This window comes from Triticum urartu, chromosome 4A, assembly GCF_056163025.1.
Source record: "Triticum urartu cultivar PI428250 chromosome 4A, HENAU_Tu73, whole genome shotgun sequence".
Classification (NCBI taxonomy): Eukaryota; Viridiplantae; Streptophyta; class Magnoliopsida; order Poales; family Poaceae; genus Triticum; species Triticum urartu.
This window is the reverse complement of record NC_141876.1, coordinates 54,752,251-54,824,339: the sequence shown is the minus strand read 5'-3', so window position 1 is coordinate 54,824,339 and position 72,089 is coordinate 54,752,251. Positions and strand designations below refer to the sequence as shown.

Genomic DNA, 72,089 nt, shown 5'->3' with positions numbered 1-72,089 from the left:
TAGGTGTCACAGGAACCGGTTTCTGTGATGAACTACTTTCCAATAAGGGAGCAGGTACAGTTACCTCACCAAGTTCTACTTTCCTCCCACTCACTTCTTTCGAGAGAAACTCCTTCTCTAGAAAGGATCCATTCTTAGCAACGAATGTCTTGCCTTCGGATCTATGATAGAAGGTGTACCCAACCACTACTAGGGAAAACCCTAGCAGCAGCGCTGGTTTTGTGCTCACTGGTAGCGCGGGTAGGCGCGCTACTAATAAGGCACTACAGCTATTGCTTAGCAGTAACGCGTGCCCGCACGCGCTGCTGCTAGGACAAATAGCTGCAATGTTTGTTCACTCCCATGCCACTGCTAATGTAACTACTGGCAGCGTGTTTTCTCTCCATCGCTACTAGTATTCTTTTTAATTTTTTTAATTTTTAGTGTATTTATGCACCATCATACAAATATTGGTACAATACCAGGTATGAGGTTTACATCATTATGTCCATAACAGTGTGTCAAATGAAGGTGGGTTAGGTTCAAGTGGAGGCAATATGTGGTGCATGTCAAAAGTATACTACTAATCCAAACTTGATCTAGTTTGGACTAGTAGTACTTTCGATGTGCACCACATGGTGCCTCCACTTGAATCTAATCCACCGGTACAAGCTATTTAATCATCATCATAGTCATTACCACCAACAGTATTTATTTAATCACCACTAACACTAGCTAATAATAATCATCATAGTCATTACCACCAACACTAGCTATTTTATCATCATAGTAATAGTGTAGCACATCATCATCATCAAACTCATTTCTAGCTAGCTAATCACTCATGCTGCTCTCTCTTAGGTAAAATAACATAAAACATGTGTAGCTCTCCTCCTTGATCAAGTTGGAGCATGCAGATGAACCTATCTCCTAATCGTGGGTAGCGCATCTGTTTGCTGCCCCCTAGTACTTCTCTGCGCTCCCCCATCACATATTTGGTCCAGTCTTGCACTATTAAGCATCCGTCGCTAATCTTGAATGCACTAAAGTAATCCGTAGGATATCTTGGCCGTAAGCTAATAATACTCATGGTACCTTTAGTCTCGATCCCATAAGGCACAACATTCATCGGGAGTCCCTATTGAAGAACATCATATGCTAACATACTTAGCAATGAAGTTTAGCTTCAAAAATAATGTATGGAAAAGATGCACTGAGGACAAATAGTAAAAATCTTACCATCCTTCCTAAATAGATGTGACCGTAGTTCATTACGAACACTATTGGTCGCACGTTTTCAGTACTAACATTTCTAAGTGCAGGAAGAAAATTTGTCTTGACAGTATCAAGATCCTCAAGCCATGAAACATAATGACTTAGCTCCTCGCAGTTTAGTCCCCGGGACAGTAGTAGGTCCTGTCTACCAAGCGCTGGACATGTTTGCTTGCACCGAAATAAGCTGACAATACAAATTAGTTGTCAACTATTTTTGAATAAACAATATCAAAGACATAAATATGGTTGAGAAACTTACATAATGGTATAACTGGAGGCGTCTGCACATCGACCCAGATGTCGGTATTACCTTCAATATCATCTTTCGGACGAATATCAAAGGTGATAACCATATCAGGCTCAAATGCATAAGTCTTGCATAGTGATCGCCATGTTTTGCATCCAAAATAGGTGTAGTCGTCTGAATTGTATAATTTTACGTTGAAAATATAACCATGCTCGGTCTTCAAGTAAAATTTCTTTTCCTCCATAGTACGACTGAAACCTATCTTATCCAATACAAAAAAACTCTTGCATGGCAGGGGATACGCTAGTAGAATAGTAAAAAAAGACTTGTCATGCTTAATGTCATGCTTAAATTATAAGTTGAAGCAAATGTCATGCTTAATTACGAAAAAATACTTGTCGTTGTGACTTACTGTATCCACTTCGAAGTTCTTGTCCATCTTGATACTCAACACACAAATCCGAGGCACTCGATATTTCCTACATATTCTAGCACAAGTCATGCCAAAATTCACGGAAAAATCCGGCATGACCTTTTGCTAAAATAGGACATATCGAGCGCCTGAAATTTGCCGGAACGGAAATGAGTCAACACTCCGGCAAAACATAGGCCACTCGGAGGTGTAACCTGCAAACATGACCGGCCACTTGGGCAAGCACATATCCTATTTGAGCAACACAAGATATACATTTCAAAATATCTTATAGGACTCAAATTAGCATGCATTCAATAAGCAAAAGTAAATCATCTCATGCGTCTGTACATCATCGAATATTATCACTAATACATCCCGAATAGTGTCATACATATAACATCACTAATACAACTAAAACCCTAGCACACGACGGGTATCGGCGTGGGCGGTGGACACCCACAAAGAAGGAACCATCACGGGATCATAGCTCCAGTGAGATCCCTGGAGAACCTGCCAGGTATTGGAGAACCTGTGCTCCAACGCAAACAAGTAGAGACAGACGTGTGCGTCCTCCTCACTGACACGGTGACACACCACCTCCACGGGGTCCTCGAGCCTCTGGACCGTCACTGGCCCACGCGACCGCCACCAAAGAAGGTTCGGGTCAACGACAGGCTGGCTCCTCACCAACCTGCGCCTCCCAATACCACCCCGGCGGAGCCCAGTCCCGGACATGGCCCGTCTGGTCAAGCAGGTGTCATCCTCCGCCGACTCAACGACGAGGATGTGGGATAGGCATCGTCGACGTCGATGCGGGAAAATTGCTTTAACTAAAAAAATAGCAACAAGTTCTTACTAACGAGTTCTATTAATTCAATTAGTTCTTACTAGAAATAAACTTACTATAAATAAAAATAAACTAATACCTAATTAGTACCTAGTTCTTACTAACTAATTAGTACCTAGGAACTACTACCCTAATTACCATATAAGCAATTAACTAACTAGCACTAAAAATAGCCTAGGGTTCATACTAACTAGCACTAAATAGCTAGGGTTCATACTAAGCAGAGAAGAGGGATCGGAAGGGGAGAGTGCTTACAGAGGGCGGGGAGAGAGATGGGGTCGGGGGAGACGGCGGCACCGAGGCGCGGTGAGGCGGGGTCGGGGGAGACGGCGGCGAGGTGGGGTCGGGGGAGACGGCGGCGAGGCGGGTCGAAGGAGACGGCGCCGAGGCGGGGTCTGGGGAGACAGCGGCGAGGCGGGGTCGGGGGAGACGGCGGCGAGGCGGGGTCAGGGGAGACGGCGACGAGGCGGAGGCGACGAGGAATAGTAGAGCAGAATTGGGGGAGGAAGCAGAGGAGAGGGAATCAGGCCGCGTGGGGGGTTAGGTGAAAATAGCTTTAACAGTAGCATGGGGAGGCAAAACGCGTTGCTGCTAAAATCCGTAGTAGTAGCGCTGTTCGTAGAAGGGCGCTACTACTATACCTAGCACGTCGGGAATGGTGTGGAAATTATAGTAGTAGCGCGTTCTGTTCCTGTCGCGCTATTGCTAAGCGGGTAATAGTAGCGCCGTTCTAGCAGACGCGCTACTACTAAGTAGCAGTAGCGCCTCATTTTAACAAGCGCTACTGGTAACATTCTGTGTATAAGGTTTTCCCTAGTAGTGAAAAGTTTCCTTTGGGTATCCTATGAAGACACATTTCTCCGATTTAGGTTCGAGCTTATCAGGTTGAAGCTTTTTCACATAAGCATCGCAGACCCAAACTTTAAGAAACGACAACTTTGGTTTCTTACCAAACCATAGTTCATAAGGTGTCGTCTCAACGGATTTTGATGGTGCCCTATTTAACGTGAATGCAGCCGTCTCTAAAGCATAACCCCAAAATGATAGTTGTAAATCAGTAAGAGACATCATAGATTGCACCATATCTAGTAAAGTACGATTACGACGTTCGGACACACCATTACGATGTGGTGTTCCGGGTGGCGTGAGTTGCGAAACTATTCCGCATTGTTTTAAATGTAGACCAAACTCATAAATCAAATATTCTCCTCCACGATCAGATCGTAGAAACTTTATTTTCTTGTTACGATGATTTTCCACTTCACTCTGAAATTCTTTGAACTTTTCAAATGTTTCAGACTTATGTTTCATTAAGTAGATATACCCATATCTGCTCAAATCATCTGTGAAGGTGAGAAAATAACGATACCCGCCACGAGCCTCAATATTCATCGGACCACATACATCAGTATGTATGATTTCCAACAAATCTGTTGCTTGCTCCATAGTTTCGGAGAACGGCGTTTTAGTCATCTTGCCCATAAGGCATGGTTCGCAAGTACCAAGTGATTCATAATCAAGTGATTCCAAAAGTCCATCAGTATGGAGTTTCTTCATGCGCTTTATACCAATATGACCCAAACGGCAGTGCCACAAATAAGTTGCACTATCATTATCAACTCTGCATCTTTTGGCTTCAACATTATGAATATGTGTATCACTACTATCGAGATTCAACAAAAATAGACCACTCTTCAAGGGTGCATGACCATAAAAGATATTACTCATATAAATAGAACAACCATTATTCTCATATTTAAATGAATAACCGTATCGCATCAAACAAGATCCAGATATAATGTTCATGCTTAACACTGACACCAAATAACAATTATTTAGGTCTAAAACTAATCCCGAAGGTAGATGTAGAGGTAGCGTGCCGACGGAGATCACATCGACTTTGGAACCATTTCCCACATGCATCGTCACCTCGTCCTTAGCCAGTCTTCGCTTAATCCATAGTCCCTGTTTCGAGTTGCAAATATTAGCAACAGAACCAGTATCAAATACCAGGTGCTACTGCGAGCTCTGGTAAGGTACACATCAATAACATGTATATCACATATACCTTTGTTCACCTTGCCATCCTTCTTATCCGCCAAATACTTGGGGCAGTTCCGCTTCAAGTGACCAGTCTGTTTGCAGTAGAAGCACTCAGTCTCAGGCTTAGGTCCAGACTTGGGTTTCTTCTCCTGAGAAGCAACTTGTTTGCTATTCTTCTTGAAGTTCCCCTTCTTCTTCCCTTTGCCCTTTTTCTTGAAACTGGTGCTCTTGTTGACCATCAACACTTGATGCTCCTTCTTGATTTCTACCTCCGCTGCCTTTAGCATTGCGAAGAGCTCGGGAATTGTCTTGTTCATCCCTTGCATATTATAGTTCATCACGAAGCTTTTATAGCTTGGTGGCAGTGATTGAAGAACTCTGTCAATGATACTATCAACAGGAAGATTAACTCCGAGTTGAGTCAAGTGATTATAATACCCAGACATTTTGAGTATATGTTCAATGACAGAACTATTCTCCTCCATGTTGCAGCTATAGAACTTATTGGAGACTTCATATCTCTCAATTCGGGCATTTGTTTGAAATATTAACTTTAACTCCTGGAACATCTCATATGCTCCATGATGTTCAAAATGTCGTTGAAGTCCCGGTTCTAAGCCGTAAAGCATGGCACACTGAACTATCGAGTAGTCATAAACACGCGACTGCCAGGCATTCACAATGTCTGCAGCTGCCGGTGCAAGTGTTACACCTAGCGGTGCTTCCAGGACGTAATCCTTCTGTGCAGCAATGAGGACAATCCTCAAGTTATGGAGCGAGTCCGTGTAATTTCTACCATCATCTTTCAACTTTGCTTTCTCAAGGAACGCATTAAAATTCAACGGAACAACAGCATGGGCCATCTATCTACAATCAACATAGACAAGCAAAATACTATCAGGTACTAAGTTCATGATAAATTTAAGTTCAATTAATCATATTACTTAAGAACTCCCACTTAGATAGACATCCCTCTGATCATCTAAGTGATCACATGATCCAAATCAACTAAACCATGTCCGATCATCACATGAGATGGAGTAGTTTTCAATGGTGAACATCACTATGTTGATCATATCACTTATATGATTCACGCTCGACCTTTTGGTCTCAGTGTTCTGAGGCCATATCTGCATATGCTAGGCTCATCAAGTTTAACCTGAGTATTCTGCGTGTGCAAAACTGGCTTGCACCCGTTGTAGATGAACATAGAGCTTATCACACCCGATCATCACGTGGTGTCTCGGCACGACGAACTTTGGCAACGGTGCATACTTAGCGAGAACACTTTTACCTTGAAATTTAGTGAGAGATCATCTTATAATGCTACCGTCAAACAAAGCAGAATAAGATGCATAAAGGATAAACATCACATGAAATCAATATAAGTGATATGATATGGCCATCATCATCTTGTGCTTGTGATCTACATCTCCGAAGCACCGTCATGATCACCATCGTCACTGGCGCGACACCTTGATCTCCATCGTAGCATCGTTGTCGTCTCGCCAACTATTGCTTCTACGACTATCGCTACCGCTTAGTGATAAAGTAAAGCAATTACAGGACGATTGCATTGCATACAATAAAGCGACAACCATATGGCTCCTGCCAGTTGCCGATAACTCGGTTACAAAACATGATCATCTCATACAATAAAATATAGCATCACGTTTTGACCATATCACATCACAACATGCCCTGCAAAAACAAGTTAGACGTCCTCTACTTTGTTGTTGCAAGTTTTATGTGGCTGCTACGGGCTGAGCAAGAACCGTTCTTACCTACGCATCAAAACCACAACGATAGTTTGTCAAGTTAGTGTTGTTTTAACCTTTGCAAGGATCGGGCGTAGCCACACTTGGTTCAACTAAAATTGGAGAAACTGACACCCGCCAGCCACCTGTGTGTAAAGCACGTCGGTAGAACCAGTCTCGCGTAAGCGTACGCGTAATGTCGGTCCGGGCCGCTTCATCCAACAATACCGCCGAACCAAAGTATGACATGCTGGTAAGCAGTATGACTTGTATCGCCCACAACTCACTTGTGTTCTACTCGTGCATATAACATCTACGCATAAAACCAGACTCTGATACCACTGTTGGGGAACGTAGTAATTTCAAAAAAATTGCTACGCACACCCAAGATCATGGTGATGCATAGCAACAAGAGGGGAGAGTATGTCTACGTACCCTCGTAGACCAAAAGCGGAAGCGTTTATCAACGCGGTTGATGTAGTCGTACACCTTCATGATCTGTCCCAATCAAGTACCGAACGTACGGCACCTCCGCGTTCAGCACACGTTCAGCTCAATGACGTCTTCGCCTTCTTGATCCAGCAAGAGGGACGAAGTAGTAGATGAGTTCCGGCAGCACGACAGCGTGGTGACGGTGTTGGTGAAGAACAATCTTCGCAGGGCTTCGCCTAAGCACTACGAAAACTATGACGGAGGATAAACTAGAGGGGACGGGGTTGGCGGCACACGGCTTGGTGTTTCTTGATGTGTCTTGGGTGCCAACCCTACCCCTCTATTTATATGTTGAGCCTTGGGGTTGAAACTTGGAGTAAAATCCTCCACAAAGTCGGTTTCACCCGAAAGGCAAGAGTCCTTCTCGGACTCCAGGGCCAGACGCCGGGGACCCTGGACTCCGCAAAACTTCCTTTTGCGCTTTCCAAAAACCTTGTGGGCTTTCCCCTTAGGCCCAAATAAAGTGTTCTCGTACCCAAACATTTCGGGAAATATCCAGAACCCCTTCCGATGAATTTTGGAACCCTTCCGGAGACCAAACATTATTATCCCATATATCAAACTTTATCTCCGGACCATTCCCGAGTTCCTCGTCATGTTCGTGATCTTATCCGGAACTCCGAACAACATTCGGTTACCAACATACATAACTCATAAATACTATATCGTCAACGAACGTTAAGCGTGCAGACCCTACGGGTTCGAGAACTATGTAGACATGACCGAGACACTTCTCTAGTCAATAACCAATAGCGGAACCTGGATGCCCATATTGGCTCCTACATATTCTACGAAGATCTTTATCGGTCAAACCGCATAACAACATACGTTGTTCCCTTTGTCATCGGTATATTACTTGCCCGAGATTCGATCGTCGGTATCTCAATACCTAGTTCAATCTCGTTACCGGCAAGTCTCTTTACTCGTTCCGTAATACATCATCCCGCAACTAACTCATTAGTTACAATGCTTGCAAGGCTTATAGTGATGTGCATTACCGAGTGGGCCCAGAGATACCTCTCCGACAATCAGAGTGACAAATCCTAATCTCGAAATACGCCAACTCAACAAGTACCTTCGAAAACACCTGTAGAGCACCTTTATAATCACCAGTTACGTTATGACGTTTGGTAGCACACAAGGTGTTCCTCCGATAAACGGGAGTTGCATAATCTCATAGTCATAGGAACATGTATAAGTCATGAAGAAAGCAATAGCAACATACTAAACGATCAAATGCTAAGCTAACGGAATGGGTCAAGTCAATCACATCATTCTCCTAATGATGTGATCCCGTTAATCAAATGACAACTCATGTCTATGGTTAGGAAACATAACCATCTTTGATAAACGAGCTAGTCAAGTAGAGGCATACTAGTGACACTCTGTTTGTCTATGTATTCACATATGTATCATGTTTTCGGTTAATACAATTCTAGCATGAACAATAAACATTTATCATGATATAAGGAAATAAATAATAACTTTATTATTGCCTTTAGGACATATTTCCTTCAATATTATGTACACAAGTATATACCCGTGATCACCTCCCAAGTGATCACGACCCGGTAGTATAGCATGGCAGTCGGACAAAAATGTAGGGCCACTGATGAAATACTAGCATCCTATACTAAGCATTTAGGATTGCAGGTAAGGGTAACAACTGTAGCAACAATGACAGACTATGCAGCAGAACAGGATTAACCAAAGCAGTAACATGCTACACTGCTCTAATGCAAGCAGTAGGGAGAAGGAATAGGCGATATCTAGTGATCAAGGGGGGGACTTGCCTGGTTGCTCTGGCAAGAAGGAGGGGTCGTCAACACCGTAGTCGACCGGGGCAGCAGCGGCGTCGGTCTCGTAGTCTACCAGAGAGAAGAGGGGGAAGAAACAATAAATATAATGCAAACATAAGTAGGACGATGCATGACATGTCAATGAGCGATGCTAGGTGTGCCCTAACGCGGCAGTAGGTGATACCGGCGAAGGGGGAAAACCATCCGGGCAAGTATTCCCGGTGTTTCACGTTTTCGGACAAATGAACCAAAGGTGAAATGTTGCACGTTCGCTGTGCTAGGAACGTGTGCCTGACAAATGGACTGCGTATTCGGATTCGTCTTGTCGTTCTGAGCAACTTTCATGTACAAAATATTTTTATCCAAGCTACGGATTATTTTATATGAATTTCCTAAGTTTTAGACATTTTTATTTATTTATTATTAATTTCGAGAATAAAATGCAACAAATACATTTTGTAACCATGGACAGCTAGACCCAGAGGCTTACAGGTGGGGCCAGGGTCTGAGTTGACCCAGTCAATACTTGACTGGTCAACTTGTGAACAGTGCCGGTGGGGGTCTAGTTGTCATGGACTCTATTTTATTAAGTCAAATTAATTTGAGATAATCAACAGGGGTGGATCACATGCTATTCGGCCACAAGCACACACGCATACAACACATTCAGTCATGGCCATCGCCATGTTCAATAGCAGCAGCAGTCTGCAATTGAGCAGCAGCAAGTAGCAATAGTAGTGAGGAGCAGCAGCGGCTCGCGAGCAGCAAGTAGCAGGAGTAGCGCAGCAGCAGTACGCGGCAAGCAACAGGAGCTGCACGAAGCCAGCGACGGCAAGCTGGAGCGGCAGCAGGTAAGAGGAGCAGCAGCAAACAGACGCAAGGAGCAGCAGCGGCTCGAGCGAGGCCACGCGCACGCGGAGGCGCGGCCGCGAGCGGCGTTGGCGCAAGGCAGGCAGCGGTCGCTCGCCTGGGTGCGGCTAGGAAGCGGCGCGCGCGGAGGGTGCAGAGGCGGGTGGCGCGCGGACGCAGGCGGCCAGGCGAGGCGTCACGCGCGCGCGGACAGGGTGGGGGCGCCGGCGACGGCAAGCAGCGGCGCAGCGGCTGAGCAGCAGCGGGCGACGGCGGAAGTGGCGGGGCGTGTGCAGGGGAAGAGCAGAGGCGGGAGGCGAGTGCGGTCGTACTAGCGCGGGCACGGCGTGAGGCACAGGGCGCGGCTACGCGTGCGCGGCGCGCAGCTCAACGCCGGGACGACGGGCTCGCGACCGTGAGCAGGACGTGCACATCACGGCGTGGCCATGGACGAGCTCGGGGACGGCGGTGGCAACAGAGGGCAGCGCTAGCGAACGAAATCGGGTCTAGCGGCGAATACGAGCACGGGAAAAGGCGGGGATCGAGAGAGGAGCTCACATCGGGGCTGTAGGGCAAGTCAGTGGGCTCGGGGATGCCTTGGGGACGACAAATAGATGACGAGGTTGTGCGGCGGCCGACGGGGAAGACGACGACCAATCCGGCGGTCTGGTGCATCTCCAGACGAACCCGTGTTCGTGGTCGACGGATACGACGTGGAGGAAGGCAGCGGAGCCAGTGGGTAAGTTTGCCGGGGGAGCGGAGCTCGGTGGCCGTGGCGGTGACAGGGCGGCAACGACGATGAGCTCGAGGGAAGCGGATCCTCTAACATGCCACGAAGCTACAGTAACATGCGTGTGTAAAACGAAGAAAAGATGTCAGAGTTATTGTAGCAACTACTGTTTGATTTACTCTAGCATATAAAAAAATCAAAAAAATTATTGCACTATAATTTTGTTTGTATGTAATTTTTGTAAATGTATACAATAGATTTGTAATTTGCAAATTAATTATAATCATTCTAGGCTCAATGTAACGGCCCTGGGGGTCGGGGAGTCTAAGAACCTCCTCAAATAAGTCCGAGAGGTTGTTGTGGCACCAGTTGCCACCAACCACCTCCCGAAAGCAGCTCAAGAACTACGTCGCAGGGCACCGGAAGAAAATGTGGTTGCAAATTTGCAATCTTTCGGTACCAGACAAATGGGGCAAAGGCCATCTCCAAGGCCTTTATGTTTACGGGCCTCCGTACCTGAGGGGAGGCGGCCTCGGGCCCATTATCACATAAGCTCCAGTAGCCGTGACATCCTTTGAGGATGTTACAGAATTTGGTTCTGAGCTAGAGTGGACACGGGAGAGAGAACGAGGGGGGAAGGATTACGAGGGGACTAGGGTTTCAAGGGCGTCGGCGGGGCAGGGGTCGCCGATGGCCGGCACCTGGCAGGGGCGCCATGGATGGTCTCCAGAGGATGGCGGCTGGGCTAGGCCTCCCCAGCCACATGGGCCAAAGCGCCCAGTAGTTTAGGTTTTCTTCTTCTTCTTTTGTTTATTGTTTTACTTTTTATCTACTGTTTTGTATTTAGTTTACGTACTAAATAATTTTAGTTAGAGCTAAAGCTTCTCACATAATTACTTTACTATATTTTGGTGTTTCCCAAAAAGTTTGAGGTTAAACGAAAATGTTTGAAATTAGTTTACATGTAAATGGGCATAATAAGTGCTACTTGGCCACTTCAAATACTTCTAAGGGGTAATTTAAAAATCCATTAAATGTTGGTTCCTGCATTTTAATTACTTAGTGAATATTTGCAATCCATCGAACATTTTTATTTGACAGTTTGTAGAAGTAAGAAGTTGACTTGTTATTTGAAATTTGAATGTGTCTCTGATTTTCATCAAATGGCAAATTGGCTTAATAAAACATGATGACATGGCACATTAGGGTGAGGTTACTGTAGCTTGATTATTGGGTGTTACATAGCACTTGCTCCAAAACGATGCCTCCAGGAGGGAGGAACGACACCAAAGGCGTCGTCATCGTCCGATCCGAGAGACCCAGATCTAGGGTTTCCCCTGGAGCATCTTGAGCATGATGACACAGACTGCAACGACGATGCCTCAACAAGGAAACGACATCTGAGACGCCGCCATCGTCTGCCATGACCGAAGTCGGCTCGATTTTCATCGGCAGTCACGCCACCAGGCCGTGCGCCGCCGGCGTCCCCGGTCCCTTCAACCCGAGCAAACTCCAGAAACAATGCCCTCAAGAGGGGGACTACGACGCAAAAACACCACCATCGCTCGATCCCAACGAGATCTAGGGTTTCCCCTGGAGTTGCCCTCGGTGTTGAAGGAGACAGTCAAGGGTTGAATCCCGACGAGATCCGAAGGACCCGTCAAGATCCGCCCAGTTGCCAACATGCCGCACCCGCCAGCACGTCGTCCGCAACCCGATGACCATGGGGCCGAAGGCCAGCTACCGGGCATCACGAACACGTCCAACCACCAGCCATGACAAGATATGGCCGAGGCTAGGGACCCCATCCTGGTCATGGCCGAAGAGCGCCGCCACAACGAGTCGGCCAACCAAATCCGGCGGAGGAATAGGCCGCCACTGCCATGCCCGAGCCACTTCCCAAGGCTTCCTCATGCTGCGGGGTTAGCCCAAGAGCGCTCACCGCTGCAAGTAGCCGATCCGCGCTGGCCACCGCCACCCTGCAGCACTCCCGCCAAAGAGGTCGGGACGGGCGTCGCCGCCGCGGACCAAGCCGCTGCCGAGGAGATCCGCCGCCGCTTTGCCGCACAGGCTTTGCCCGGCGATGACCTCGGCGGCGGCTGGAGGGGAGACGGCACGGGGAAGACTACTGGCGGCCGGCGGTGGGAGCCCCAGTGTGGCCCGGCGTGGCCGCACGGGAGCTGGGGTCCTTCCTATCTGAAGTGGACATGGTTTTGACCAAATCTTGACACGTCATCCATGTTTGAGTACCACATTACAGTCCATGTCACATGAGTGACCCCAACACTTTACCCTTCGCCGCTTGCATCAAGAGCCGTGCTCCACCATGTTGCCGCTACCTGCCTACCTCCGTGATTCAAGAACTACCACAATTGGGGTTTGCGTAGAACTACCACATTTTTAAAAATGGCCGAAACCTATCACTTGAATTACCACATTTTTCGTTAAATGTGGTAGTTATGTTGAAAGTGCTATTCTATGCCCGAGCACACTCACTCTCGATATCTTTCCCGTCGGTCCTCCCCGAGATCGTCAATCCCAAGCGTATAGGCCCAGGTATTGGCCACGTATTTATGTTTTCCAACAGGGCCCATGGCCCACATCTGACCAGGAGGCAACATGCCGCCGTGAGCCACGTTACCAGCGGCTCGGATGTGGATCGACGATATGGGCCGTGAAAGGGCAGATTCTGGACTAACCGCTGCACGACCTAGTCTAAAAAAAATCTTCCCTTGCACGCCTTGTCTCCTCCCCTACCAGCTAAATCAATCCTCGCACAAAATCAGCTCATCCTCTACGCACCCCCTTCGAAAGTTAATTACAGGCTGCTTCCAGCACTGTCGCACCAAAATGTAAATATGAAAGTATCTCAAACAAACATCAAATCACGCAAACCCATGTTCTAAAAGGAAAAAGTATGCTACGGAAATAAATAAAATCCATGGCTGTTGTACAGACTATCAAGGTCTGGCAAATGTTTGCCTGTTACCGAAGGCTGTGATCCGACATAAGGAAAAAAAACAGAAGCCATGTAAAATATGAAAATGCAGCCTTAGAAAACCACCTAACATATTTTAGTTTTTGAGCAAGTAACGTTTCACTTTTAAGGCGATAAGCAACATTGATGGCACGAGCATGCAAACATTCGATACATAGGCGACAAAAGAATTATACGAGTAATATTCATTGACCAAAGGTTATTTGCTTTTCGTGCAATATTTTTTTTGTCAAAGTGGGTATATGCAGACGTTGCATAGGTCTCTTTGGATCACATCATTTTGAAACAGATGAAAATAAACACATGATTGTGATGTCAAGACATCTCCTGTTGTATTGGGAAACAAAATCTCAGGAATTGAGATAAACAGCCTTTGGCTGCAGAACAGGAAAGGTACAAGAATTCTAGAATTTGAGTTTAGGGTTTCCAAACTTCTAGTAGTGCCTAGCATATTCAAGTTCATCAAATTACGCTGATGGACCATCTGCATGTTAGAGGCGGGCTCTAAGATTGCAAAAGAGTTTGATGGCAGCCGCCGAACATATTAGTGCCAAGCTCCGAAGGTTTATTGAACATGTCATTTCACACATGGATCCAGTTCTTGTTTCCTGACTCCATGGATGAATATAATTTCAGGTTTAGATTTCTGTAACATCAGTAAACAAATCAGTAAATAGGTGGAAGAGCAAGAACACAACAAATTGCAGAAAAACAATGGGTGGCCCTATAAAGACCATCGCCTACTAGCCTACAGAAGCTTCGCTTCATCCACAAACGCATGAACACATCCATACCCAACGTAAAGGGATAAACCAGAAACAGGGCTGCAATGGTTATGAAGTCACCAAATCCAGATTCGGTTTGTAGTCCAAGATCCATATATGAAATAAATCTAAAGCTTCAAATAGGCTAGAACAACATATGATGATGTAACTTATGGACCGTTCAATTCAACCAAAACATCTGCTAAAAATATCAAAAGATTTAAATATTAGCTTTGTAAGCAAAGCAAATAAAGGGGCCCGTCGCAGCAAAAATCAGTAAAAATATGATACAGTTTTGCATCAGGCCCTCTGCTTCAAATAAACATAAAAAATCATGCTTAATGTGACAGAAAACAATATGGGAAGAAGAGAAAAGGCATGCTACTAATGATTCATTTCATAACAAAAATGATAAGGTGATAGACTGAACGACGAGTTCGCTTCAAACAGACAAAAAAACTACAGGTTATGCAAATCATGTTTACAAAAAATCTTCCTAAGCATCCAATTTTTTAAAATGCCTCTGCAAATATTCCCTCAAGGAACCAGTATCTTGTGAGACCACACTTCTACTCACCAGCCTATTTAGCTGCTAAACCAGGAAAAAAAATGTTTGACTAGTACCTAATTCTGTTCTATTAAACTTAAAGCATCTGCCAAATCTGCAGAACTGCATTTGTGGTACATTTGTACTCCAACTGTAAATATAAAATCTTTTAGATCTTATATTAGTTTACAGAGGGAGTACCAATTCTTCTCCCAAGGATGCAACATTTCTTAAATGCAAAGTTCCAAAACTGCCCTATTAAGCTGCTAATCAAAATTTACAACATACTATATCCAAATTACTTCCTTGCGACTACCATACTCTATCCAAATTATATGAACAGGACCAAATTTCTACAAATGTACTCTATCCCAATTACCACCTACGAATTTTTACATCTCTATGTTAGTATGTTGCGAACTAACCTCTTAGCCCACCATGGAGCTTGAGGGTTGACCTTACCTATACACAGCCACGACACCTGCGGCAAGTTCCCCCTTCCGCGCGTGCAAAACAGAAAAAGATCACAATATACTGACGAATCGACATACCTCCTGATTGATTAGTTGCATTAGGAACTTCATGGCTGTCGGCGCCTCTGCTTCCTATCCCTCTTTCTCACTCCTCCGCTTCCAAATGCCGTCCGCGTTGGGGCCTTGGGGGAGAAGAGCCAGAGCTCTGCATCCAATTCGTGCCTCCAGCCATTCGGCGGAAAAGCAGATTTCCCGAGCCACGGACCAAATAGATTTTCCTCTTGTGATCCACGGCTTAGCTTGCGGCATTCCACCTACATTGTAGATCAAGGTTTTCAGGTTTCCATTTCATATTAAGCTACCAAACAACTAAATCAATTCTATCTCTTGAAACTCTCATGCTTACCACTCGCTGGCCCAGCGTTCTTGTTCCAGTCACCAGAGGAGTCTGATTTCCCTCATTATCTTTCTTGCTTCCAGAGTTTTGGTCCTGCTTGCTAATGTACCTCCCTTAGAGATCACACTGTGCTAACAGCATTGTTGGTACACAACAGCTCTTCAGTGACATGACACATTCCTGAAAATTATATCATGCCCCGAGGTCTATTTATGCAGTAGCAAAATATATCCTTCCCCCTCTCCATTTACTGTCTCCTAAATGTCATTAACATGACACATTTACACAGAAACAAGATATATCTTTGTCCCCTTCACCCAATGACTGTCTCCTAATTTTTATTCAAATATTTCATGTTTTCTTTACATATGACACATTTACACAGAAACAAGATTTATCTTTATCCAGCGCCTGTAACTATGTAAATTACTGAACCAACAAACCAATACCAAAACATTACATATGAAGGTGTTCAGACACTACTTATATCCCACCTGCCATCTACTCTTCTAATCACAAGCATTCACATGTCTATGGAAATAGTATCTGCATAACTCCACAATAAATTATCGATTTGCTATTTTCTCTCCGATCATACCAGCGGGTCCATCCTGGAGCTCTATGATCCTTCTTGCCTATGGACTATGCGGAAGTTTCTGGCGAATCCCCCCCCCCCCCCCCCCCCTTCTCAGATGCCACCGGTCGATCCGCCACACGAAGCCGCCCATCGAAGCTCTCCGCGAGGGGCTGATCCATTCCCGCACTAATCTAATGGAGGTGGTCCATCGGGACGTCACTACCATTAACCTCCTCCAACGCCGTTAATCTGGGAGGCAAGCGGGCAAAGTTTCAGATCCACGCCTTGGAATCCAGAACGAACACCAAATGCTACAGGAGATTAACTATTTGCTTACCTTTTAATTGGCTGCATCAGGGACTCCAATTCCACCGGCAGATCTTCTCTAAGTTGTCGAATCGCCTCTCCCAAAGCTCGGCCCTCTCTCTACTAAGAAAATGCAGCAGCGTGAGGTAGGAGACGACAACAATTATCCTGATCCACGGATCAGGAAGAGGCCCGACGTCCTGGGCCACGGCTCGACTAGTTTGCCGTCTCCTCCGTCTACTTCCAGGCCCATACGCCCAGACGTATTTCTTGATTTGCTTCATTACTTACGCTCGCGTATGTGGCCCGGATATTAAATGCATCGCATCCAGTGACGCGAAACAGCGGCCCAGATAACGAGCACATGTGTGCTCGAGACCAGAAGCACCGCGTCCGGGTTACTTGACGTCTTAAAAAATGGCGGCTACTCATGAGTTTGCGTCAGTTTCATGGAATGCCCATGAAAGAATTGAAGAGTCAGTACCATCATGTATGTTAAAGTAAAATCATCAAGTTTGATGCATTCAGAATCTTGATAACCTTTATAGTGTATATTGACATGGTAAGATGAGACTAAATATATGATACAAAAAGTGTTCTCAATTTGCCGGAACATTTTTTTTGATTTGTGGACAATTTTTGTGAAAATGAGAACAAAAATTCCGAACAAATTTCAATAGTCGCTTGACAGGACCGATGTCGTCGCTTAGTTGGGCAAGGCCTAAGATTTTCTTTTCTGTTCTATTTTTCATTTTTCTCATTTTTTGTTAATTTATCTTTTTTCCTTTTAAAACTTTATTATTTTTTTGAAACCTGTACAAAAATTGAAATACCAAAGCAGTAGTTTTAAGTAACTCTTTTAAATCATGATTTTAATTCTTTTTCGTTTAAATATTTATTAAATGCTTTTAAAAAGCATTTGTTGTTTTCAATTCTATCATTTTCTACTTATTAGTTATGTTAGAAACTTAAAATGACAGTTTTAAGTATCTATATAAATTATGATTTTAAATACATTGTTCCTTCAAACCTGACATGGTGATGTAGGACTCGACTAGATGCAAGTCGTTCGTTGGCCCGAACTTTCACGGTACTAGCAGTAGCAACAAAAAATTCCGGTCGAGCAAAAATACAAGACCGTAATATCAAAAACTGGCGTCGAGTAGACGAATCAACTTCACACATAGCAGCGACAAAATCCGTCACGGATCAGCAAAGGCAAACACGATATTTGATATCCCCGACATGGGACGTTTTCTGACTTTTATTCAACTCACGTGAAAGCAAAAACTTCACCCTTTACACGGCCAGATCGGCCAGTATTTAACGAACACGCAGGCTCTATTTCCTAAACCGACTCAAACCTTCCCTACTCCACGTAACAAACCAGATCTCTTTTCCTAGTCAAAACAAAACCCAAGTACTATTAGGACTCTCTCTTATCTCAACTAATTAATCTCACCTAATTAATTATTCGGCCAACTGATCATATAGAAACAAACTTGGACTACATACTAGTGCTAGATGGAACCTATTCTGAAAATATCCGGAAGGGTTCCCGTGCAACACACGGAGTTCTGAACGTTGGCTTGACTTCATCTGGTTCTGCTTCTAGTGATAGTATTTTAAGTGCAATTGTACTCATCATTAAAATATTAGAATTTGTAGCTTGATCAACCTTTGCTAATGCAGCAGTGGACACATCATCCCCTCCTCCTTGAAACAAAACCATCCTTGGTTTTGTTGTAGATTTGATAACCTTCTTTTTCAGAAAAACATTTGCATCTATCTTAATTTCTCCCGCAAACATAGATCGCAGCACACATCTTCTTCCGTCATCCTAAAAAGTGTAAGTGTTGGACCGGCCCTCGTGTGTGGCACGACGGTCATATTGCCATGGTCTTCCCAACAACAAGTGACATGCATCCATTGGCAAGACCTCACAAATTACTGTATCTTTATAGTCACCAACTGGAAATTTCACACGTATCTTGTGAGTAACTTTCAGTCTACCAGACTGGTATAACCACTCAATACAGTGTGGTTGCGGGTGTTTCCACGTAGGTAGCGCTAAAACATCCACCAGTTCTTTGCTGATAGCATTAGTGTAGCTTCCTTCGTCTATGATCAACTTACAATTAGTGTTGTTGATTTTGCACCGAGTTTGAAAAAATATTCCAACGCTGCCCCTTATCCTTAATGCGATCCTCTTGCACTCGCTGCACCATCATTGATGGGTATGATTCAGCAGCTTCAAAACTCGCAATCACCTTTTCAACATCTTCAGATTTTTCGCTAGAAGTGTCAGAAACAGCCTCTTCATCGCTAGCGGATGCATAGCCATCTTTCATTAGCAACACTCTTCTCATTAGGGCATTCACGCTTCATATGTCCTCTTCCTCCACACTTGAAACACTCGATGTCACTAGTATGTGTGGTAGACTGCGCACTAGAATCAATCCTCAATAGTCTTGATTTTGAAGCATCCTTTTGCACGGAACCATGAGAACGATTTGATGTTGTCGTCCTGGAGCTAGGAACGACATCCTCACTCTTATGCTGCGAGCGTCGCCATGTGTTCAAAGTGTTACTGGGAACTGAGCTGACTTGGCGCCGCTTAATCTGTTGTTCCGCACGCACAGCTTGGTGCACAAGATCTTGTATGTTGTAGTAGACCACCATCTCAACACGATCTTGCACCTCGATATTTAGCCCGTTAAAGAAACGTGCCATGGTCGCAAACGGATCCTCCGTTGTCCCTGTACGTATCATAAGCAATTCCATCTCCTTGTAATATTCATCAACACTCATATTACCTTGAGAGAGCCGCTGCAACTTGTTGTACATATCTCTTTTATAATGCTCAGGAACAAAACGTCGCCTCATGAACTCTTTCATCCCTCACCAAGTCGTTGGGCGATGTCTTGAACGACAAATTTGATTCCACCATATTAGCGCGTAACCGGTAAACTCAATGCCAGCAAGTTGAACTTTCTTCTCCTCGCTATAATGATGGGCATCAAAAATTTGATCCACACGCATCTCCCACTCTAAATAGCCTTCTGGTTCGCACTTGCCGGAGAACGAAGGGATCGAAATTTTTATGCGCCCAATTCCATCATCCACAGGCACACGCACAGCTTGACCAACTCGGTCATGCACTCCGCCACGAACGGAAGTTTCAGGACGAGGCTCATAGTGTCGTGGTCATGGCGCGTACCCCACCTGGTCAACGTCGTCATCGAGACCATCATCTCCAGCATGAGGTTGTGCCGCCAAACGGCGATCATGCACGCCGGCATGTCCATCGCGAGCAGGTGGTGCATACTGCAGTGGAGCCGCCGGAGCAGTCTGTGGTTGGGCAAAATTCGTCGCCGCATATTGATGATGTCCGCCAAACCATCAAACCGAGTGATCAGGACATCTATCCTTTTGCCGAGCGCATCATGACATTGCTTGATGTAGTTGCATGTGTGGTCAAAACCATGTCGAATATTTTGGAAATATCATCCGCATACACTGGACATACTATTTTCTCGGAATCAGCAGCAACCTCATTACCCTTGTTGACCGAGGTTGACATCTTGATCAACACAGTACCGTGAACAACTTTAGCTCTGAATACCACTTGATGTAGGACTCGACTAGATGCAAGTCATTCGTTGGCCCGAACTGTCACGGTACTAGCAGCAGCAACAAGAAATTCCGATCGAGCAAAGATACAAGACCGTAATATCAAAAACTGGCGTCGAGTAGACGAATTAACTCCACACGTAGCAGCGACAAAATCCGTCACGGATCAGCAAAGGCAAACACGATATTTGATGTCCCCCGACATGGGACGTTTTCTGACTTTTATTCAACTCACGCGAAAGAAAAACTTCACCCTTTACACGGCCAGATCGGCCAGTATTTAAGGAGCACGCAGGCTCTATTTCCTAAACCGACTCAAACCTTCCCTACTCCACGTAACAAACCAGATCTCTTTTCCTAGTCAAAACGGAACCCAAGTACTACTAGGACTCTCTCTTATCTCAACTAATTAATCTCACCTAATTAATTATTCGGCCAACTGATCATATAGAAACAAACTTGGACTACGTACTAGTGGTAGATGGAACCTATTCTGAAAATATCCGGGAGGGTTCCCGTGCAACACACGGAGTTCTGAGCGTTGGCTTGACTTCATCTGGTTCTGTTTGCTTCTGGTGATAGTATTTTAAGTGCAATTGTACCCACCATCAAAATATTAGAATTTGTAGCTTGATCAACCTTTGCTAATGCAGTAGTGGACACATCACATGGATGACTACTCGGACATGCTATGTTGAGCATGGTGTTTTTTTTAGACATTTTTGAAATGACCCCAAGATTTGCCAGCACGTGGCATGCCTATAGTTGGCCATGGGCCGCCCAGCCCGGATGGCCCGACTTGACCTGGCTCGAAAATCCCAGGCTGGACTGAGCCCGAGTGTGCCATCGGGTCGGGCTCAGGCCTAGAAAATGAGCCCGACGAGTAGATTGGGCCAGGATCGGGCCTGCAAAAAATTGCAATTTTAACTGTAGCCAGGCCGACCAGGCCGTGTCAGGCTTTCTCGGGCTCGGGCGGGGCTCAGGCCCGGTAAGAAAATGCAAAAAAAAGGCTGAACCTGTCGCAACTTGCATACAGTGTCAAAAATTGTTCAACATGGCATGAATGCCTATGAGGGGCATGCCACCTGGTGGCAAAAGTTGGGATCATTTCAAGGATGTGCAAAAATAGACCATATTGAACAAAGTATGTTCTGGGGGCCATGAGGCTCCATCTGAGAGCATGTTATTTCTCGACATCCTTGAAATTACTCCAATTATTTTCAAGGGCCTCGTATGACCAATTCAAGGCATCATGAAAAGTTGTTTGGGATTTCGATAAGTTTTGCATTTCCTAGAGTTTTCTCGGTGAAAAAAATGACAATTAATGACAGAACATGTCACAACGTGCATACGGTGTCGAAAATCATTCAGACTAGGTATCGATGCCTAACATGGGCATGCCCACTTGTTTGCAAAAGTTGGGGGCAGTCTTGATATTTCCAAAAAATAGCATGTTCAATGGAGAGTGTTCGGATAGGTCAGAAGGGTATGTTTGGGAGCACCTCATTTCTCGTCATCCCTTAAATTGCCCTATTTTTCATGACATTGTATGATCAATTCAAGGCACCATGCCAAATTGCTTGGAGTTTCGCCCAGTTTTGCTTTTTTTTTTCTGAAGTTTTCTTGGTTAAGAAGGCCGATAAAATGACCGGATGTGTCACTACTTGCATATGGTGTCGAAAATCGTCCAAACCAGGCATGTGCCTACCATGGGCATGCCTACCTTCTTGCAAAAGTGGGATTCATTTTAAGGATGTCTAAAAATAGACTATGTTCAACGCAGACTGTTCGGATAGGCCAGAAGGGTCCGTTGAAAGCTCGTTGTTTTTCGATATCTATCAAATAACCCCCAATATTTTCCACCAGCTTCTATGACCAATTCAGGGCATTATGCCAAATTATTTAGATTTTTGAGAAGTTTTGCATTTTCCAGAGTTTTCTCGGTGAAAATAGGCCGATAAATGGTCAGACGTGTCGCAACATGTAAACGATATCGGAAGTCGTTCAAACCTGACATGGATGCTTCATATGTCCATGCCAGGCTCTTACAAGACGCTGGGATCATTTATCCATAGCCTAAAACATACTCCCTCCGTCCCATGATGTAAGGTGTTTTTTGACACTACACTAGTGTCAAAAAATGTCTTATATTATGGGACGGAGGGAGTACAAGTTAGATGAGTGTATTTGTAATTCCCGTCATTATCACTCAACATAAACATTTTATTTTTTCCAAACAATTTCCTGAAATTTGTCAACAATTTTGGAATTTCAAAGTGTGTATAGAAATTTTACTAACTTGAACGCTTTTTTTCCAATTTGAAAAAAATGTTTGTGTTTTTGTTTTCCAATAATGCTCGCCAAATTTGAAAAGGTGTTTACATTTTTAAATGTTTGGAAATTCAATAACTGACATGTTTTCAACAAAATGTTCACAAATTTGATAAATTATTCGTCTTCTTCAAAAAATGTCTGCAGTTTCAGAAAATTCTTACAATTCTGAAAAACTGTTCTCAAGATTTGAAAAATATTCAAAAAATCAAAGTATTTTTCATAAAAAAAAGTTCAGAAATTTGAAATAAAAGATCACGTTTCCAAAAGAAGTTCAAGTTTTGAAAAAGGTTTCGTATTTTTAAAAATATTCCAAAAGATGAAAAAACACATTAAGCTATAAAAGACGCTTTAGCTAGAATGTCCGGTCCGGCTGTACAGTACCAATTTTGATCTGCTACAGTATTCTAATAAAAAAACATCTACAGTACGTCCACTCTAGGTGATAAATAAGTGCGCTACATAATTATCACTAAACGGTGATGGTTCTAGTGGCTGTTACCAATTTCACGAAGCAGGAGGTCGTGTTCAACGTCTAATAGTAACACTACTTTTTTGGTTATTTGGATTTTCGATATATTAATGGGCCGGTCCAAGCCGGACTCAAAACAGGATAGATTTTCACGACGTATTTTCTGAAAAGACCATCCTACCTTTTATTATAAAGGGGTATGAACAGATCTCGTTCATTGATATGTTTAGGGTTGTACTGAAGAGGAAGCGGGTAGAAACTTATGGACGGGTGAATTAATTCCATATCTGGAGAGGCCAAGATTCATGTCGAACCTGCAACAGCAGAAGCAGTTTTAGTGTGATCAATAATATGACCATACTCAAGCTGGAGGTGGCTAAATCAAAAATACATACAATTTGTAGTCTGTACAAATATTATGTCATTGCTTAAGTTTGACCACATAATCTTGATGAAGTAGATGTAGGCTGTGTTTGGCAATCTTCTGCTCCTTCGCCCGGGAGCGGAGCGCGCGGAGCACCCTGTTCAATGAAAAAGGGTTTTCCCCCGCTTTATATTATAAAACAACGAACCAAGCATCCAATACAACAGTACAGAGTATAATCAAGTCCTAAAAGAAGCTAATCCGGCTCGGGAGGTGGTGGTGGTGGTGGTGGCGGTGGGGGAGCAAAAGCCGACGCCGAAGAACAAAGATCAGCAATGATGTTGTCGATGGCGTCCTGGTCTCGCCGCTTGCTAAGCGGTCTCGAGAGCTGTAAGAAGCCACACATTTTATAGATCGCATCAGTCACACGGCATGGAATCACGCGTTCTATGATTACTTTATTCCGAATACACCAGAGGGTCCACGCTAGGGTGACCAAAGCCACCCATGTGGGGGGGGGGGCGTCTAGAACTGGGGAGCCTAAGAACCTCCCCAAATAAGTCCGGGAGGTTGTTGTGGCACCAGTTGCCACCAACCACCTCCCGGAAGCAGCTCCATAAGAATTGCGCCGCAAGGCACCGGAAGATGTGGTTGCAATCTTCTGGTACCAGACAAATGGGGCAGAGGCCATCCCTAGAGCCGTTACGTTTGCGGACCTCCGTACCTGAGGGGAGGCGGCCTCGGACCCATTGCTAGAGGAAAATGCGGATTTTCAGGGGGAGTTTGATCTCCCAAAGCACCGATAGCTCCACCGGGCCAGGGGTGGGAACAATCGCCTGATATAGGGATCTAGTCGAGAATCTACCACTTGTCTCGAGACACCAGGATAGTGAGTCGGGCTCCAGGGAGGGGGTGGAGGGCAATACACTTGAGCAATTCATTCCATTGCTCGAGCTCCATCGCCGAAGTACGGCGGAAGGCAATAGCGCCTAAGTCAGTTAAGGCCGCAGGCACAGAGATCTGTGGGCGGACGCAGATCACGAACATCACATGAAAGCGCTTCGCAAAGGGACACGCCCCGGCCCATCTATCTAGCCATAATAGAGTGTCGGATCCGGTACCCACTTTAATGGAGGTCCCAATGTGCAGGACCGGCAACAAGCGGATCACCGATTGCCAGAACTGGGACTCACCAGATCTAGGGGCGAATGCCAGTGGCTGCCCACGAAGATACTTCGCGCGGATAATCTCAAGCCACAGGCCGCCCTCCTCGGTCTGAATCCTCCAAAGCCATTTGGAGAGGAGGGCAATATTCATCCGCTTGGAAGAAATAACCCCAAGGCCCCCTTGGTCTTTAGGATACAGATCTCAGACCATTTTACCATGTGATACTTTTGTTTATTGTTTGCTCCAGCCCAGAAGAATCTGGAGAGGAGTTTGGTGACCTCATGGTGAAGGGATTCATGAAGACTATAAAATCCCATGACATACATCAATAAGCTGATAAGGGAGGAGTTCATCAGAATCACTCGAGCGGCTTTCGACAACCATCTCCCCTGTCAGGACTCCATCCTAGGCTGGAGCTTGGTGATTATTGGACGAAAATCCTTCTCTAGCAGACGCATGTCACTAAGTGGCATGCCTAGGTAAGTGGTTGGGAAAGTTCCCAGACGGCAATTCAAGCGGTTGGCAATCCGCTGAGCTTCCCTCTGGGTGTGTCCCAGGACCATCACCTCACTCTTGGCGAAGTTAATCGTGAGGCCCGACATTTCCTTGGAAGCAAAGCAGGAGGAACTTGAGGTTCTGAATATCCTCATCCGATCCCTCCACCATCATAATGGTGTCGTCAGCATATTGGAGGTGGGTCATACCTCCATTGGCCACAAGGTGGGGGCAAATCCCCCTAATGTGGCCGGCGCGCTTGGCCAAGTCAAGGATCGAGGCGAGGGCATCGACCACGAGGTTGAATAGAAAGGGGGATATTGGGTCTCCCTGTCGGACCCCTTGGCCCATCAAGAAGTGTGGTCCGACCTCCCCATTTATGTTTACCGCCGTCCGACCGCTCGTTACCAACTGCATCACTCAGGCTACCCAGTGGTGGTCAAATCCACGTTTGAGCAACACCTCCTGAAAGAAGGACCAGTGGACGGTGTCATAAGCTTTATGGAAGTCAATCTTGAAGAACACCGCGCGAAGGCGTTTGCTCTTGACTTCGCGGATCACCTCATGGAGGATGAGGATCCCGTCGAGAATATATCTGTTGTTGGCCGCTCCTCAAATTTATACGGTATGCCACTCCGCTCCATGGGGGAGTTACGGAGTGGAGGGATTCCAAACGCAGCCGTAGTGTCATGCATGTACTGTAAACATTCTGCTACACACAATGGAATGCATAAATCTAGTTTAATATGCACAACCGGGAAACAATAAACAAAATCGATATTTAAACATATTTCAACAGCTTGTCAGTACCTAACGGCAAGTGGCCACAGACAGAATGTTTTTTTTTAACCGGACGAAGATAGAAAGGTTCAATTTCTTTCTTGTCAAAACAATGAATGCCTTGGAGGACAATGCTTATTTACCAGAAGAATGAATTGATCAACACACTTTTTTGCTTGATCCTGCAAAAGCATACCATGGAGGAGACAGATATGAGGAGCTATTATACTATTGTTCTTGCATTGTAAAAGTGAATTAAAATAGTACTCACAGAAGTGGGAAGAGTAGCGATGTGAAAACACTCATCTCCCGATATCATTTCAACAGCTATTTGATGGTCCTCTGGTGATCCAGACTCAAGAAGGCGAAGTATGTAATGAGATTGATCAACTATACCTACCATGTGTGATGTTTTAGAACAAGAGTAGAACTTTGCACAAAATAAGATTATTCGTGCACAAGTAGAAATAAACCCACCTCTACAGAAATATTGTACACAGTGAAAAACAAGGCTTCTAATATTTCGAGTATGTTTCGTTCTCCTAGCCGGACAACATGAAATGGTCTCTTCTCACGTGTATGTACTTCCCTCAGCACTATCATACCGAACGAAACAAGATGGTGAGCAGGAATTCAATGGCGTCAATGTTTCAACCATCAATTTTAGCAGCATTTCCATCTGGTGCATGCCTACATAAAGAATAATGAACAAGTAGGTTTTTTGTAAAGAACTTCCATAATTCTGGCACCAGTTGCACGGAAAAAAATCCAATTTAAAATGAAAAGTGCAGAGAGTGAAGTTGTACAAAGCAACACCTCTGGGTGGTCAGGATGACCTCAGAATCTTTTCTGTGTTAGGTTCAATGTTATATAAAGGGTGTCCAATGCACAACTCAATAGCTGAAGAAATACCAAATTGACTGCTAGTACCATGAGTAACACCTGGCTCTACTGAGCTTCTGTCCTCACACGAACGCCTGACCAGAATATCAGCTTGTTTCTGCCCGTTCCCTTCGAAATTGATTTGCCGATTCAGAGAAATGGTAGAAGTTCCTGATACTTTTATCTTTGAAGTAGTAGGTTGGGACTCCGTAGAAGCTTTGTCCTCGTGAGGTTTGGCATCTGCATTTCTTGAACTTGCATTGCAGGAGGTTACAGAGGTCACTGAACTGTCTTTGAGCTCTCCTCGATGACTGTTCACATCTACCGAAAAAGGGTTTCCCCCGCTTTGTATTCCAAAGCAACCAACACCGAGTACAAAAAACGATGTGGCGAGCAGCACAACAAGCCAAAAGAAAAAGAAGAAGAAACAAATGCCAACCACGGCAGCTCGGCAAAACGCGGATGACCCGCCACCGTGGCGCCCACCAGAAACAAACCACCACAGTCTGACCGCCGCGTACCAAGCAGCACCTCCAAGAAGGGATGCGACGCCGACGATGCTACTGTCCGGACGAGTCCTAGGGTTTCCCCGGCACGCGGAGGGAGGTGGGGGATGGATACCACCGACACCCTCCAGGAAGGAATGGTGGCACCCGCAGGTGTCACCGCATCTGGGCCGAAACCAGCAGGGATTTCTCCCGCACTCCAAACCCAACCGCCCACCACCATGCGCCAACGCAGTTGCACCGCCACCCACGCCGCCTCACTACGAACACCACCACGAGGCCAAGAGGACCGGAGAGAAGCACACCACGACGGGAGCAGCAACCCCGAAGCCAAGCGGGAGGGAACCACCTCCACCGCCGTCGTGCGGGAGGCCCATGCCTCCGGCACCGTCGCGATCGCCGTCCGGACGCGGCAGCGGGGCATGCCGGGCCACCCCTGGCCCAGCCAGGCCCGAAGCGGGCCCGTTAAGCCCTGCTGGCCACGATGCAGCAGGCCGGCGTTGGCGCCGCCAGCACCCAGCCGCTCGTCGCGTCTCCCCCGCCCCCCGAAGCCACGCCGGAGACCATCCCCGCCGCCGGTCGGCCCAGGCCCAGATGGGGCCCGAAGGGCTGGATCTGGGCCGAGCGAGCGACACCAGATCACGTCGTCACGCCGCCCCGCTTGTGACGCCCAAAGACCGATGCTCGAGAAGACTTCCATATGTTCCGGGTTTCGCCGTGTGTTTCATTTGTGCCTGCCCTTTTATTTTTGCATTGCATCATGTCATCATGCCATCATCTCATAAATCTTTTGCAACTCAACTAAATAAATTGCATAGATCGTTGATCTATTTAAACCGAGGGAATTCACATGGTGATTCTCTTTACAACATATATCCCAATATTAGGGAGCTATGATAAAAATTATTCCATTTATTTGGAATTAACCATAACACACTTGCAAATATCCCATGCCTTTTTCCTTCTCAACTCTTGGTCTCTAACTTTGTCATATATCTTTTCTCCTTTTTCCGGAGCTCCACCTAATTTCTCAACATTTTTGGGCACTTCGAAAAACCTGTCCTAATTCAAACCTTTTGAATTAAATTCAAATGAATTTGAATTTAATCTTTCAAACTTGGCATTTTCTATTTTCTCGGGCCGTGCACATTTTCACGAGTTCGTGAAAATTATCCCCATGCCCAGAGTCCTCCCCTACCTTCTCTTTCTTTTCTTTCTCTTTTTTTGTTTTGTTTTAAAGGGAAAAAGATGGGTGTAACACCCTTGATGCGACTATAGCTCCCACGTGTCGAGGCACGACTTAGAGACATAATCGCATTGAAGGCATATGTCGCAAGTTAGGCAATCTTCACAACATCCCATGTAATAATAATAATGGGGGAGATAACATAGTTGGCTTACACTCACCACGTCAATCAAGTACATAAATAACATTACATCATCCATACATTCAAGGCCCGACTACGGCGCCTAAATAAAAGAGAACCCAACATGCGACACGGTCCCAATCACCCCCAACTGGGCACCACTACTGACCATCGGGAAAGGAAACATAGTATCGTTGAGAGTCTTCGTCGAACTCCCACTTGAGCTCATACGCGTCTCCTGGAGCGGAATCATCAGGCCCTGCATCTGGTGTAATAGTAATCTGTGAGCCACAGGGACACAGCAATCTCGCACCCTCGCGATCAAGACTATTTAAGCTTATAGGTAAGGCAAGGGTAAATATAAGTGGAGCTGCAGCAATCGACTAGCAAGTATGGTGGCTAACTTATTCGCAAAGGAGAGCGAGAAGAGGAAGCAAAGCGCGAGCGAGAAACTAGAGGACAACCTGCGCAAACATTACTCCAACACCGTGTCCACTTCCCGGACTCCGCCGAGAAGAGGCCATCACGGCAACACACTCAGTTGATTCATTTTAATTAATTAAGGCTCAAGTTATCTACAATCGGACATTAACAAATTCCCATCTGCGCATAACCGCGGGCACGGCTTTCGAAAGTTCAATCCCTGCAGGGGAGTCCCAACTTAGCCCATGACAAGCTCTCACGGTCAACGAAGGAATAGACCTCCTCCCAAGACGTTCCGATCAGACTCGGTATCTCGGTAATTCAAGACAACTCCGACAATGGTAAAACAAGTCCAGCAACACCGCCCGCTGTGCCGACAAATCCCGATAGGAGCTGCACATATCTCGTTCTCAGGGAACACCGGATAAGCTAAGCGTACGGGAGCCAACGTAACCCAAGTTGCCAAGGGACGGCCCCGCACGGTGCTCTAGGTTGGACCAACACTCAGAGGAGCACTGGCCCGGGGGGGGGGGTTAAAATAAGATGACCCTTGAGTCCGCGAAACCCAAGGGAAAAGGCTAGGTGGCAAATGGTAAAACCAAGGTTGGGCATTGCTGGAGAAGTTTTATTCAAGGCGGACTGTCAAGGGGTTCCCATTATAACCCAACCGCGTAAGGAACGCAAAATCCGGGAACATAACACCGATATGACGGAAACTAGGGCGGCAAGAGTGGAACAAAACACTAGGCGAGAGGCCGAGCCTTCCACCCTTTACCAAGTATATAGATGCATTAAGATAACATAGCAATATAATGATATCCCAACAAGTAAAATCAATGTTCCAATAAGGAACGGCCTCCAATCTTCACCTGCAACTAGCAACACTATAAGAGGGGCTGAGCAAAGCGGTAACATAGCCAATCAACGGTTTGCTAGGACATGGTGGGTTAGAGGTTTGACATGGCAATTGGGTGACTGACAAGCAAAAGGTAGGAATCGTAGCATTGGCATAGCAAAGAGCGAGCAAACTAGCATAGCAAAGATAGTAGTGATTTCGAGGGTATGATCATCTTGCCTGCAAAGCTGTCAGAGTTGACTGGATCCTCAAAAGCAAACTCAACGGGCTCCTCGTTAGCGAACTCGTCTCCCGGCTCTACCCAAACAAGACAAACAAGCAACAAGGATACAATCAACCACGTGCAAGGATCAAGCGATATGATGCAAAGATGATATGCTATGCGGGATGCGATGCGGGATGCAAAATGCAAGATATGACAGAAAATGCATGAACCTGGCCTCAACTTAGAATTCCAAGTGTGCCACTGGAAATATGAGATGAAATCGCTTGAAAACGATATAAAGAACGCCGGAATCGGAGTTACGGTTTGGAAATGGCAAGCGATTCAAAAATGACACCGGTCTGCGATTTACAGCAAGTAGGTATCTAAACGCAATGAGATGAACATGCTACAGCACTCAAACATGACAACAAAATGCATGGCAGGGATGCACACAAGATGCTTAACAAAAGTCTAGCACTGAGCTACGGCCAATTCAACCATTAGGAGGTCCAAAAAAGCATGGCAAAAACGCAAACGGTAAACAGATCTCAGACTTAGTGAAATTAACACTTGTGTGGAATTTCAGATCATATAGCCCTCTTCGGAGCAACAGAACAATATGTTACAGGACCTGAACATGACAAAGAAAGACATGGCATGGAGCTACTCAACAAGCTGAACAAAAGTCCCTTAGTGACCTTGAGCCAAAAGGGATCACAAAATATACTAACAGGCACACGAACATAGCAAAAAACATAATCAGTTTCAGACTTAGTGAAAACTGGGACATGCTGAAACATAACTCACGAAGGCATGTTTACGAGCTCGATGCACTCACCACGGTGCAAGTCATGGCAAGACAAGCATACAACCCTAAATAAGGCACAAAATACAAGCTAGGCATGACAATAACAATGGAATAGCATGCACGGATCAACTACAATAACATCGGCAAAATCGCAAACGAGTTGACGATCTGCCCAGATTCACAACGAAGCAAAAGTAGAGCTCGATTCACTCAAGCTAGGGTGCTCCATAATTTCAAGTAAAGACATGGATGGATATAGCATAACAATATTAACAAAACTCCTTTACTGATCATCCTCAAAATAGGCACAGATCACTAGGAAACAACAAGAACATATGGCATCGTGAACTAAACAATCCCAGACTTAGTGAAAACTGGGACATGCTGAAACATAACTCACGAAGGCATGTTTACGAGCTCGATGCACTCACCACGGTGCAAGTCATGGAAAGACAAGCATACAACCCTAAATAAGGCACAAAATACAAGCTAGGAATGGCAATAAAAATGTCATAGCATGCACGGATAAACTACAATAACATCGGCAAAATCGCAAACGAGTTGACGATCTTCCCAGATTCACAACGAAGCAAAAGTAGAGCTCGATTGACTCAAGCTAGGGTGCTCCATAATTGCAAGTAAAGACATGGATGGATATAGCATAACAAGATTAACAAAACTCCTTTACTGATCATCCTCAAAAGAGGCACGGATCACTAGGAAACAACAAGAACATATGGCATCGTGAACTAAACAATCCCAGACTTGGTGAAAACTACTAAGTCCCTGAAAACAGATTTACCGCGTGCCTCACTTTGCAAGCTTGCACAAGTCACCACACATATCCTAAAAATACATGGGTTACACCTCTGTAAAGATAACAAAATCCTTAACAAAACATATGAAGGACTCACAGGCATAGCATGCACACAATAATCATGGCAAAAATGACAAAAGTCTAAGATGAACTAGCAGATCTGACAATTAACTCACGAAGCCCTCTTCTAACAGCATTTTGGGAATCAAGATGACCTCAAATGAAAATGATGCAATGGAATGAAATGATGTAATCGTCGAGGCGAACATTTTTATATGCTATATGTCCAAAACGGAGCTACGGATGCGGAGATATAGCCGGTCAAAGTATGCATAAAAAATAAGGGGAGAGGGGGAAAGTCAACCCTAGGGTTATTCAGATCTCAGATCTGAGAGGTTACTGTAGCAGGCACGCGTCCCGAGGTTCGACGGCCGGAAATGGCCGCGGTGGTGGCCGGAGTAGGAGGGAGCTCGCCGGGGGGAGGAGAGGCTGGGGTGGCCGGGGACTTGGCCGGCGTGGAGGAGGCGGCGGCAGCCGGCGGGACCTCGGGCGGCGCGGGCGTGCGGGCGCCGGCAAGGTGCGCGGCCCGGGGCGGCAATGGCCGAGTGCGGCGGCGGGGCCTCGGCGACGTGGAAGAAGGGCGGCGCGGCGAGGTCGTCCTCGGGCGCGGGCGGCGCGGGAGGAAGGAGGCGGCGGCCCGGGCGTGGGAGGAGAGGGCCGGCCTTGGGCCCTCGCGGGCCGGCGGCGGTGGGAGGTGGCGCTGCCACGTGGCGGTCGGTGGTAGGCTGAGGCGAGCGGCGGACGTGTCCGGCGCCGTCCGGACGTGTCCGGCGGCGTCGGATCTGAGATTTTAGGGTTAGGGGGGAGAATGAACCGCGAATTTCGGAGGGGGGTGTATATATAGGCATAGGGGGAGCTAGGAGAGTCCAAATGAGGTGCGGTTTTCGGCCACACGATCGTGATCGAACGCTCTAGGTGATGGAGCAGAGTTTGGTGGGTTTTGGGCCAAATTGGAGGGGTGTTGGGCTGCAACACACACGAGGCCTTTTCGGTCCCTCGGTTAACCGTTGGAGTACCAAACGAAGTCCAAACGGTACGAAACTTGACAGGCGGTCTACCGGTAGTAAACCAAGGCTGCTTGGCAAGTCTCGTTCCAATCCGGAAATGTTTAATCCCCACACACGAAAGAAAGCTAGAAATGACCACCGGAGGAGAACGAAGCGTCGGAATGCAAAACGGACAACGGGAAAAATGCTCGAATGCATGAGACGAACACGTATGCAAATGCAATGCACATGATGACATGATATGAGATGCATGAAAAAGACAACAACACACGGAGACAAAGACCCGAACCCGAGAAAATAAAATAACTTAACGCCGGAAACGGCAAGAGTTGGAGTACAAATTGGGAAAGTTACATCTGGGGCGTTACAACACTCCACCACTATGAAAGGATCTCGTCCCGAGATCTAGGACTGAAAGAACTCCGGGTACTCAGAACAGAGGTGATCCTCGTGTTCCCAGGTAGCTCCACGGTCGGAATGGTGTGACCACTTGACTTTGAGAAATTTGATTGACTTGTTGCGAGTCTTTCGTTCCGTCTCTTCCAGAATAGCAACTGGGTGCTCACGATAGGAGAGATCTTCTTGGAGCTCAATGTCCTCGAAGTTGACGGTGCGGTCAGGAGTCTTGAAGCACTTTCGAAGCTGAGAGACATGGAACACATCATGAACATTTGAAAAGTTTGAAGGAAGCTCGAGTTGATAGGCGAGGTCGCCTCTCTTGCTGACAATCTTGAAAGGTCCCACGTATCTAGGGGCAAGCTTCCCTTTGATACCGGAGTGACGAGTACCTTTCATAGGAGAGACACGGAGGTAAACTTGATCTCCGATCTCGAAAGCCAAATCACGGTCCTTACTATCATAGTAGCTCTTCTGGCGGGATTGGGATGCTTTAAGGTTATCTCGAATGACTTTGCACATTTCTTCTGCTTCTGTGATTAAGTCATTACCAAAAAGCTGACGTTCACCGATTTCAGACCAGTTGAGAGGGGTACGGCACTTCCTGCCATACATAATTTCAAAAGGGGCCTTGCCCGAACTTGCTTGAAAACTGTTGTTGTAGGAGAATTCAGCATAAGGAAGACAATCCTCCCATTTCATGCCGAAGGAGATCACACAAGCCCTGAGCATATCTTCAAGAATCTGGTTGACACGCTCGACTTGACCGCTTGTTTGAGGATGGAAAGCTGTGCTGAAGCGGATGTTGGTGCCCATGGCCTTCTGAAAAGAATCCCAAAACTTCGAGGTAAAGATGCTGCCACGGTCTGAAGAGATCACTTGAGGAATACCATGCAGAGAGACAATACGAGAGGTATAGAGTTCCGCCAATTGAGCTGCAGTGATCGACTCTTTGATAGGCAGAAAGTGAGCCACTTTGGTGAGTTTGTCGATGACAACAAATATAGCATCATTGCCATGCTTGGACTTTGGAAACCCAGTCACGAAGTCCATTTCAATGTGGTCAAACTTCCATTCTGGAATGGCAAGAGGTTGGAGGAGACCAGCTGGCCTTTGGTGTTCTGCCTTCACTCTTCTGCAGACATCACATTCATTCACGAATTGAGCGATCTCGCGCTTCATTCGAGTCCACCAATAAGCTTGCTTAAGGTCCTGATACATCTTCGTGCTCCCAGGGTGGATGGAGAGGAGAGAATTGTGAGCCTCGTTCATGATCACTTTACGGAGGTCACCTTTGGGCACAACAATACGATCCTCGAAGAAGAGAGTGTCCTTGTCATCAAGGCGGTAGCACTTGTACTTGGACTGACTCTTGGCAATCCCAATCTTCACCTTTTTCACCATAGCATCAAGAAGCTGGGCTTGGCGAATCTGGTCTTCCAAGGTAGGAGAGACTTGAAGGTTGGCGAGGAAACCTTGAGGAACAACTTGCATATTAAGCTTGCGGAAAGCTTCACAAAGCTCGGGTTGATAAGGCTTGAGAATAAGACTGTTGCAGTAGGCCTTCCTGCTTAAAGCGTCAGCAATCACATTGGCCTTGCCTGGAGTATACTCAATACTCGGATTATACTCTTGAATCGTTTCGACCCAACGAGTTTGCCTGAGGTTGAGATTAGGCTGAGTGAAGATGTACTTGAGACTCTTGTGATCAGTGAAAATGTCCACTTTTCTTCCCAATAGAAGATGTCTCCAAGTCAAAAGAGCATGCACAACTGCCGCCAACTCGAGATCATGAGTGGGGTAGTTCTTCTCATTAGGTTTCAACTGGCGAGAGGTATAAGCAACAACTTTCTTCTCTTGCATCAATACTGCGCCAAGACCTTGGAGAGAGGCATCACAAAAGACCTCGTACGGTTTGGATTCATCAAGCGGAGTCAGAACTGGAGCAGTGATCAACTTCTCTTTCAAAGTGTTGAAAGCAATATCACACTCCGGAGACCAAACGTACTTGACGTGCTTCTGAAGAAGATTAGAGAGAGGCTTCGTGATCTTAGAAAAGTTTTCAACGAATCTTCGGCAATAGCTTGCGAGACTGAGGAAACTGCGGAGTTGCTTCACGTTCTGAGGAGGTTTCCAATTCACAATTGCAGAAACCTTCTCAGGGTTCACGGCAATGCCCTTGGCAGAGATGATATGACCAAGATAAAGAACCTCATCGAGCCAAAATTCACACTTGGAGAACTTGGCATAGAACTGATGTTCCCTGAGCTTATCGAGAACCAAACGCAAGTATTTGGCATGATCTTCCTTGTTCTTGGAGAAAACCAGAATGTCGTCGAGATAGACCAAAACGAAGTCATTGGTGTAGGCGTTGAAGATGAAGTTCATCATGCGACAGAACGTCGGAGGAGCGTTGGCGAGGCCAAAAGACATGACAGTGTATTCATATGAACCAAAGCTTGTTCTGAATGCTGTCTTGGGAATATCTTCTTCATGAATGTGAATCTGGTGATAACCCATACGGAGATCAAGCTTGGAGAATACTTGGGCACCTTTGAGTTGTTCGAACAGCTCATTGATGTTGGGAAGTGGGTATTTGTTCTTGATGGTCTTCTTGTTCACTGGACGGTAATCAACACAAAGTCAGTCCGTTCCATCCTTCTTCTTCACAAAAAGAACACCACAACCCCACGGAGAAGAACTAGGCCGGATAAGACCCATTTTCTCTTGCATATCGAGTTGCTTCTTCAGCTCCTTCAACTCTTCCGGTCCGAGCTTGTAAGGACGTTTGCACACAGGTTCCGTGCCAGGCTCAAGATCAATAACGAATTCCACTGGCCAGTGCGGAGGCATTCCTGGGAGCTCTTCTGGAAAGATGTCTTGATATTCACAAACGACTGGAATTTGCGAGATGGCATCCAATTCACCCTTCTCATTGAGAGAAAACAGACGGATAGTATCATCGCGAGCAGCAAAGACAATTACATCCTTAGACGAATGAGTCAATTGAATCTGCCTGGCTGCACAATCAAGCTGAGCCTTGTGCTTAGAAAGCCAATCCATCCCGAGAATAAGATCAATATCCGAGTTACCAAGAACCATTGGAGAAGCCAGAAACTTGAAATCACCCATCATGATAGAAACATCCGGGACTATTGAAGTAGCCCTCATAGACTTAGCCGGAGAAACCACTCCCATAGGTTTACCCAACATTTGTGAAACGAAGTCATGCTTGGAAACAAATGATCTTGACATGAAACAATGCGATGCACTAGTGTCAAAAAGAACTTTTGCTGGAAAAGAGTTAACTGGAAAGTTACCCATGATCACATCTGACGAGTCCTCTGCCTGAGCTGCATTCATCAAATTGACCTTGGCATGCTTGGGGTTATGCTTGACCATAGCTGTACTTGCCGATCTGACAGGAGGAGGAGGAAGACGCCTCTGGTTGAAACACTTGTTGGCATAGTGACCCTTCTGTTGGCACTTGTTGCACGTGACCTCTGAAAGCGGACGGTGGTACGGAGCACTCGATCTTGGAGCTTGAGACGAAGTCTTGTTCTGAAAGCCAGGGTTGGGTGGGTGGGAAGAACCACTGCCACCTTTGCTCTTCTGCTGATACGGCTGACGGAACGGAGGAGGAGGAAGCCAAAACTTCTGCTGCTTGGCCACTTGAGTAGAGGAAGAAGGAGTAACATCTCTGACTCGCTTCCTGGAAGCATCACACCTCAACTGAGCAGCCTCTTGCTTCAGTGCCATGTTGTAGAACTCATCGTATCTCAAGGGCTCAAAGAGGACAAGAGCGAGCTGAATTTCTTCTCTGAGATCACCCCTGAACTGATATATCATGCTCTTCTCATCAGGCACGTCCTGCTTGGCAAAGCGGGCAAGCTTCTGGAACAATTTGTTGTAGTCATAGACAGACAAAGAGCCTTGCTTCAGATTACGGAATTCCTCACGCTTGCTTTCAACCACGCTCTGCGGAATATGATGAGCACGAAAATCTCGACGGAAATCATCCCAAGTAATAACACGTCCACCTCTGGAGTCCCTGTACTGCTGGAACCATTCTGCAGCTTGATCTTTGAGTTGGAAGGAAGCGAACTTGACAAAGTCCTCAGGCCTGACGTTACTGCACTCAAAATGCTTACACAGATCCACAAGCCAATCGTCAGCATCGGTTGCCTCAACACAATTGCTGAAAGTCTTTGGCCCATTAGCAAGGAACTGGTTGAGTGTAGCAAAGTGACTCTGATTGCTGCCTTGATTCCCTTGACTGCCTTGATTGCGCTCTTGAAGAATTTGCATGATCAGCTATGTGTTTGCATTGGTTGCGGCCATCACAGCCTGCCATGCCTCTGGAGGAGGTGGGGGTGGTGGCGGATCAGGATTCGGAGTCGTGCGCGTTGGAGGAGCCATCCTGAAGAGGTTGACCACCATTAGCACATTGACAGATAATATTGAAGCTGAATCCAATGGAATGAAAATTGCAACATATAGTCTTCACATCCGAACAAAATGAATGAATGCATTCCTCTTGAATTGTCACATATCCATAAATTGAGAAGCCACGTAGAATTAAGGTAGAGAAATAAATCAACAAGGTACGGATCAAGAACGAATAATCGGTAAGAAATCCCAATCTCAAACCAATATCCGTGGAAGAAGAACTAGAGCTACTAGAATTCCCACCTATGAAACTCCCGAACCTTTCCGGTTATGCAATCAGGTGTTGGGGATACAGGGGAAGCATAATATCTCACCCAAACTAGCAATTCCTACATCCAGCTGTATCCATCCTTTAACACATAACCGAGAAAAACTTCAGAAACCATCTACCTCAACCTTCGAAAAGCATCCGTTATACAAGTTATGGCGATACTCCCGAACTCCCGCCCCAGTACTGGGTGGCGTCGAGGTTATCTCACCAACGAACTGCATAAAAGAGATTTTCGATGTCGGCGTACTAAACTCAAGTATTCCAGAATTGCAACGATAAAATTATGATGACAACACCTCAGAGCTCAACTCCCCGGGACACTTCCACTAAACCCCTGACAGGAGGCACCAAGACAATGTTCTCATCATAAAACCATCAGAATGATTCCAAGATACCCGCGTGAAACTAAATTTTTTTTTAGTGAAATTTGAGAAGAGAAGAGTCAAAACTCTACGTCAGGATGCCTTACCAGAGCGATGAGGAGACTGGGAAGTAAAAAGAATTCCTAAACTCTCCGATATATAATTCCTAAATGACTCAAAACATTTTTCTAGACACAACTCGGCCGCTAAAAACAATCAAGCAATGGGGCTCCTAAGGTCGGGGAAGGCTCTGATTACCAACTTGTAACACCCTCGATGCGACTATAGCTCCCACATGTCGAGGCACGACTTAGAGACATAATCGCATTGAAGGCATATGTCGCAAGTTAGGCAATCTTCACAACATCCCATGTAATAATAATGGGGGAGATAACATAGTTGGCTTACACTCACCACGTCAATCAAGTACATAAATAACATTACATCATCCATACACTCAAGGCCCGACTACAGCGCCTAAATAAAAGAGAACCCAACATGCGACACGGTCCCAATCACCCCCAACTGGGCACCACTACTGATCATCGGGAAAGGAAACATAGTATCGTTGAGAGTCTTCGTCGAACTCCCACTTGAGCTCATACGCGTCTCCTGGAGCGGAATCATCAGGCCCTGCATCTGGTGTAATAGTAATCTGTGAGCCACAGGGACTCAGCAATCTCGCACCCTCGCGATCAAGACTATTTAAGCTTATAGGTAAGGCAAGGGTAAATATAAGTGGAGCTGCAGCAATCGACTAGCAAGTATGGTGGCTAACTTATTCGCAAAGGAGAGCGAGAAGAGGAAGCAAAGCGCGAGCGAGAAACTAGAGGACAACCTGCGCAAACATTACTCCAACACCGTGTCCACTTCCCGGACTCCGCCGAGAAGAGGCCATCACGGCAACACACTCAGTTGATTCATTTTAATTAATTAAGGCTCAAGTTATCTACAACCGGACATTAACAAATTCCCATCTGCCCATAACCGCGGGCACGGCTTTCGAAAGTTCAATCCCTGCAGGGGAGTCCCAACTTAGGCCATGACAAGCTCTCACGGTCAACGAAGGAATAGACCTCCTCCCAAGACGTTCCGATCAGACTCGGTATCTCGGTAATTCAAGACAACTCCGACAATGGTAAAACAAGTCCAGCAACACCGCCCGCTGTGCCGACAAATCCCGATAGGAGCTGCACATATCTCGTTCTCAGGGCACACCGGATAAGCTAAGCGTACGGGAGCCAACGTAACCCAAGTTGCCAAGGGACGGCCCCGCACGGTGCTCTAGGTTGGACCAACACTCAGAGGAGCACTGGCCCGGGAGGGGGTTAAAATAAGATGACCCTTGAGTCCGCGAAACCCAAGGGAAAAGGCTAGGTGGCAAATGGTAAAACCAAGGTTGGGCATTGCTGGAGAAGTTTTATTCAAGGCGGACTGTCAAGGGGTTCCCATTATAACCCAACCGCGTAAGGAACGCAAAATCCGGGAACATAACACCGATATGACGGAAACTAGGGCGGCAAGAGTGGAACAAAACACTAGGCGAGAGGCCGAGCCTTCCACCCTTTACCAAGTATATAGATGCATTAAGATAACATAGCAATATAATGATATCCCAACAAGTAAAATCAATGTTCCAATAAGGAACGGCCTCCAATCTTCACCTGCAACTAGCAACGCTATAAGAGGGGCTGAGCAAAGCGGTAACATAGCCAATCAACGGTTTGCTAGGACATGGTGGGTTAGAGGTTTGACATGGCAATTGGGTGGCTGACAAGCAAAAGGTAGGCATCGTAGCATTGGCATAGCAAAGAGCGAGCAAACTAGCATAGCAAAGATAGTAGTGATTTCGAGGGTATGATCATCTTGCCTGCAAAGCTGTCAGAGTTGACTGGATCCTCAAAAGCAAACTCAACGGGCTCCTCGTTAGCGAACTCGTCTCCCGGCTCTACCCAAACAAGACAAACAAGCAACAAGGATACAATCAACCACGTGCAAGGATCAAGCGATATGATGCAAAGATGATATGCTATGCGGGATGCGATGCGGGGTGCAAAATGCAAGATATGACAGAAAATGTATGAACCTGGCCTCAACTTAGAATTCCAAGTGTGCCACTGGAAATATGAGATGAAATCGCTTGAAAACGATATAAAGAACGCCAGAATCGGAGTTACGGTTTGGAAATGGCAAGCGATTCAAAAATGACACCGGTCTGCGATTTACAGCAAGTAGGTATCTAAACGCAATGAGATGAACATGCTACAGCACTCAAACATGACAACAAAATGCATGGCAGGGATGCACACAAGATGCTTAACAAAAGTCTAGCACTGAGCTACGGCCAATTCAACCATTAGGAGGTCCAAACAAGCATGGCAAAAACGCAAACGGTAAACAGATCTCAGACTTAGTGAAATTAACACTTGTGTGGAATTTCAGATCATATAGCCCTCTTCGGAGCAACAGAACAATATGTTACAGGACCTGAACATGACAAAGAAAGACATGGCATGGAGCTACTCAACAAGCTTAACAAAAGTCCCTTAGTGACCTTGAGCCAAAAGGGATATACTAACAGGCACACGAACATAGCAAAAACATAATCAGTTTCAGACTTAGTGAAAACTGGGACATGCTGAAACATAACTCACGAAGGCATGTTTACGAGCTCGATGCACTCACCACGGTGCAAGTCATGGCAAGACAAGCATACAACCCTAAATAAGGCACAAAATACAAGCTAGGAATGGCAATAAAAATGGCATAGCATGCACGGATAAACTACAATAACATCGGCAAAATCGCAAACGAGTTGACGATCTTCCCAGATTCACAACGAAGCAAAAGTAGAGCTCGATTGACTCAAGCTAGGGTGCTCCATAATTGCAAGTAAAGACATGGATGGATATAGAATAACAAGATTAACAAAACTCCTTTACTGATCATCCTCAAAAGAGGCACGGATCACTAGGAAACAACAAGAACATATGGCATCGTGAACTAAACAATCCCAGACTTGGTGAAAACTACTAAGTCCCTGAAAACAGATTTACCGCGTGCCTCACTTTGCAAGCTTGCACAAGTCACCACACACATCCTAAAAATGCATGGGTTGCACCTCTGGAAAGATAACAAAATCCTTAACAAAACATATGAAGGACTCACAGGCATAGCATGCACACAATAATCATGGCAAAAATGACAAAAGTCTAAGATGAACTAGCAGATCTGATAATTAACTCACGAAGCCCTCTTCTAACAGCATTTCGGGCATCAAGATGACCTCAAATGAAAATGATGCAATGGAATGAAATGATGTACTCGTCGAGGCGAACATTTTGATATGCTATATGTCCAAATTGGAGCTACGGATGCGGAGATATAGCTGGTCAAAGTATGCATAAAAAAATGAGGGGAGAGGGGGAAAGTCAACCCTAGGGTTTTTCAGATCACAGATCTGAGAGGTTACTGTAGCAGGCACGCGTCCCGAGATTCGACGGCCGGAAATGGCCGCGGTGGTGGCCGGAGTAGGAGGGAGCTCGCCGGGGGAAGGAGAGGCCGGGGTGGCCGGGGACTTGGCCGGCGTGGAGGAGGCGGCGGCGGCCGGCGGGACCTCGGGCGGCGCGGGCGTGCGGGCGCCAGCGAGGTGCGCGGCCCGGGGCGGCGATGGCCGAGTGCGGCGGCGGGGCGTCGGCGACGTGGAAGAAGGGCGGCGCGGCGAGGTCGTCCTCGGGCGCGGGCGGCGCGGGAGGAAGGAGGCGGCGGCCCGGGCGTGGGAGGAGAGGGCCGGCCTTGGGCCCTCGCGGGCTGGCGGCGGTGGGAGGTGGCGCTGCCACGTGGCGGGCGGTGGTAGGCTGAGGCGAGCGGTGGATGTGCCCGGCGCCGTCCGGACGTGTCCGGCGGCGTCGGATCTGAGATTTTAGGGTTAGGGGGGAGAATGAACCGCAAATTTCGGAGGGGGGGGTGTATATATAGGCATTGGGGGAGTTAGGAGAGTCCAAATGAGGTGCGGTTTTCGGCCACACGATCGTGATCGAACGCTCTAGGTGATGGAGCAGAGTTTGGTGGGTTTTGGGCCAAATTGGAGGGGTGTTGGGCTGCAACACACACGAGGCCTTTTCGGTCCCTCGGTTAACCGTTGGAGTACCAAACAAAGTCCAAACGGTACGAAACTTGACAGGCGGTCTACCGGTAGTAAACCAAGGCTGCTTGGCAAGTCTCGGTCCAATACGGAAATGTTTAATCCCCACACACGAAAGAAAGCTAGAAATGACCACCGGAGGAGAACGAAGCGCCGGAATGCAAAACGGACAACGGGAAAAATGCTCGAATGCATGAGACGAACACGGATGCAAATGCAATGCTCATGATGACATGATATGAGATGCATGACAAAGACAACAACACACGGAGACAAAGACCCGAACCCGAGAAAATAAAATAACTTAACGCCGGAAACGGCAAGAGTTGGAGTACAAATTGGGAAAGTTACATCTGGGGCGTTACAATGGGAAAGAGTGAGAGAAAGCAGAGAGCCCAACTAGGCCTCCCTTGTTGGGGAACGTAGCAGAAATTCAAAATTTTCCTACGTGTCACCAAGATCTATCTATGGAGAGACTAGCAACGAGGGGAAGGAGAGTGCATCTACATACCCTTGTAGAACGCTAAGCGGAAGCGTTCAAGTGAACGGGGTTGATGGAGTCGTACTCGTCGTGATTCAAATCATCGATGATCCTAGTGCCGAACGGACAGCACCTCCGCGTTCAACACACGTACAGCCCGGTGACGTCTCCCATGCCTTGATCCAGCAAGGAGAGAGGGAGAGGTTGAGGAAGACTCCATCCAGCAGCAGCACAACGGCGTGGTGGTGGTGGAGGAGCGTGGCAATCCTGCAGGGCTTCGCCAAGCACCACGGGAGAGGAGAAGAACTTGGGAGAGAGGGAGGGGCTGCACCAAAGGCAAAAGGTGTGTTTGAGAGGCCCTCCTACCCCACTATATATAGGGATCCCAAGGGGGGGGTGTGCCAGCCCTAGGAGATCCAATCTCCTAGGGGGCGGCGGCCAGGGGAGGAGTCCTCCCCCCCAAGGCACCTAGGAGGTGCCTTCCCCTGCTGGGACTCTTCCTTTAGGGTTTCCCCAGGCGCATGGGCCTCTTGGGGCTGGTGCCCTTGGCCCATGTAGGCCAAGGCGCACCCCCTACAGCCCATGTGGCCCCCGGGGCAGGTGGCCCCACCCGGTGGGCCCCCGGGACCCTTCCGGTGGTCCCGGTACAATACCGATGACCCCGAAACTTGTCCCGATGGCCGAAACAGGACTTCCTATATATAAATCTTTACCTCCGGACCATTCCGGAACTCCTCATGACGTCCGGGATCTCATCCGGGACTCCGAACAACATTCGGTAACCACATACAAGCTTCCTTTATAACCCTAGCGTCATCGAACCTTAAGTGTGTAGACCCTACGGGTTCGGGAGACATGCAGACATGACCGAGACGTTCTCCGGTCAATAACCAACAGCGGGATCTGGATACCCATGATGGCTCCCACATGTTCCACGATGATCTCATCGGATGAACCACGATGTCAAGGACTTAATCAATCCCGTATGCAATTCCCTTTGTCTATCGGTATGTTACTTGCCCGAGATTCGATCGTCGGAATCCAATACCTAGTTCAATCTCGTTACCGGCAAGTCTCTTTACTCGTTGCGTAACACATCATCCCGTGATCAACTCTTTGGTCACATTGCGCATATGATGATGTCCTACCGAGTGGGCCCAGAGATACCTCTCCGCTTACACGGAGTGACAAATCCCAGTCTCGATTCGTGCCAACCCAACAGACACTTTCGGAGATACCTGTAATGCACCTTTATAGTCACCCAGTTACGTTGTGACGTTTGATACACCCAAAGCATTCCTACGGTATCCGGGAGTTGCACAATCTCATGGTCTAAGGAAATGATACTTGACATTAGAAAAGCTATAGCATACGAACTACACGATCTAGTGCTATGCTTAGGATTAGGTCTTGTCCATCACATCATTCTCCTAATGATGTGATCCCGTTATCAACGACATCCAATGTCCATGGTTAGGAAACCGTAACCATCTATTGATCAACGAGCTAGTCAACTAGAGGCTTACTAGGGACATGGTGTTGTCTATGTATCCACACATGTATCTGAGTTTCCTATCAATACAATTATAGCATGGATAATAAACGATTATCATGAACAAGGAAATATAATAATAACCAATTTATTATTGCCTCTAGGGCATATTTCCAACATCCCTAGGCCATTTTCCACGCAGGCCCACCTGGACCACCCGCACCCAGGCCGGCCCAAGGCCCACTCCCTCCCTAACCTAGCGCTGACCGAACCCTCGCTCTCTCCCTCCTCCTCATTCCCTCACCGCCGCCAGTAGCGCTGCACGCACACACGCACGCTCCCTTCCCTCGATCCTATCTCTCCCTCCTGCAGCGCCCGACTCCCCCATCTCCCTCGCAGCCTTGCTCTCTCCCGATCCTCTCTTCTCCCCTGCTCGCGCCGCTAGAGAGGAGCGGTCTCTCGCCCCACCCATGCACGCAGGAGCCCCCGCGCTCGGTCCCCGTCATCGCCAGCGCACCTTGCCGCCCCGTCCCCGCATGGCTCCATCCTCGCCGCCTGCAAGCTCTGTCCAGCGAGCGCCGGGGCGTTCCTCATGTTCATGGCCTCCTCGCCGCCGTTCACCTTCGCCTCGAGCTCCCGGAGAGCGCCACCGCGCCTCCTGCCATGGCCTCCTCCTCGCCTCGATGCCCCACGCCTTGGGCTTCTTCCTCGCGCTCCTTGCCATGGTCATGTGCCCCTCGATCCAGCAGGACGATGCCCTGCCTCGCCGCCGTTCGCCTCCGGTGAGCATCCGCAGAAGCTCATCCACCTCGCCATGCGCCTGTTTCCTCTCCAGCGCTGCCCCTGTTGCCTCTTGTTTTTGGCCGCAGAGATCCTTCAATGACCCGTGTGCCTCGCCGTGACCGCTTCTTGTCGTTGGACTGCCGAGATGCAGCCCCGGGGCTCTTCATGATCGCTGCAAAATTCCACCTCGTCACCACTTGCACCCCCATGATTCGGTGATCCTTCGTCTGCACGCCAAGACAGGACCCGTCAAGTACAACCACACCGTGTTGATACGGGAACCACTACCGCCGACCTCCGAAGAACAGGGTTTTGCCGAGTACCCCTTCATTTTGTCAAGACCATCAAGTCCCTCGATGACAAGTGCACGACTACGCGGATTGTACCAAGTACCCCTTCGTTTCGACGAGACCAGCAAGTCCGAAGAACGTCAAGTTCGACGACGCTCTCCGCCCGAACGACTACCGCTGATGCGTACCTCTCCGTCGCCGTGGGTTTCGTCAAGTTCAACGATGAACCCCGAAGCCCTCGGATTCGTCAAGTCCGAAGGTGCAAGTACCACTCCGAACCATGTACGTCGACCGTCGCCGAAGACCCATGTAACGCGAACGTCAAGTTCGACTACCATCGCGTGAACCGCTACTTCAACTATGAACGTGAACGACTACCGTCGTGGAACAACTACTTCCTCTACTTCCCTCGACAAACTCGAACCGTCCCGTTTGCACGCTTTGAAGGTATAACCGCCGAGAACGAACGTCCGAGAATGAATGCTTGTGTCGTATGGGGTGCACTCTTTGTCTGCAACGTGTCCGATTTGTCACTCGTTTTCCATGCCACTAACCCATGGGAACCCGGTAGTCGGGATCACCCCACCATCTTTTGCATGCTCCCGTCACTTTTCCTTTTGCATCGGTATTTCCATGAGCTACCGGAACCATTATCATTGCCGTGGCACTCCCTTTCTTTCCACCACGGTGACAAATGCTTCTTAATGCTCTTGTCAACTTTTAATAAAAATTGCATAAACTTGAACATGACATCTGCATCATGATAACAACATTTAATATGTGTTGCATTAAATTGCTAATGCATATGGGATTTTACCGTAATTGTTAGTTGATGTTTCCGGCCCCATTTAAATTGTTTAGATGGATAGTTTTGTTATGCTTCACCTCTTGCCATGTTAATCAACATTTAGTTTTGTTGGGTACTTAAACGAGATCGAACTAAATAACTTGATGTGGTGTTTTGTCAATATGCATCCCGATGCATATTGAGCTCCACTTAACTTGTACTGTTGTTTGTGCATTTTGCCATGCCATGCCTCATTAATCCGGACATGCATCATACTTGATTGTGCATCATGCCATGATTATGTGATGGTTGTTTACTATATTGTGTGCTTCTTTCCGGTGTTGCTTCTTCGGGTTGGTTCTGATAACGTCGTGTTGTGAGGACCCGTTCGACTACGTCCGTTTGTCTTCTTCATGGACTCGTTCTTCTTCCTTGCGGGATTTCAGGCAAGATGACCATATCCTCGAAATCACTTCTATCTTTGCTTGCTACTTGCTCGCTCTTTTGCTATGCCTATGCTGCGATACCTACCACTTGCTTATCATGCCTCCCATATTGTTGAACCAAGCCTCTAACCCACCTTGTCCTAGCAAACCGTTGTTTGGCTATGTTACCGCTTTGCCCAGCCCCTCTTATAGCATTGTTAGTTGCAGGTGAGGATTGAAGTTTGTTCCTTGTTGGAACATGGAGATGTTGTTCCTTGTTGGAACATGTTTACTTGTTGGGATATCACAATATCTCTTATTTAATTAATGCATCTATATACTTGGTAAAGGGTGGAAGGCTCGGCCTTATGCCTGGTGTTTTGTTCCACTCTTGCCGCCCTAGTTTCCGTCATATCGGTGTTATGTTCCCGGATTTTGCATTCCTTACGCGGTTGGGTTATAATGGGAACCCCTTGACAGTTCGCCTTGAATAAAACTCCTCCAGCAAGGCCCAACCTTGGTTTTACCATTTGCACTAACAACCTATAACCTTCCCTTGGGTTTTCGTGAGCCCGAGGGTCATCTTTATTTTAACCCCCCCCCGGGCCAGTGCTCCTCAGAGTGTTGGTCCGAAACGGGCAGCCTGCGAGGCCACCTCGGGGCAACTCGAGGGTTGGTTTTACTCGTAGCTTGACCTATCCGGTGTGCCCTGAGAACGAGATATGTGCAGCTCCTATCGGGATTTGTCGGCGCATCGGGCGGCTTTGCTGGTCTTGTTTTACCATTGTCGAAATGTCTTGTAACCGGGATTCCGAGTCTGATCGGGTCTTCCCGCTGGAAGGAATATCCTTCGTTAACCGTGAGAGCTTGTGATGGGCTAAGTTGGGACACCCCTGCAGGGTTTTGAACTTTTGAAAGTCGTGCCCGCGGTTATGGGCAGATGGGAATTTGTTAATGTCCGGTTGTAGAAAACCTGAAGTTTACCTTAATTAAAATGCACCAACCGCGTGTGTTACCGAGATGGTCTCTTCTCGGCGGGGTCCGGGAAGTGAACACGGTGTTGGAGTTATGCTTGACGTAGGTTGTTCTAGGATCACTTCTTGATCATAGTTGTTCGACCGTGCTTTTGCCTTCTCTTCTCGCTCTCATTTGCGTATGTTTTAGCCACCATATATGCTAGTCGCTTGCTGCAGCTCCACCTCATACCTTTTACCCTACCTATAAGCTTAAATAGTCTTGATCGCGAGGGTGTGAGATTGTTGAGTCCCCGTGACTCACAGATACTTCCAAAACCAGCTTGCAGGTGCCGATGATACCGTACAGGTGACGCAACCAAGCTCAAGGAGGAGCTCGATGAGATCTCGTTCTTTATGTTGTTCCGTTTCCAGTTGATCAGTAGTGGAGCCCAGTTGGGGTCGATCGGGGATCTGTCTAGCATTTGGGGTAGTCTTCTTTTATTTTGGTTCCATAGTCGGACCTTGATTGTATCTGGATGATGTAATGCTTTATTCATGTATTGTGTGAAGTGGCGATTGTAAGCCAACTATGTATCTCTTTCCCTTATGTATTACATGGGTTGTGTGAAGATTACCTCACTTGCGACATTGCTTTCAATGCGGTTATACCTCTAAGTCGTGCTTCGACACGTGGGAGATATAGCCGCATCGAGGGCGTTACACCGACGCTCACCTGCGTCGCAACACGGAACCCTGCCGCCACGCCAGACCGCCGCCGCCTAAGTGCACCCCCCACCCGTGCAGCTCTGCCCGCGCCGAAGAGCGATGTAACGCCCCGAGACCGATGTGCCAGGTGTCGTCCAGTTATTCGCTGTCGTTGCCATGCCATTTGCTTGCGTGTTGCATCTTGCCATGTCATCATCTGCATCGCATCATCATGTTTTCAAAACTCGCATTCGTTCGCGTCTCCCAGTTCCGTCCGTTGTCCGTTCTGAGCCCAGCCACACTTGCACGCGCCCGCGACATGTCCGAGATAGTATTTTATAAGTGGCCGGAAAATGTTCTCGAATTGGGATGAGAGTTGGCGTGCGGTCTGGTTATGGTGTAGGTAGACCGCCTACCAAGTTTCATCGCAATCGGAGTTCGTTTGATGCCCCAACGATTAACTATAGCGGCAATATAGCCGGTCTAACGTCGGACGTTTTCGGTCTCCGGAAACAGTCGCAGGGTCTCTCTCTTCTCTTCTCTCAGCCTGAGGACTTCCGCACAGCCCACTACCTACCGCCAGGTCCAACCTAACCTCTCTCGTAAGCCCGCGGCCCTCCTCGCGCGCGCGTCCGAAAATTGTCCCGGACCCGACCCGAGCAGTCGTCACCGTCGTGTCCGGATCATCCCCAAACATCTACAAAACGTCTCCGTTTTCTCATTTGGGCTCCCTGGCCTATTTTTCCTGACCGTCCGATTACGATCGGAGGGACGGATTAGCCCCTAACCAAAAATCCATTTGCTATATATAGTTCCCCTTTATCTAACCCTAGATCCTAGGGGCTTGTCCCATCCACCAAATCCCCTCACCCGCCGCCGCCAGTCCTCTCCCACCTCGGGATCCCTCCGGATCCATCTCCACCCAATCAGACCGCAGCTGCCACCACTCCTCTTGTTCCCCGGCTCCTCCTCCCGCAGCTCACCCCGAGCGTGGCGCCCGTCCTTCTGCCCCCGAGCAAGCCGCAGCTCACCATAGCTAGCAGATGAGTACAACGCCGCCCTTTTCCCTTCCTTCTACCTCTGTCTTCCTCGTTCTCTCAACTCGCTCCCTCTGCTTGTCAACAGCATGCCCCGACATGGCCGCCTCGTCCCGGAGCAAGCTCGTCGGCGTCCTTCATCTTCCTGCGCCAAGCGCCGCCATGGATCCAGAGAACGCCCTCCGCCTCGCCAAGCCTCCACGTCGCCGGAGCCCTATGCAGCTGCGCCGCTGCCTGACTGCACCTCCCCTGCTCTGTGCAGCCGCCGCCGTGCCCCGCGATCCTGCCTGCAAGCTGCCGCCATCGCTGCTCCACTTCAGATCGAGCAGAAGAGGATGCTCGCACCTCTGCCCGAGCGCCTCCAGGACCTTGTCTGCCCCGCCGTGTCGCCGGGTCCAGCCGCCAGGAGCCTCCAGCGCCGCCCTCATTGTCGCGTCGCTCCTCTGCATCCACCGAAGCCCGCGCCAAGTACTCACAAGCCGCCGCCCGGAGCAGGCCACCTCCGCTCCTCCTTACCTCGCCCGTGTCGCCGGAATCGTGTCAAGTTCACCGCCGTCGCCGTTTCCCTGCCCCGCCGCTGCAAGTCTCGCTTGACGCCTCCTCTGACTGCTGCCGCTGCGTCAAGCGAGGCCAGTCAACCGCGCGCTGGTTGACCGCATCGTCAACCTGCCCGAGCGGGTCGACCTCCAGCCGAGCGCGAAGCCCAGCTCCCAGCCGGCCTGCGGCTGGCTAGGAGGCCTGCCTTGGCCTCTCCCTCTCCGCAAACTGGGCCTGGCCCATGGGTGAGGCACACCCCAGCGCTCCTGTTAGTTTCCTCCTATTGGGCCAGATCCTAGATGCGGCCCGAATCTTGTTTTTTTTCCCGTGGAACGAATTTAGCTATTATTCATGAGATGGTTGTTTTGCAGTAAAGTCCCTAGAGTTCATGCATTTAATATCTAATTAACCGTGCATCAGATTAAAATAAGTTATATATGAAACATGGCTAGAATTTCATCTAGTTTCATATTATGCCATTTCCATCCATGCTTAACATGTTTAAAATATTGTTTGATTAATTTTTGCTCCTATGCCATGTTAAAATGCTTTAATTCATAACTAAATAACCGTAACTCCGAATTTAATAAACTTTATATGTAATTGGGGTGGAATTTTGCCTAGTTTAACATGGTGGCATCATCTTGCATGTTTAACAACTCTAAAATAATGTTTAGGGCAGAACAGTACTGAACCTAATATATGCACATGAGGAGTTTCCGGATTTGTTGTTCGTTGCTTCCGGCCTCATTTAACCTTGACTAGTTAGGTAGTTTTACTTTGCTTCACCCTCTTGCCATGTTTGACAACATTTAATATTGTTGGGTACATAAACGAGATCGAACAAAATAACTTGAATGTGGTGTTTCGTCAATATGCAACCCATTGCATATTGAGCTCCACTTAATTTGTAGGATTGTTTGTGCACTTTGCCATGCCATGCCTCTTTAAACCGGACATGCATCATAATTGTTTGTGCATCATGCCATGTCTATGTGGTGGTTGTTTACTATGTTGTGTGCTTCTTTCCGGTGTTTGCTTCTTCGGGTTGGTTCCGGTAACGTCGCGTTGTGAGGACCCGTTCGTCTACGTTCCGTTTGTCTTCTTCATGGACTCGTTCTTCTTCCTTGCGGGATCTCAGGCAAGATGATCACACCCTCGAAATCACTACTATCTTTGCTATGCTAGATTGCTCACTCTTTTGCTTTGCCTATGCTGCGATACCTACCACTTGCTTATCATGCCTCCTATATTGTTGAACCAAGCCTCTAACCCACCTTGTCCTAGCAAACCATTGATTGGCTATGTTACCGCTTTGCTCAGCCCCTATTATAGCGTTGTTAGTTGCAGGTGAAGATTGAAGTTTGTTCCTCATTGGAACATGGAGATGTTGTTCCTTGTTGGAACATGTTTACTTGTTGGGATATCACAATATATCTTATTTAATTAATGCATCTATATACTTGGTAAAGGGTGGAAGGCTCGGCCTTATGCCTGGTGTTTTGTTCCACTCTTGCCGCCCTAGTTTCCGTCATATCGGTGTTATGTTCCCGGATTTTGCGTTCCTGACGCGGTGGTAATAATGGTAACCCCTTGACAGTTCGCCTTAAGTAAAGCTCTTCCAGCAATGCTCAACATTGGTTTTACCATTCGCCACCTAGCCTTTTCTTTTCTCTTGGGAGTCGCGCTCCTGAGGGTCATCATTATTTTACCCCCCGGGCTAGTGCTCCTCTGAGTGTTGGTCCAAACTGTTGGGGAACGTAGCAGAAATTCAAAATTTTCTACGCATCACCAAGATCAATCTATGGAGTCATCTAGAAACGAGGGAGGAGTGGATCTACATACCCTTGTAGATCACGCGCGGAAGCATTCAAGAGAACGGGGTTGATGGAGTCGTACTCGTGGTGATCCAAATCACCGATGATCCTAGCGCCGAACGGACGGCACCTCCGCGTTCAACACACGTACGGTCAGCGTAACGTCTCCTCCTTGATCCAGCAAGGGGGACGAGAGGTTGAGGAAGATGGCTCCAGTAGCAGCACGACAGCGTGGTGGTGATGGAGCTGCAGTACTCCGGCAGGGCTTCGCCAAGCTCTATGGAGGAGGAGGATGTGTTGGAGAGGGAGAGGGAGGCACCAAAGGCGTAGGTTGAGAGGCCCTCCTTCCCCCACTATATATAGGGAGCCTAGGGGGGGGGCGCCGGCCCTAGGAGATCCAATCTCCTAGGGGGGCGGCGGCCAAGGGAGGAATCCCTCCTCCCCAAGGCACCTAGGAGGTGCCTTCCCCCTTTGGGACTCTTCCCTTCCTTATCTCTTGGCACATGGGCCTTTCGGGGCTGGTGCCCTTGGCCCATATAGGCCAAGGCGCACCCCCTACAGCCCATGTGGCCCCCAGGGCAGGTGGCCCCACCCGGTGGACCCCCGGGACCCTTCCGATGGTCCCGGTACAATACCGGTGACCCCGAAACTTGTCCCGATGGCCGAAATAGCACTTCCTATATATAATTCTTTACCTCCGGACCATTCCGGAACTCCTCGTGATGTCCGGGATCTCATCTGGGACTCCGAACAACATTCGGGTTACTGCATATACATATCCCTACAACCCTAGCATCACCGAACCTTAATTGTGTAGACCCTACGGGTTCGGGAGACATGCAGACATGACCGAGATGACTCTCTGGTCAATAACCAACAGCGGGATCTGGATACCCATGTTGGCTCCCACATGTTCCACGATGATCTCATCGGATGAACCACGATGTCAAGGACTTAATCAATCCCGTATACAATTCCCTTTGTCTAGCGGTATGATACTTGCCCGAGATTCGATCGTCGGTATCCCGATACCTTGTTCAATCTCGTTACCGACAAGTCTCTTTACTCGTTTCGTAACACATCATCCCGTGATCAACTCCTTGATCACATTGTGCACATTATGATGATGTCCTACCGAGTGGGCCCAGAGATACCTCTCCGCTTACACGGAGTGACAAATCCCAGTCTCGATTCGTGCCAACCCAACAGACACTTTCGGAGATACCTGTAGTGTAACTTTATAGCCACCTAGTTACGTTGTGAAGTTTGGCACACCCAAAGTATTCCTACGGTATCCGGGAGTTGCACAGTCTCATGATCTAAGGAAATGATACTTGACATTAGAAATGCTTTAGCAAACGAACTACACGATCTATGCTATGCTTAGGATTGGGTCTTGTCCATCACATCATTCTCCTAATGATGTGATCCCGTCATCAACGACATCCAATGTCCATGGCCAGGAAACCGTAACCATCTATTGATCAACGAGCTAGTCAACTAGAGGCTTACTAGGGACATGGTGTTGTCTATGTATCCACACATGTATCTGAGTTTCCTATCAATACAATTCTAGCATGGATAATAAACGATTATCATGAACAAGGAAATATAATAATAACTAATTTATTATTGCCTCTAGGGCATATTTCCAACAGTCTCTCACTTGCACTAGAGTCAATAATCCAGTTCACATCGATATGTGATTAACACTCAAGGTCACATCCCCATGTGACTAACACCCAAAGAGTTTACTAGAGTCAATAATCTAGTTCACATTACCATGTGATTAACACTCGATGAGTTCTGGGTTTGAACATGTTATGCTTGTGAGAGATGTTATAGTCAACGGGTCTGAATCTTTCAGATCCGTATGTACTTCGCAAATCTCTATGTCATCTTGTAGATGCAGCTACTACGCTATATTTGGAGCCATTTCAAATAACTATTCTACTTGGAGCTATTCTAAATTGTTGCTCCATTATACGTATCCGGTATCTCTACTCAGAGTTATCCGGATAGGTGTTAAGCTTGCATCGACGTAACTCTTTACGTCGAACTCTTTATCACCTCCATAACCGAGAAACATATCCTTATACCTCTAAGGATAATTTAGACCGCTATCTGGTGATCTACTCCTAGATTACCTTTGTACCCTCTTGCCAGATATGTGGCAAGGCACACATCAGGTGCGGTACTCAGCATGGCATACCGTATAGAGCCTATGACAAAAGCATAGGGGACGACCTTCGTCCTTCCTCTTTCTTCTGCCGTGGTCGAGCTTTAAGTCTTAACTTCATACCTTACAACTCAGGCAAGAACTCCTTCTTTGACTGGTCCATCTTGAGCACCTTCAAGATCATGTCAAGGTATGTGCTCATTTGAAAGTACCATTAAGAATTTTGATCTATCCTTATAGATCTTGATGCTCAATGTTCAAGTAGCTTAATCCAGGCTTTCCATTGAAAAATACTTTCCAAATAACCCTATATGCTTTTCAGAAATTCTACGTCATTTTTGATCAACAATATGTCAACATATATTTATCAGAAATTCTATAGCGCTCCCACTCACTTCTTTGGAAATACAAATTTCTCATAAACTTTGTATACACCAAAATCTTTGATCATCTCATCAAAGCATACATTCCAACTCCGAGATGCTTACTCCAGTCCTTAGAAGGATTGCTGGAGCTTTGCATACTTATTAGCATCTTTCAGGATTGACAAAACCTTCCGGTTGTATCACATACAACCTTTCCTCAAGAAAATCATCGAGGAAACAATGTTTTGACATCCTATCTGGAAGATTTCATAAATAATGTAGTAATCGCTAATATAATTCCAACAGACTTTTAGCATCGCTACGAGTGAGAAAGTCTCATCGCAGTCAACTCCTTGAACTTGTTGGAAAACATCTTAACGACAAGTCGAGCTTTCTTAATGGTGACATTTACCATCAATGTCCGTCTTCCTTTTAAAATCCATCTTTACTCAACAGCCTCACGACCATCGAGCTGTTCTGTCAAAGTCTACACTTTGTTTCCATACATGGATCCTCTCTCGGATTTTATGGCCTCGAGCCATTTATCGGAATCCAGGCCCACCATCGCTTCTCCATAGCTCGTAGGTTCATTGTTGTCTAACAACATGACTTCCAAGACAGGATTACGTACCACTCTGAAGTAGTACGCATCCTTGTCATCCCACGAGGTTTGGTAGTGACTTGATCTGAAGTTTTATGATCACTATCATAAGCTTCCACTTCAATTGGTGTAGGTGCCACAGGAACAACTCCCTGTGCCCTGTCACACACTAGTTGAAGAGACGGTTCAATAACCTCATCAAGTCTCCACCATCCTCCCACTCAATTCTTTCGAGAGAAACTTTTCCTCGAGAAAGGACCCGATTCTAGAAACAATCCCTTATTGCTTTCGGATCTGAGACAGGAGGTATACCCAACTGTTTTGGGTGTCCTATGAAGATGCATTTATCCGCTTTGGGTTCGAGCTTATCAGCTTGAAACTTTTTCACATAAGCGTCGCAGCCTCAAACTTTTAAGAAATGACAGCTTAGGTTTCTCTAAACCATAGTTCATACGGTGTCATCTCATCGGAATTATGTGGTGCCCTATTTAAAGTGAATGCGGTTGTCTTTAATGCCTAACCCATAAACTTTCGTGGTAATTCGATAAGAGACATCATGGTATGCATCATATCCAATAAGGTGAAGTTATGATGTTCGAACACACCATCACACTATGGTGTTCCAGGCTGTATTAGTTGTGAAACAATTTCCACAATGTCTTAATTCTATGCCAAACTCGTAATTCAGATATTCATCTCTATGATCATATCATAGATATTTTATCCTCTTGTCACGATGATCTTTCAACTTCACCCTGAAATTACTTGAACCTTTCAATAATTCAGACTCGTGATTCATCAAGTAAATATACTCAACATCTACTCAAATCATCTATGAAGTAAGAACATAACGATATCCACTACATGCCTCAGCACTCATTGGATTTCACACATCAAAATGTATTACTTCCAACAAGTTGCTTTCTAGTTCCATTTTACTGAAAACGAGGCTTTCAGTCATCTTGCCCATGTGGTATGATTTGCATGTCTCAAGTGATTCAAAATCAAGTGAGTCCAAACGGTCCATTTGCATGGAGTTTCTTCATGCATATACACCAATAGACATGGTTCGCATGTCTCAAACTTTTCAAAAATGAGTGAGTCCAAAGATCCATCAACATGGAGCCTCTTCATGCGTTTTATACCGATATGACTTAAGTGGCAGTGCCACAAGTAGTTGGTACTATCATTACTATCTTATATCTTTTGGCATGAACATGTGTATCACTATGATCGAGATTCAATGAACCATTCATTTTAGGTGCAAGACCATTGAAGGTATTATTCAAATAAACAGAGTAACCATTATTCTCCTTAAATGAATAACCGTATTGCGATAGACATAATCCAATCATGTCTATGCTCAATGCAAACACCAATCTCGATGGTAGAGGGAGCGTACGATATTTGATCAACCTTGGAAATACTTCCAACACATATCGTCATCTCACCTTTAGCTAGTCTCCGTTTATTCTGTAGCTTTTATTTCGAGTTACTAACACTTAGCAACCGAACCGGTATCTAATACCCTGGTGCTACTAGGAGTACTAGTAAAGTATACATCAACACAATGTATATCCAATATACTTCTATCGACCTTGCCAGCCTTCTCATCTACCAAGTATCTAGGGTAATTCTGCTCCAGTGGTTGTCCCTTTTATTACAGAAGCACTTAGTCTCGGGTTTGGGTTCAACCTTGGGTTTCTTCACTAGAGCAGCAGCTGATTTGCCGTTTCATGAAGCATCCCATTTTTTTTGCCCTTGCCCTTCTTGAAACTAGTGGTTTCACCAACCATCAACAATTGATGCTCCTTCTTGATCTCTACTTTTGTGGTGTCAAACATCGCGAATATCTCAAGGATCATCATATATGTCCCTGATATATTATAGTTCATCACGAAGCTCAAGCAGCTTGGTGGTAATGACTTCGGAGAAACATCACTATCTCATCTGGAAGATCAACTCCCACTCGATTCAAATGATTGTTGTACTCAGACAATCTGAGCACAAGCTCAACAATTGAGCTTTTCTCCCTTAGTTTGCAGGCTAAGAAAAATCGTCGGAGGTCTTATACCTCTTGACGTGGGCACGAGCCTGAAATCCCAATTTCAGCCCTCGAAACATCTCATATGTTTTGCGACGTTTCAAAACGTCTTCGGTGCCTCAACTCTAAACCGTTTAAGTGAACTATCACGTAGTTATCAAAATGTGTATGTCAGATGTTCGCAACATCCACAGACAACGCTCGAGGTTCAGCACACTGAGCGGTGCATTAAGGACATAAGCCTTCTATGAAGCAATGAGGACAATCCTCAGTTTACGGACCTAGTCCGCATAATTGCTACTATCAACTTTCAACTAAATTTTCTCTAGGAACATAACTAAACAGTAGAACTGAAGCGCGAGCTACGACATAATTTGCGAAGACCTTTTGACTATGTTCAGGATAATTAAGTTCATCTTATGAACTCCCACTCAGATAGACATCCCTCTAGTCATCTAAGTGATTACATGATCCGAGTCAACTAGGCCGTGTCCGATCATCACGTGAGACGGACTAGTCATCATCGGTGAACATCTTCATGTTGATCATATCTTCTATACGACTCATGCTCGACCTTTCGGTCTCTTGTGTTCCGAGGCCATGTCTGTACATGCTAGGCTCGTCAAGTCAACCTAAGTGTTTTGCATGTGTTCCGAGGCCATGTCTGTACATGCTAGGCTCGTCAACACCCGTTGTATTCGAACGTAAGAATCTATCACACCCGATCATCACGTTGTGCTTCGAAACGACGAACTTTCGCAATGGTGCACAGTTAGGGGGAACATTTTCTTGAAATTATTATGAGGGATCATCTTATTTACTACCGTCATTCTAAGTAAACAAGATGCATAAACATGATAAACATCACATGCAATCAAATAGTGACATGATATGGCCATCATCGCTTTGCTCCTCTTGATCTCCATCTTCGGGGCTCCATGATCATCATCGTCACCGGCATGACACCATGATCTCCATCATTATGATCTCTATCATCGTGTCTTCATGAAGTTGTCTCATCAACTATTACTTCTACTACTACAGCTAACGGTTAGCAATAAAGTAAAGTAATTACATGACGTTTATGTTGACACAGGTCATAAATAAATTAAGACAACTCCTATGGCTCCTGCCGATTGTCACACTCATCGACATGCAAGTCGTGATTCCTATTACAAGAACATGATCATCTCATACATCACATATATCATTCATCACATCCTTTGGCCATATCACATCACATAGCATACCCTGCAAAAACAAGTTAGACGTCCTCTAATTGTTGTTTGCATGTTTTACGTGGCTGCTATGGGTTTCTAGCAAGAACGTTTCTTACCTACGCAAGACCACAACGTGATATGCCAATTGCTATTTACCCTTCATAAGGACCCTTTTCATCGAATCCGATCCGACTAAAGTGGGAGAGACAGACACCCGCCAGCCACCTTATGCAACTAGTGCATGTCAGTCGATGGAACCGGTCTCACGTAAGCGTACATGTAAGGTTGGTCCGGGCCGCTTCATCCCACAATGCCGCCGGATCAAGATTGGACTAGTAACGGTAAGCATATTGAACAAAATCAACGCCCACAACTACTTTGTGTTCTACTCGTGCATAGAGTCTACGCAATAGACCTAGCTCATGATGCCACTGTTGGGGAACGTAGCAGAAATTCAAAATTTTCTACGCATCACCAAGATCAATCTATGGAGTCATCTAGCAACGAGGGAGGAGTGGATCTACATACCCTTGTAGATCGCGCGCGAAAGCATTCAAGAGAACGGGGTTGATGGAGTCGTACTCGTCGTGATCCAAATCACCGATGATCCTAGCGCCGAACGGACGGCACCTCCGCGTTCAACACACGTACGGTCAGCATAACGTCTCCTCCTTCTTGATCCAGCAAGGGGGACGAGAGGTTGAGGAAGATGGCTCCAGTAGCAGCACGACGGCGTGGTGGTGATGGAGCTGCAGTACTCCGGCAGGGCTTCGCCAAGCTCTATGGAGGAGGAGGATGTGTTGGAGAGGGAGAGGGAGGCACCAAAGGCGTAGGTTGAGAGGCCCTCCTTCCCCCACTATATATAGGGGGAGCCTAGGGGGGGCACCGGCCCTAGGAGATCCAATCTCCTAGGGGGGCGGCGGCCAAGGGAGGAATCCCTCCTCCCCAAGGCACCTAGGAGGTGCCTTCCCCCTTTGGGACTCTTCCCTTCCTTATCTCTTAGCGCATGGGCCTTTTGGGGCTGGTGCCCTTGGCCCATATAGGCCAAGGCGCACCCCTACAGCCCATGTGGCCCCCAGGGCAGGTGGCCCCACCCGGTGGACCCCCGGGACCCTTCCGGTGGTCCCGGTACAATACCGGTGACCCCGAAACTTGTCCCGATGGCCGAAATAGCACTTCCTATATATAATTCTTTACCTCCGAACCATTCCGGAACTCCTCGTGATGTCCGGGATCTCATCCGGGACTCCGAACAACATTCGGGTTACTGCATATACATATCCCTACAACCCTAGCGTCACCGAACCTTAAGTGTGTAGACCCTACGGGTTCGGGAGACATGCAGACATGACCGAGATGACTCTCCGGTCAATAACCAACAGCGGGATCTGGATACCCATGTTGGCTCCCAGATGTTCCACGATGATCTCATCGGATGAACCACGATGTCAAGGACTTAATCAATCCCGTATACAATTCCCTTTGTCGAGCGGTACGATACTTGCCCGAGATTCGATCGTCGGTATCCCGATACCTTGTTCAATCTCGTTACCGGAAAATCTCTTTACTCGTTTCGTAACACATCATCCCGTGATCAACTCCTTGATCACATTGTGCACATTATGATGATGTCCTACCGAGTGGGCCCAGAGATACCTCTCCGCTTACACGGAGTGACAAATCCCAGTCTTGATTCGTGCCAACCCAACAGACACTTTCGGAGATACCTGTAGTGTACCTTTATAGCCACCCAGTTACGTTGTGACGTTTGGCACACCCAAAGTATTCCTACGGTATCCGGGAGTTGCACAATCTCATGGTCTAAGGAAATGATACTTGACATTAGAAAAGCTTTAGCAAACGAACTACACGATCTATGCTATGCTTAGGATTGGGTCTTGTCCATCACATCATTCTCCTAATGATGTGATCCCGTCATCAACGACATCCAATGTCCATGGCCAGGAAACCGTAACCATTTATTGATCAACAAGCTAGTCAACTAGAGGCTTACTAGGGACATGGTGTTGTCTATGTATCCACACATGTATCTGAGTTTCCTATCAATACAATTCTAGCATGGATAATAAACGATTATCATGAACAAGGAAATATAATAATAACTAATTTATTATTGCCTCTAGGGCATATTTCCAACACAAACTAGAGTCCTGTGCAGCGCCCCCTCGGGGAAAACTTGAGGTTTGGTTTTAGTTGTATGGAGCGCTCATCTGAGTGTGCCCTGAGAAAGAGATATGTGCAGCTCCTATCGGGATTTGTCGGCACATTCGGGCGGTGTTGCTGGTTTAGTTTTACCCTGTCGAAATGTCTTGTTGTACCGGGATACCGAGTCTGATCGGAATGTCTCGGGAGGAGGTCTATTCCTTCGTTGACCGTGAGAGCTTGTGATGGGCTAAGTTGGGACACCCCTGCAGGGATTTAAACTTTCAAAAGCCGTGCCCGCGGTTATGGACAGATGGGAATTTGTTAATGTCCGGTTGTAGATAACTTAAACCTTAACTTAATTAAAATGAATCAACCGCGTGTGTAACCGTGATGGTCTCTTTCCGGCGGAGTCCGGGAAGTGAACACGGTGTTGGAATTATGTTTGACGTAGGTTGTTTAGGATCACTTCTTGATCATAGTTTCATCGACCGTGCTTTGCCTTCTCTTCTCGCTCTCATTTGCGTATGTTAGCCACCATATATGCTAGTCGCTTGCTGCAGCTCCACCTCATACTTTTACCTTACCCACAAGCTTAAATAGTCTTGATCGCGAGGGTGCGAGATTGCTGAGTCCCTGTGGCTCACAGATACTTTCAAAACCAGTTTGCAGGTGCCGATGAGTCCTTGCAGATGACGCAACCAAGCTCGGGAGGAGCTCGATGAAGATCTTGTCCTTTGTGTTGTTTCGTTCTAGTTGGTCAGTAGTGGAGCCCAGTTGGGGTCGATCGGGGACCTTTGTCGCTTTTGGGGTTCTCTTTTTATTTTGGTTCCGTAGTCGGACCTTGATTGTATCTGTATGATGTAATGTTTTATTCATGTAATTGTGTGAAGTGGCGATTGTAAGCCAACTATGTATCTCTTTCCCTTATGTATTATATGGGTTGTGTGAAGATTACCTCACTTGCGACATTGCTTTCAATGCGGTTATGCCTCTAAGTCGTGCTTCGACACGTGGGAGATATAGCCGCATCGAGGGCGTTACAAGCGACCAGGAGGGGAAGGGCAGGGAGGCCGCCGCCACCAGCAGCCCCGGGCCCAAGCCGGCATATTTATGTATGGAGGAAGTACTTGCGATGGACCGTTCACATCTACAAATGAGACCAGATGACTTTCTCTCATCCTTGTATGCATAGAGTGAACCTGTTCAGGGATTTTTACCACATGCAGACTATTTCTGTTCAAGGAAGAGTGTGGAAGACTGGTTGGGAGTATTGACAGGGGCACATTTTCCTGTCGATTGCCAATTGTCTGTTCTAACTTGACCTCAACCGGCAGCTCTTTTCGAGATCCCAGCTTAAACCTTTTCAGGGAACTGTTCTAAGCATGGACCATTTCTGTTGAAGGAAGGAAGTGGGTGATTTGTCGGGATAACTGAGAAGGACTTCTGTTCCTGTACTCTCATATCCTTTTGCCCATGGTCTGATGAACCATAACCTCTACTGGCAGTTGTTTCCGAGATCCCTGACTAACCTTTTCGGCGAATTTTTCTGAACATGGATCGTTTATGTTCATGGAAGGAGTTCAGAAGGACTTCTGTTGATTTACCTCCATGTCCTTGCTCCCTATTGTTTGATCTACCTTGTCCTCAACCGACGGTTCTTTTGGAGATCCTAGCATAAGACCTTTATTTGAAGCCCCCACTGATCATTTGGAACTTTGGGAACACAACCTTGCCCTTTTGTCTGAAAACAGCCTTTCATGTAGAAGATTTGAGCACTCATTTCTCTTTTGTGGTAGAATTGTCACTGTTAGCAATCATACCTTTTTATGATCAACCTTCACGATAGCCAAGTCTGCCTGCTCATCATGATTCTGAAGAAAATTAGCAGAAGCAGGAATACTTGATGCACTTTGTTCTCTATCACAGAAGGCAGAATTGTTGATAATGGTAGAAGAGCATTGTGTGATATCTTCAGGGTCAGACACTACAGTTGATTTGGCATTTTTAACTTGGGGAGATGATGGACAGTTAACTGGCGAGCAGCTCAGTATTCTGCTTGGCAAGATTTCTAGAGCTGAATTCTCAATGCATACTGCTGCACCTTCACAGGTGTCGCATTCCTTGGAGCTTGCATTTTTCAGGAGGGACAGGAGAAGTATTGAGAAGAGATGTGTCTTTCATTCGTTGTCCTACCTGTAGACCTAAATCGATCTATTTGCATATAATTTGGCACAAAAGCGCAAGTTAAATTGCAGTACTTTCTAAAGTTACCAAAAGATTTGAGTAGAATCCAGGAACTGAAAACAGGGGTACCTTCTTAACAGAGTTGCAAAGCTTTTCAAGGCATGGTTAGGGTCCAAATTAAGCCTGGGTTGCAAGGAAATTAATGATAGTCGACTTGGCAATCTGAAATATGCATAAGAAAAATATAAATCAGGTGGGATTTCGGAAGTAGTAGATGACAGTTAAACCTTGCCTTTCCAGGTTTACAGAAGTGCTGACCATTTGCTCATGATAAGTCCGCGAAGCATCCGCAATCAAGAAAAGATCATTAACACACATTCAGTGCCCGATCTAAGAGCAATCCTGTCCATTTTGGGGAAGTCGTATTCTGAAGAATCACACCCATCCGATAGGAAGGACCTGTAGTCCCACACCTAGGTACATCAGCAGAGATAATACATACATTAAAATTGGAAGATAAGACTTTAGCTAACCTCACAAACAACAATTCCATTTTGGAATTTGCAAGGGATACCATGCAGGATATATTTAGGCAAGCAGCCACACTCAATATCCTGTAAAAATACATTTATAAAGTATAAAATCCACAATTATGCACTACAAGAAACTGTAACAGAAATAAGCAAGCCATCCGGACAACATAACTTGTTAGGGATGCTCTGAATAGATATATTCCTTTCAGGGAATAAACGTGCAACCAAAGCTATCTGGTTCCCCCAAAGAAAGAATATAACATGAAAGAAATAAAATGTACACTCCCACAAATATAAATGTGCAGTGGCTCTATGAAATGTATGCATAATAATACTTTACTCTGGTCTCATCAGCAAAAGGGAATAGTGTGGGTAACAAATTGCGACAGTCAAAATTCTCATAGTCTGGAGGCTGGTGTGTTTGCCCCCGGCGCCCATAATTATGTTGCACAGGAATGGACTGCAAAGTCTGGCACCCACTCCCCAGGGAAAGTGCTTACTCCTTTTTACCTTCTTGCTGTTAACTCTAACTCAAAAACGGACTCTTGATTAATCACCCCCACCCACCCTCTCCCCCCTTACATTGTGGAAACAAGCACCATACTCACAGAAAGCAAAGCTCTCTGACGCCCTAGTATAGGGCTTCCCTCTGGATCATCACCAATCAGAAACACAAGCATTTCCTGTACCAAAACAACCAGATTCCATCATGAGCAACTGAGCATCATCAAGTAATAACAAACAAACAAACAAACATGTTGCAGCAGTGGTCAGTGCGATTCGCACAGAGACCTTGTCGAGCCTACCGGCCGAGTACCCATCTGGAAACAGGTTCAGCGCTAAACGTCTCGAGGCCTGGAGCGCGTGATATTTAAGCTTCACCAGCTTGTCGTTGAGCAACATTTGAGTGAGTAGGGAATAACAGATTAATGAAACAATCCTCGTCGAATCAGGCAGATAGGTCGGGACCTTACCGAAATCGGCAGGATCGGCTCCACTCACGCCGTGTACAGACGATCAGCCGACGATGCCGTTGCCACCAAGCCCCGTCCCCGCCGCCGCGGCCTGCACTGTTTCAGACAGTAAATGTCCATATGCTCGCGGTCAAGACGAAATCTCGCAATACTTTTTGACAAATGTTGCAAGACATTCGAAGTTAGGGATTGATGGGAATGCCTATGGCAATTTGGTGAACTTGGAGAAAACATATGCAAGTTTGGACTTGGGTGGCAATGTAGAGTTGAAGCCAAGCAGCTTGTGATATATTCATTTGTTAGTCCATAGGTTAGGGCATGGTTAGGGGTGATGCCGTGATGGGACTGACTATGGCAATTTGGTAGACTGGGAAAAAACACGACGAATATTTGCTCCAGGGTGACAACATAGCGAAGCAATAATGCAATGAAGGAGGAGCTGAAGTTGAGGGACTCGTGATAAACTTGCCAATGATATAAATTCCATGAAAGTTGGCATGGTATTCTACTAGAATAACAAAATGACTGTATCTCACAAATATGCTGGCTAGATAGATGTTTGCTTGCCATACATACCGCTCTTTCAATTTTTACATAAACGAAATCTTGCTCTGTGTTACATTGTGCCAATTTGTTTGGTGTCCTGTTTTTGAAATGCAAGTTCTATTTAGCGGTACAATATGATTTCTTTTCGCTGGACCTCTGGTTACAGGATTTTGAAAAACCCTGGAATAGGAAAAACATAGCTTGTGTTATAAATATTTTAGTTTATATAGGATATCTTCCAATGATTTTTCTTTGAAGATCATAGTCTCATACAGCATCCCCAAATGTAAAAGCAAACTTAAGCATGATTCATTGCATATTTTGAAATTTTAAACTCTAATACAAAATGTTCTGCAGTTCCTATGTTATTACAATAATAATGCTCGACTGATGTTGTGAAACACCAAATCACATTGTCTGATCAGGGTAAACCTTGCTTGCAACATTTTTTCATAGTTCTACTGTTACCATCTATGTTGCTCTGGTGTTTATGTTCCATCATCATGACTCGCGCTTAACAACAGCAAAATTATAGCAACAATCACACAACGGCAGATCTAGTAGCTTCAAACAAACATGTTGTAGATAATCAAAGTTACTATGTTCTGCTACTAAAAAAGATTAAACAAATGGACAGAACCACTAAACAAACCGAACAGAACACAATGAGCAAAGAACAATAAGCAGAGTCGAGGTACACAGTGTTTTGGTCTACATTATCAACCCACCAAAAGTCAAGGTACACAGTGTTTTGGTCTACATTATCAACCCACCAAAAAGTCGAAGTACAATAAGCAAAGATCAACAACGGGTTAAACAATAACTATGACTCAGATGCGTCCAGATCCAACGGCACGGCAAACCGCACGACAACTTCTAGTACAGAACTAAACTTCAACCGGAAAAAACCATGCTGGAAACCGCTGGCTATCCCATGTTAGCTTTACACTCCGCCACACTGACACCGGTATCAAAGGCATGATCGTCTTGTTTACCATGTTGTAGACGGCAGAGTGGCGAAGGGGATTGTCATGATCGACCAAGAAGTAGATACAATCTCCTTGAGCTCCATCAACATCACAAGCACGAAAAGACTTGGAGCACGGCATGCCCACAAAGAGCGCCCGGCCCTGGAGACTACGGGCCTTCTTCCACTGGCCAAGACGGGGACCGTCCCTGAGGTCCGCCTCGAACACCTGGAACCGACAAGTCAATTTGTTATGGCCAATTCGGAGGAAACGTCTCCTCACCATCAGCAGCTTGCCATTGGATTCCACTAGATATTGCTCGACTTTCTCGTCTGACTTAGGGTCGTCGAACAGATCCTTTAGATACATATCCGGTAGTAGGTCAGGGGGCCATATCCATGATGTGTATGCTTTCACTTGGGGTTCGACGCCGGGCGGCGTTGGCTTATCGAGGCAGCCATCTCTGAGATCGACGGCGACAAGCTCCTGGAACATGTGAACATTAGCATACATCTTCCCTTGAAAAAAGGCGATGTCGAGGATGGTGGATTTCTCCCGCATCACAAGGCACGAGTTGATCTCGCCGGCCGGTCGGCATGTAGAAATAAAGACTCTGGATTTAGAGCAGTTACTGGCTAGAACGGCCACAACGCGATGATGATTCGGTAAGGATCCCACGGAGGACATCACCACCTTCTTGATCTTCATATTGTCATACGACTTGCAATCGAACTTGTCAGACTTCTTCTCGTCGCAGGGATTTACCATGTGAGACTGCAGGAGAGCAGCCAGCTCGGGGAGAGGCGTCGCGGCGCCAGAGAATCCGTTGACCACGAAGCGCCGCCCGTCGTTGTGGTGGAGGAAGAACATATTGTCGCCGGCGCTGTAGCAGGGGCCGCCGTCGTCGTCTGGAATACGCAGACGGTGCGTGCTCTTGTTGGCGAAGTCCAAGACGGTGCCGCCCGGGAGGGCGAGCCAGGGGAGCGGGCGACGGGGCGGAGGCTGGAGCGTGGCGCGCGTGCGCCATGGGCAGCAGACGGCGCTGAGGCGGACGCGGTCGGCGAGGGACGGGAGCCGGGAGAGGACTTTGCGCAGGAGACCTCTCCGTAGGTTTGGCCACCCGGACTGGCGTGGACGTTCCGTCGACGCCGCCATCACGCCGCAATCCGGGGATCGGAAGAAATTAGGGTTTCGACTCACGGGGGAGCACGTTTCGTTTATTTTATCTTGTGGGGAATATGATACCAATACGAGTACCAATTTAAGGGCGATCCTATACCCTTTTTGTTAGAAACGGGCGTGGCTGGGCTGGCCCAGTTCAGCGTCTGCGCACCGTAAACGTGAGTGCTTGTGTGGTTTTCCGCGCGGGTTTTTCCTTTTCTTTAACTTTTTCTGTTTGCTCCGACTTTGATTCTGTTTTTTCGTTTTCCCAAAAAATCATCAACAATATTTATAATCAAACACGTGGAAAGTTTTCTTCAAAAAGTGTGATATATCTCTAAAAATATGAACGTTTCTAGGAAAATTATGAACAAGTTAAAAATGCATAAACACATCTATAAAAAAGTATAAATGATTTATTAAAAATATGTGAAAAAATTTGTGGAAATGTGTGAAAGCTTTTTAAAAGCCACATGAACATTTTATGAAGATTGCACATCCAAATTTATAAAATGTTCGTAAATTTTAAAATGTTCCAAAACTTAATAAATTCATGAATTAAGAAATATTAATACATTCTAAAATTTTCTTATGAATTTAAAAAATTGAAACAGAAAAATAAAAATAAAAATGAGTGAATTCCATTTTTACATTCGATTTTGATATTTTTTACACTAATTACCCCATTTAGCGAGATTTTATCCGTTTTACCCCATTTAGCATAAGTCTTGCCACGATTTTGAAGGAAATATGCCCTAGAGGCGATAATAAAGTTGTTATTTATATTTCCTTATATCACGATAAATGTTTATTATTCATGCTAGAATTGTATTAACTGGAAACTTGATACATGTGTGAATACATAGACAAAACACCGTGTCCCTAGTAAGTATCTACTAGACTAGCTCGTTAATCAAAGTTAGTTAAGTTTCCTAACCATAGACATGTGTTATCATTTGATGAACGAGATCACGTCATTAGGAGAATGATGTGATGGACAAGACCCATTCGTTTGCTTAGCATAATGACCGTTAAGTTTTATTGCTATTGCTTTCTTCATCTCATATACATATTCCTTTGACTATAAGGTTATGCAACTCCCAGATACCGGAGGAATACCTTGTGTGTTATCAAACGTCACAACATAAATGGGTGATTATAAAGATGCTCTACAGGTCTCTCCGAAGGTGTTTGTTGGGTTGGCATAGATCGAGATTAGGATCTGTCACTCTGAGTATCAGAGAGGTATCCCTGGGCCCTCTCGGTAATGCACATCATGATAAGTCTTGCAAGCAATGTGACTAATGAGTTAGTTACGTGATGATGTATTACAGAACGAGTAAAGAGATTTGCCGGTAACGAGATTGAACTAGATATGAAGATACGGACGATCGAATCTCGGGCAAGTAACATACCGATGACAAAGGGAATAACGTATGTTGTCATAATGGTTCGACCGATAAAGATTGATATATAGGATGAAAGTATTCGGACACCGGAAGTGTTTCAGGATGTATCGGGTACATATCGGAGTACTGAGGGGTTACCGGAACCCCCCGGGGGAAGATATGGGCCATATGGGCCATAGAAGGGGAGCACACCATCCCACAAAGGGTGCCTCCCTTATGGTAGGAGGCCGAATAGGAGAAGGAGGTGGGGGTTCGCCCCCCTTTCCTTCCTCCTTCCCTCTTCCCTCTTTTCCTCCTCCGGTAAAAGGAAAGGGGGTAGGCCGAATTGGATTAGGGGCCCAAGTAGGATTCCTCTCCTATTTGGGCACGCCCTAGGCTGCCTCTCTCCCCCTCCCTCCTTTATATACATGGGGAGGGGGTGCCTAGAACACACACCAACCATTGTTAGCCATGCGCGGCGCCCCCTCCCCAGTTTACACCTCCGGTCATATTCACGTAGTGCTTAGGCAAAGCCTTGCGTGGATCACTTCACCATCACCATCACCACACCGTCGTGCTGACGGAACCCTCCCTCGACACTTTGTTGGATCAAGAGTTCGAGGGACGTCATCGAGTTGAACGTGTGCAGAACTCGGAGGTGCCGTACGTTCGGTGCTTGATCGGTCGGAATGAGAAGAAGTTCGACTACATCAACCACGTTGTCAAACGCTTCCGCTTTTGGTCTACGAGGGTACGTGCACACTCTCCCCCTCTCGTTGCTATGCATCTCCTAGATAGATCTTGCGTGATGGTAGGAATTTTTTTGAATTTGCATGCTACGTTCCCCAACAGTGGCATCCGAGCCAGCTCTATGCGTAGATGATATGCACGAGTAGAACACAAAGAGTTGTGGGCGGTGATCGTCATACTGCTTACCACCGTCTTATTTTGATTCGGCGGTATTGTTGGATGAAGCGGCTAGGACCAACCTTACATGACCACGTTCATGAGACCGGTTCCACCGACAGACATGCAACTAGTTTTGCATAAAGGTGGCTGGCGGGTGTCTGTTTCTCCAACTTTAGTTGAATCGAATTTGACTGCGGCCGATCCTTGTTGAAGGTTAAAACAACAAACTTGATAAATCACCGTTGTGGTTTTGATGCGTAGGTAAGAATGGTTCTTACTAGAAGCCCATAGCAGCCACGTAAAACTTGCAACAACAAAGTAGAGGACGTCTAACTTGTTTTTGCAGGGCATGTTGTGATGTGATATGGTAAAGACATGATGTGATATACATTATTGTAGATGATCATGTTTTGTAAAAGTTACCGGCAACTGGCAGGAGCCTTATGGTTGTTGCTTTATTGTATGAAATGCAAACGCCATGTTATTGCTTTACTTTATCACTATGCGTTAGTGATAGTTGTAGAAGCAATAGTTGGCGAGACGACAATGACGCTACGATGGAGATCAAGGTGTCAAGCCAGTGACGATGGAAATCATGACGGTGCTTTGGAGATGGAGATCAAAGGCACAAGATGATGATGGCCATATCATGTCACATATTTTGATTGCATGTGATGTTTATCTTTTATGCATCTTATTTTGCTTAGTACGGCGGTAGCATTATAAGATGATCCCTTACTAAAATTTCAAGGTATAAGTGTTCTCCTTGAGTATGCACCGTTGCGACAGTTCGTCGTGCCAAGACACCACCTGATGATCGGGTGTGATAAGCTCTACGTTCACATACAACGGATGCAAGACAGTTTTGCACGTGCGGAATACTCGGGTTAAACTTGACGATCCTAGCATGTACAGACATGGCCTCGGAATACTGGAGACCAAAAGGTCGAACGTGAATCATATAGTAGATATGATCAACCTAGATACATTCACCATTGAAAAATACTCCCTCTCACGTGATGATCGGACATGGTTTAGTTGATATGGATCACGTGATCGTTTAGATGACTCGAGGGATGTCTATCTAAGTGGGAGTTCTTAACTAATATGATTAATTGAACTTAATTTATCATGAACTTAGTCCTGATAGTTTTTGCATATCTATGTTGTAGATCAATGGCCCGTGCTACCGTTCCCTTTAATTTTAATGCGTTCCTAGAGAAAGCTAAGTTAAAAGATGATGGTAGCAACTACACAGACTGGGTCCGTAACTTGAGGATTATCCTCATTGCTGCACAGAAGAATTATGTCCTTGATGCACCGCTAGGTGACTGATATGTCTCCAACATATCCATAATTTTGATTGTTCCATGCTGTTATATTATCAATCTTGGATGTTTTATAATCACTAGCACATATGCCCGTGCGTTGCAACGGGAAAAAATGATGTTTTGTGCAAGTATAATGACCCACAGCACCAGATTCACTATGAAAAAAATGCTGCAACGCTCCTTCTACAAAATGAACATAGAAAATACGATGCAATTTAGCTGTGTGCATATTTTATTTGTTGGGCATAATCTCCCACTGATTCCATATAAGTATAATCCTTCCTTTAGTTACCGTGACGTCCTCACCCGTTTTAGTCGGGAATCAAATCCTTCCTTTTCTAATTTAATATCCCCAACACATTGAAGCATACAAATCCTTCCTTTTAACTATCCTACCTTTTTACCTCAAGTCCTTCCTTGAATTAGCCTCATCTATTTGAAAATTCTATTTATTAAGACCATAATCTTTCTTTTAATTATTCCACCGGTTTAGCCATAATCCTTTTTTTAATTAGCCATATCCGTTTAAATATTTTATTTAAGTCCACAATCCTTTCTTTATTAGCTCATTTGCTTAAACATGAGGACTGTCACTCATATATTTAGAGCGAGTTGGAATTTACTAAATGTGAATGAAGCATAGGTTGTTGCATCGGAGATCCAGATAGGAGGTCATGTTTAAATTCCCACAATGTTAATTTATTTTGACCTAATTATTTTTCGCGGACTCTATGAAGCCCATAAAAGCCCATCGAAATGAAAAGGACTGAACCAAACCAAGAATATATATTCCCTTTAATAGTTGGACTGAACCAAACCAAGAATACATATTCCCTTTAATAGTAGGTATAGATATAGATTTTATATAATTTTTTGTTACTAACCTATTGACATAGTGCCAAGTGTCAGCTGCTGTTTTCTGCATGTTTTTTACATCGCAGGAAATCAATATCAAATGGAGTCCAAATGCAACGAAACTTCACAAAGAATTTTTAGGACCAGAAGACACCTAATGGGCCAAGGCTGTGCCTGGGGGGGGTGCTCTGAGGAGAGCACAACCCACTAGGGTGCGCTTGGAGGCCCAGGCGCGCCCTGGTGGGTTGTGCCCACCTCGGGTGCCGCCTGGACCGACTCTTTGCTCTATAAATACCCCAATATTCCAGAAACCCTAGGGGAGTCAACGAAAATCAATTACAGCCGCCACAGAGTCCAGAACCACCAGATCCAATCTAGACACCATCACGGAGGGGTTCACCACTTCCATTGGTGCCTCTTCGATGATGCGTGAGTAGTTCTTTGTAGACCTTCGGGTCCATAGTTAGTAGCTAAATGGCTTCCTCTCTCTCGCCGAATTCTTAATACAATGGTCTCTTGGAGATCCATATGATGTAACTCTTTTGTGGTGTGTTTGTTGGGATCAGATGAACTTTGAGTTTATGATCAGATCTATATTTTTATATCCATGGAATTTATTTGAGTTTCTTTGATCTCTTATATGCATGATTTATTATAGCCTCTTATTTCTTCTCCGATATTTGGGTTTTGTTTGGCCAACTTGATCTATTTATCTTGCAATGGGAAGAGGTGCTTTGTAGTGGGTTCGATCTTATGGTGCTTGATCCTAGTGACAGAAGGGGAACCGACACGTATGTATCGTTGCTACTAAGGATAAAACGATGGGGTCTATCTCTACATAGATAGATCTTGTCTACATCATGTCATTGTTCCTATTGCATTACTCCGTTTCTCCATGAACTTAATACACTAGATGCATGCCGGATAGCGGTCGATGTGTGGAGTAATAGTAGTAGATGCAGGTAGGAGTCGGTCTACTAATATTGGACGTGATACTTATGTATTGATCATTGCTTGGATATCGTCATGATTATTTGAAGTTCTATCAATTGCCCAATAGTAACT

General features: G+C 46.2%; 1 protein-coding gene, 1 long non-coding RNA gene and 1 pseudogene across 4 annotated transcripts; all 3 read right to left on the bottom strand.

Annotated features, from left to right (window-relative positions):
• Positions 1 to 13,723: 13,723 nt before the first annotated feature.
• LOC125550596 (uncharacterized) lies at positions 13,724 to 16,858 on the bottom strand. 2 transcript variants are annotated; one of them, XR_015600261.1, is made up of 5 exons: positions 16,527 to 16,858; positions 16,211 to 16,438; positions 15,622 to 15,792; positions 15,294 to 15,529; positions 13,724 to 14,077 (listed from the first exon to the last, which is right to left on the bottom strand). It is a non-coding gene; the product is annotated as an uncharacterized LOC125550596 (long non-coding RNA). The 2 variants fall into 2 exon arrangements; XR_015600262.1 differs by having other exon boundaries at positions 13,724 to 14,039.
• Positions 16,859 to 25,780: 8,922 nt separating this feature from the next.
• On the bottom strand, positions 25,781 to 64,690 carry LOC147974732 (uncharacterized; annotated as a pseudogene).
• A 380-nt stretch (positions 64,691 to 65,070) lies between these two features.
• Positions 65,071 to 66,606, bottom strand: LOC125553509 (uncharacterized). Of its 2 annotated transcripts, none has more exons than XM_087517737.1 (2): positions 66,146 to 66,606; positions 65,071 to 65,866 (listed from the first exon to the last, which is right to left on the bottom strand). In XM_087517737.1, the coding sequence occupies exons 1-2, from the start codon at positions 66,533 to 66,535 to the stop codon at positions 65,300 to 65,302; spliced, it is 957 nt and encodes a 318-aa protein (XP_087373863.1). In that variant the 5' UTR covers positions 66,536 to 66,606; the 3' UTR covers positions 65,071 to 65,299. The 2 variants fall into 2 exon arrangements, with proteins under 2 accessions (XP_087373863.1, XP_087373864.1); XM_087517738.1 differs by having other exon boundaries at positions 65,071 to 65,608.
• Between the last annotated feature and the right edge of the window lie 5,483 nt (positions 66,607 to 72,089).

Excerpts from the sequence above, each read along its gene's own strand:
- LOC125553509 (XM_087517737.1), bottom strand. The coding sequence starts at position 66,535 with ATGGCGGCGTCGACGGAACGTCCACGCCAGTCCGGGTGGCCAAACCTA. Across the intron at positions 65,867-66,145 it reads CTCTCCTGCAGTCTCACATG|GAGCTTGTCGCCGTCGATCT; the intron begins GTAAATCCCTGC and ends CACATGTTCCAG.